This window comes from Perca fluviatilis, chromosome 9, assembly GCF_010015445.1.
Source record: "Perca fluviatilis chromosome 9, GENO_Pfluv_1.0, whole genome shotgun sequence".
In the NCBI taxonomy this organism is placed as follows: Eukaryota; Metazoa; Chordata; class Actinopteri; order Perciformes; family Percidae; genus Perca; species Perca fluviatilis.
Window position 1 is genome coordinate 25,419,495 of NC_053120.1, and position 57,114 is coordinate 25,476,608.

The 57,114-nt window shown below is 41.0% G+C and overlaps 3 protein-coding genes across 7 annotated transcripts; all 3 read left to right on the forward strand.

Annotated features, from left to right (window-relative positions):
* Positions 1-24,904: 24,904 nt before the first annotated feature.
* On the forward strand, positions 24,905-37,665 carry plin3 (perilipin 3). Of its 4 annotated transcripts, none has more exons than XM_039810770.1 (9): positions 24,905-25,042; positions 28,237-28,288; positions 29,511-29,600; positions 29,808-30,003; positions 31,953-32,035; positions 32,891-33,122; positions 35,040-35,380; positions 36,340-36,555; positions 36,902-37,665. In XM_039810770.1, exons 3-9 carry the CDS (start codon positions 29,532-29,534, stop codon positions 37,040-37,042), a joined length of 1,278 nt encoding a protein of 425 aa, XP_039666704.1. In that variant the 5' UTR covers positions 24,905-25,042; positions 28,237-28,288; positions 29,511-29,531; the 3' UTR covers positions 37,043-37,665. The 4 variants fall into 4 exon arrangements, with proteins under 4 accessions (XP_039666704.1, XP_039666701.1, XP_039666702.1 ...); XM_039810767.1 differs by having other exon boundaries at positions 24,906-25,042; positions 36,337-36,555; XM_039810768.1 differs by lacking the exon at positions 28,237-28,288 and having other exon boundaries at positions 24,909-25,042; positions 36,337-36,555.
* A 93-nt stretch (positions 37,666-37,758) lies between these two features.
* zgc:77486 (uncharacterized protein LOC405808 homolog) lies at positions 37,759-47,509 on the forward strand. 2 transcript variants are annotated; one of them, XM_039811666.1, is made up of 6 exons: positions 37,759-37,909; positions 39,047-39,247; positions 39,635-39,746; positions 42,385-42,512; positions 42,797-42,904; positions 43,801-43,949. In XM_039811666.1, the coding sequence occupies exons 2-6, from the start codon at positions 39,088-39,090 to the stop codon at positions 43,947-43,949; spliced, it is 657 nt and encodes a 218-aa protein (XP_039667600.1). In that variant the 5' UTR covers positions 37,759-37,909; positions 39,047-39,087. The 2 variants fall into 2 exon arrangements, with proteins under 2 accessions (XP_039667600.1, XP_039667601.1); XM_039811667.1 differs by lacking the exon at positions 37,759-37,909 and having other exon boundaries at positions 39,088-39,247; positions 43,801-47,509.
* A 1,395-nt stretch (positions 47,510-48,904) lies between these two features.
* abhd17ab (abhydrolase domain containing 17A, depalmitoylase b) lies at positions 48,905-56,741 on the forward strand. Its single transcript, XM_039811561.1, has 5 exons — positions 48,905-49,666; positions 50,293-50,663; positions 52,080-52,274; positions 53,045-53,224; positions 55,620-56,741. The coding sequence occupies exons 2-5, from the start codon at positions 50,299-50,301 to the stop codon at positions 55,843-55,845; spliced, it is 966 nt and encodes a 321-aa protein (XP_039667495.1). The 5' UTR covers positions 48,905-49,666; positions 50,293-50,298; the 3' UTR covers positions 55,846-56,741.
* The last annotated feature ends 373 nt before the right edge of the window (positions 56,742-57,114 follow it).

Genomic DNA, 57,114 nt, shown 5'->3' on the forward strand with positions numbered 1-57,114 from the left:
CATATCTTATAAAAGGGGACAGAAATCTGAACTAGAGAGCAAACAGTGGAGCGCCTGAGCTTTGAGCCCTCCATTATAGTGTGAGCCTGAAGCTGTCCTCCTATTATGGCCTAAGCCCTGCAGAGCTTCAAAGCTACTTTGTTGTGGCCGTTAATGGTGCCGGTGACAGCAGAGAGGATCTCTGTGCCAGGTGAAGCGGCCCGAGCCAAAAAAACTGAGAGAAAAAGGCTAAAATAAATAAATAAATAAAGACTTTCCACCAGAAAGGAGAGGCGCTGTCCAACAGGCAAGTGATAAAAACCAATACACCTCACTCAAGAATAACTGCCATCTTTAACATTTGGCAGGAGTAGTGCTCAACTGTGTTTCTTTAACTATGCACTCGGCTCGCCCCCTTAGGGTAGCATTAAAAACACAGGGAGTCATCAATAACGTAAAAATTGGGTAGAGAAAAAAAAAAAAAAAAAAAAGCTCCATTACGAGTTAGCAGAATGCTGGGAAGGCAGGAGGCCGATCTGAAAGCTTATTTATTGGCCGCATGTTCCTATGATGATTTGGGTTATTTTGGCCAGGGCCTCTGTTTACTTGCTATTACAGCAACGACATGGCTTTTATGGCTATTCGTCTCCAACATGCATGCAAGTGGAAAAAAACCCAGCCAAGGCTTTTCCCCTTGTGACAGCACCCTTAATGTTTCATGGTACATGACATATCTCAGGCCTGCAAGAGTTGGCTCTCAGGCATTTTCGGTCTTGTTTATTACTTCAGTTTTGACTGTGGGGTCGAGTTTCTCTGTAGTGCTGCTGCTGCTGCAGAGAGCCAGGAGAGAGAGAGAGCGTGGCTGGTTTTTGAAATGAAACAGACAAGAAACAAGCAAGGCTATTTATAAGGAGCAAGCGGATAATTGTTGAAAAGGTTAGAGCAGACACAGCAGGTAACAAGTTAGCCGCGTGTTGACGCACACAACAGGGTGTCGCGGCAGCCCGGTGATGATGTCGCCAGGTAAGGACAGGGGCGACAAGAGCAGTTGCCACAAGAGTAACAATGTCGAGAGATTCATGAGAAGTCAAAATCAGTACACCGCGAGCCCACATACAAGCAAACTAGAAAAAAAACACTTTGACATTTTTTGCATGATTAAAAGGCCAACACGCACGACATTTTAAGCCCATAAAATGCCACAGCTTCTATATTTACAAGAGCAGCCAATACACATCTACAGCAAAAACCACCTTATGACAGCAACAAACCAACGTTTCCGTTTAGCAGCAGACAAACCGTACAGTAACATCCTATAATTGGGATAAAACTGAGTTCTCAAATGTCAAGGAGGAGGATTAGAGAAATGTTTGAAGTGTTGTCACATCAAACACACGCCAGCATAAACTGGAAAAGGGAATTTTTTTTTTAAATAGCGTTTGTGTTTATTTAGACTGTATATGTACACACACAACCTACCACGTTGGCAGAGACATACTCGCATACTCAGACTAAGACGCACATCATCAGTGTTGGGAAGAATACACGCGAATGTGAGCACCAGAACTATCCGAAACAAACATGTTTAAAATAAAGTCAGTTAAATGGACATATTCGTGGCATAAACACACATTCCAAAAGTAATAGAAGTGAGTATTTTGATTATGTATGTCCTCATCCACCCACTCACTAATTTGTACATTTCCTTGCTGAACTTATTCACTCAAAACACTCAATCCCTTCTGAGTTTCCTAGTCCCTCGACATCCCCTCTACCCGCCTCGCTCAGTCAGCAAGCAGAGAAACCGAGCCAGTGACGCTCAGAGAGCTAAAGGACCAGGTTTCATTTGATGACAGAGGCTGATAAACGCCCGACAGACTGCCAGACCCTGGGATGTGCTACATGAGTCAAGCACAAACACTCCTCCGTTGTGCAGATATGCATTTGCACATGCATCCATCATCGCCATGTGGGAGGTGTGTGTGCCAGCGTCTGTGTGTCACGCTGGTCCGAACGAGAAAAAAAAAATAAAGCCTCGCAAGTGTCCATCTCGGTGGCGCCATGGGACGATGGAGGTGGCCAAGCTGAGGCTCAGGCCGGGGCCTGGATGATGAGGTAGGAGGACGTGGGATGACATGGTCCGATTCTCATGTTTAGAGCAAATCAAGCCGTTAAGAATGGGACCGTGAATACACGCTAAAGAAACTACTGACGAGACATCACATCAATGCACACACAAAAAAAAAAAAAAACACCCTTTCCTGTCTTTTGCCTTCCCCTTCCCACAGAAACGAACATGCGAGCGTACAAGCGAATGAAAGCAAAGGGTGAAGCCTGGCCTGAGCTCTGAATGTCACAGTCAGTCATTGCAGCCTCCCTCTTAGTGATGCAGACAGAGAGCCATTCTGATTGCCCCACCAGTCAAGCCAAGGGGTGAAAAACATTTACATGCAAATACGAATGACCCACTAGCTACTGTGAGCACGCTAGCTATGGTATTCTGAATGCACAGCAACCACAGAAAACCCCGGCACAGAAGACTTGCCAATCAACAGCTCTATTGTAACAGCACGCAGGCTTTAGAAGTAGCGGTTATGTGTGTAGGATATCAATTATTTTTGCTTTTGTGAGTTATTGGTTTGTGACTGCTATTGTTACCCCTGCTTGTGTGTCAATTGAAATTAATGTTAATGAATTCCGGCCGTGACATAATGTACTGCATTAACAGATTTGCTGCGAAGGAGCTTAAATCCTTTCTATCATTTCCACATAACTCCTCAGTATACAGACCGTCTACCAATCCTCACAGAATCCACTCATCTCTGACAGCAGTGCTAATATCAGCCATCCACTTTCAATTTGAACAATTATAAATCGACAACCCACCATTACAAACATGCCTGTCTTCAACATCTGTTATACTGAAGTGGTTAGTACCGGTTTACAGATTGCTGGTGGATTGGCTGGGTCTCCACGGGTCTTGGACAAGGGGAGACCCTGGCTGTCACCCACGGCTGGGATACTTGGATTGGGAACTCGCCTGCTGTCACCAGACCTGTTGCCTCCAGATGGGTCCTGGGTCTGATTCTGTGATTCCCGCCCTCGGAGAACACACGCTGTCCTCCTCGTCCTCCTCCACTCCCTGTTTCATCTTGTCATCTTTTCATTCCGTCATCAAACGTCACCTTCCCTTCATCCCTTCATCATTATATTAACAAAGCCCTAATCCCTATCCTTTTTGTTCTTTAACCTTGACATTCAGCTTTTAGCTCCATGCGATGCAACACTTTCATCTCATCTCTCACTCATTGGCTCCAGTGTCTTGGCTAAAATCCCCTCTGTGTGTGTGTATGTGTGTATGTGTGTGTGTGTGTGTGTGTGTGTGTGTGTGTGTGTGTGTGAGTGCATGCACACATGCTAAGGAGATGAGCAGACGCACTGCACAGCAAGACCTCTTTGATTCAGCACAGCAGAGACCCTCAGCAAGGCTGTACATTAATTGGTGCTTCTGAGCCGTTAATTTAGGCGAGTACGTTCGAGGGCCCACTTTCTTTCCACTTTCCGGCAACGGCAACAGAGGCTGAACAAGCATCCTCTCAAGACTCTTCCACTATGTTCCACCTCTCTTTCCTTCTCTCTGCTCAATGCCTCTCTACTTTTCCCCCATTACCTTACAGTTCAGCTTCACCCATCAACCGTCAACATGTCGCTGCCCCTTCTCGCCTCAGCCGCTCCCCGTTCTCTCTTCACTTCGCCATCGCAGAGTGAAGAGAGACAGCCGGTCACAGTCTCTGCTCCGTCCCTCCACTTCGCCAACTGCCCCACACCCAGTGCCAGCAAGCCAGAGTTTTCTTTTTGTTTTTTCAGCATGAATGACTCCCCCCAGGTCACTGAACGCATTAAGCTGTTAATTACCTCAAAGCACAAAACAAGTGGTTGCTTGGCAGCAAAATGAACAGACATTTACTTTATTGTTTTTAAGGAGTACAGTCAAAAACTTAAAACCCAAACACCAATGAGACAAGTAGAGACCGCAGCAACAATAAGTGGAGCTGGAGCTGCAGCTGCAGCCGTAAACAATTCTGTCAACAGCAGTGACAAAGCCAATGAGAACATTCTCATTTTATTTTCGCAGCTTCTCTGCGACCATAAAACTACAGGACAGAGCCATTTGGGCTGGAAGTTCCCCGAAGAAATGAATCAGCTATAAAACAGCAGCAGGATAATACCAGTCTGGCCCAGAGGGCATGGTTTCTCCAGATTCACGCTGCGCTGATGCGGGAAATGATTCAGGATGTGTGTGACCAGCATCCTCTACGCAATGTCTCCCACCACACAGCAGTTAAACTGAGTCTTATTAGTTATCTGCTTAGCTATCGTAGCAACCTGGCACGGGAAATAAAACTGAGGAGGTGTGCAAAATGTGTCTGTGCATGCTATAATAGAAATAAGTGTTGCTATTTTTATCATGTCAGAGGAGAAAAATAATATAATTGCAGTACAGCTACTGGATATGCTGCTTCAGGCTCTGGGGCGGCTTGTTTCTGTGTGTATGTGTGTGTTTGGGTATGTCTGGGAATATGCAAGTGTGAGCCTCAATGTGCCACTGTGTATTCATGTATTCCGGGTGGTATATGGGACCGGCCTGTTGACTCCCTTCCTGACCATGGCCCCTCATTAGTCTCTTCTCTTGTTAACAAACTGGGGCTCTGCTGACATGAGACTTCATAAGAGTGTGAGCGACAGAGGCACGATGGCGTGTGTGTGTGTGTGTGTGTGTGTGTGAGAACGCGGCTTAATAGCAAGCAAACTGGCCCTGAAAAAAACTCCGCTCACCCACACGGTTTATCCGTGTCCAGGAAGTAAAAGTGGATGTCTCCATCACGTCTGCCCGTCTTTTCATTCTGTCTCCCAGAGTATCACTCATGGTCGGCTGCCAGCAGGATGAAGTTTATACTCACGGAAATGTCTCTTTTTCACTGCTGCAGAGAATGGAAGGATCCCCAGTGTCTACCTTATTCAGATATAGAACACACTCCCCCCGTGGAGGTACAATAAGCCTACATGGAATGCCAGTTTTACCAACGGGAAGCATCTTTATTCAACAGCCACTTGGCCTTTGGTGATAGCAGCTGCATTCTTTGTTCCTGTCATACTGTGCATCCTCAGGCTTGCACAACATGATATCGCTCCAACTTCTCCAAGACATTCTGTCACAGTTAAAAGGGCATAGACAAAAAACACTGAAATCATAGACTTTACAAACTCTGAGGAGAGACTAGCCTGTGGCTGCCAATGAGAGACACCATAAGAGAGAGAGAATTTTTTTTTTTTAAGGAAAATGAAAGAGCTCTTATTATTGATTATATCAGGCTTCCTTCTTTGAACTTTCTCATCTATTCTGGCTGCATTGGCATTGCACTGGGTGTATAAAAGCCATGAAGCAGACAAAAAAACAAAGGAAGACAGGACTGAAAAACCAAGTGATTAAAAGATAAAAGGGAGAGAGGTGATGATGGGGGAGCAGCAGTGTGTGATTAAATGGCGGAGGTGGTCCCGTTGGGCTATAGCCCTGATTGCATTTTAATGGCGGGCGGGATGATCCTTGACCCTTAGTGAAGCAGCGGTAGCACCTTAGTGCAGATCAAACTGCCAGAGTTGACAAAGCCTCCTGGAAGGCATCTGGACCTTGAGAATGAGGTGTGTGTGTGTGTGTGTGTGTGTGTGTGTGTGTGTGTGTGTGTGTGTGTGTGTGTGTGTGTGTGTGTGGGTGTGTGTGTGTGTGTGTGTGTGTGTGTGTAAGGGCTCGCAGGGTCACGGGCAAACGTGTTTATCCTGCTGCCATGGCAACCCCAGCACTAGCCTTGGGCAAATAACAACAAGAAAAGCCAAGAGTGTGTGTGTGTGTGCAAGAGAGAGAGAATATGTGAAGGGAGGATTTGAAAAGATGAGCTGTGTAATTTAATGTAGGTCTTAAATTCATACATTTCTCTCCCTCTCTCCCCAGTGTGGCTAGCCTGATCAATCATCAGGCCCTCCTTTTCACCTTCTCTTTCTCCCAGCTCCACATGCTAAGTGGGAACATTGTTACGGTCAATTTGTCCCATTCAGGGTCCCAGTGGGCAGTGTCCCTGCCCTGACAGCCTGCAGACAGAGACCACACTGCTTGAGAGGCCTTGACATCAAGGTCCAGAGGAGACGGAGGGAGGAAGGGGGGGACAAAAGTAGAGGAGAGGAGAGTGAAGGACAGGAGGGTGGAGGGGTTAGAAACAGGAGAAGAGAGGTATGGAGGCAGAATGTGCGAAGGAAAACAAGCATGGGGAATGATGAAGAAAGAATGACAGAGAAGACAAAAAGGAGGCTGGGGTGCCAGGTTTAAACACAAGCCCCCCAATGGTATTTCCTACCAGTCTGTCAGTCTCAGGCTAGACTGATGTAGATAGCGACAGAGGACGCTTTTAATACATCTGTCTTAGTTTGGCCTAAACCCAGAGAAATACAACACAGGCTGGATAAGCTCAGGAGACACGAAAGGAAACACAGGTGTTCATGCACATACGTTTGGTGCAATATTGAAATGTAATTAGAATCAAACTTTTACCCTTATGACTAATTTTTGCCAAGGAGAAACTTCAGCCAAAGGGACACTGAAGGCAAATTGCAAAAACATTTTTACTTTATTGCTTACCTCTAAAGGTATGCACTGTTTTGATTGGAAATACTTTCTACCAACAAAATAGTCTTGATGAAACCTGTTGACAGGTTGTGCTGATTATTAAGAGTAATAGGCGCACTCTTCTCAAAAGTCATGCTATCATTTTTAAGTAATTCTTACTTCTATGAGTACCACGACTGGAATTCCATTCATCTCCATTGTATTGGTGTGGAGGCAGAAATCACAGAGAAAGACTTCTAAAACCAGAACTATCCCACATGGTTAGATATTGTACCACTTGATGCAGTAAATGACAAATTATGTTGGATTTTTTGGCAATATGTTTTAACGGAGCCTTAGGTTAAATGTAAAGCAGTGTATAAAAAACACTGATCTGATCTAACTGCTCTACTCCAGCAATTTAGTAACGCACTTGCATAAAGTTGGGGGCCGAGATATCCTGACTTTTATCCCCTAGTATGGGTCAATCCCCCAAAACACTGGATCCTACTTTTTCCCATAATGCAGCTCAACATCACCTAAATCCTCACTTTTTTCAAACTCCACACCTTCAGTTTGTAATGCAGGCTTTCTGTCAAATCAGAGATAACCCAAATGACATCATCAAGGTTGTTCTTTCAAACTTTAGATGTACATTATACGACGGAGTAGTATTCCTCACGACGGATAAAATTATGATGTGAAAAATCAGTGGCGGGCCACTTTAAGTGTAGGTACAGGATAGCAAAGAGGCCATTGATCATAAGAGTGGTTGAAGGATTTACTGATTAAAGAACCCCAGTGACATTCCCACTCTCACCCACTCCACCATGGCTTTAATGTTGAATCCAGGTTTCTACAAATGTTTTGCAATCAGGTTAAACAAAAGCACAATTTGAGAAGAGGCATATGTGGTCACAACTATTCTGGGAAAACAAGCTTTGTCTGACTAATCAACGATTTTTATTTCTACGTTGGAGTTGCCCCGTTCCCACAGATGTCACAACCCCCCGGCAGGGTGCAGCGGGGGAGGTGGGAAAGAGGGACTAAGTCATTGTGTAAAAGGCACCTGTTATTTTAGCACATAGGGTGCAACACTTGCTCCAAGGCAAGGGGTGCAGAGCGGCTGTTGGCGTCAGAAACGAGGCACAAACAGGGCACCCATTTAACCGAGGCTGGACAGTGCTGAATCACACTTGTATAGGACACAGACGGACTGACTCACACACATGCGCGCGCACACACACGCACACACACACACACACACACACACACACACACACACACACACACACACAAGTCCATCCAACACAGGAAGGCAAACAGACACAATGTGATGAACAATTGTGCCTTATGTTTCTCTCTGATGGTCACTCTGTCTTTCTCCCTTTTCTTAATGACCTACACACACACAAACAGTTCTGCAAACTAATTGGCCATTCAGACTCCGCAGTAAAGACAGCGGGGATCTGTCAAGGGCATGTGTGTACGGTGGGATGTTGCAGATCTCCACAAATTAACTAACTTTATAATAAATCACTGGGCACTGGTAGCCAAGGATTAGCCACGCTCCAGTGAGCAGTTTGTTAAGCTGCGAGAAGAAGCACTGGGGACGGAGAAAACATCGCCAAAAACTGACATCAGCACTGGGACCTTGGAACGCCACAAACCCCCCGCCTGGTTTCCTGGGCACACACTTAGCCTTGTTATCTGAGTTCTCCACTGACACAAAATCCTGCTCCTGTATTAGGCTTTAACTTGCAACTATTGCTTTCCCCCCCCCCCCTGTTGGGGTTTTAACCACTAATGACTTTTAGTGTTTAGGACATCAGCTCTAACACCAGGTACACTGTTCCTTTGATTGCTTTCCTTATGTTTCCCTTACATGTCGGAGCAATCCCGCCTCCTACTGAGTCATTTCTTTTGGCAAGAGCAGGGCTTCCTACAGTCTGGTTATTTATATAATGACTCAGAAAGCATGTATCTCTTCTCTCCTGCCTGCAGAAAGAAAGTCAACGCTTTTGAGCAAGCTTGTTATAAAAATCTTGTTATGAAATATCATCAAAACTAAAGCAACTTTAACAACACTGTTAGAGGCTTAAATCTTGACTAAGTGCTAATATTTCTGTAGTGGTTACAGTGCAGCAGCTCCAAAGTCTGCCTCTTGGTCATTTTGGTTCCCGAATCTTGTTCACAAGAGAGAAGTGTGCTGCACTAGGTGAGAGGAACATATACATGTTTTATTATTATTTCTGGGTAGATTTTCACTCAAACCATTCTAAAAATGACTCGAAGCACCTGCAAAATTATTCTATTCTCAACTCAAAGTGTTTTGTCCTTGTACAAACGAAAACTAGATCCGGTGCAACAAGAAGATCAGAGATCGTATCAAGACAGGTATTTCCTCTGTTGTCATTAAATTAATTCCCTCAGATATCTTGTAATTACTGGTGGCGGGATGTCAGCACATGAGAGAAGAGGGCACCACTCCTCCACTGTCGTGCCAAAGAAGCGGCAACACTCGTGATGATGAGACAATATCTACTTTATGATCATCTCTCTTTTCATGTTTCATCTTAACTTCTTCCCTTTCACCGCCTACTGTATCTCCCTTGTTTGCACTATTGTTTCTGTAAAAAAAAATTTAAAAAAAAGGTCTGAAAACAGATTCTGGTGCAGGACATAACCCCTGGGTGGAGCATCTGAGCAGAAAGGAGGAAGGATCTCTGTGTGTAACCTGTGACAGAGTGGGTGACAGCCCAGAGGACGGGGAATTAAAGAGCCTCTTGTCCTCCTAGGCTGATTGACACAGTCAGAGCGACAGAAAGGTTTGTGGAGGTGCTGGTATTCCCTTGGCTATTTCTACCTTTGCACTGGACAAGGGGCACGTCTCACTTTCGTTAGCTGTGTCTTTCTCCTCCTGTTCTCCTCTCTCTCTCTCACACACACACACACACACACACAAATACACAAACACACACACACAAACAACCACACACACTAGGGCTCATTATAGGAATGCTCTGACCCTTGGGGACTTCGCTTACTTCTCGGTCTCTCTTTCCAGTCCACAAAACCTGCTGTCGGACAAAAGGCATGCTGAAAGGAAATTTGAATTTGAAACAGGGGCCACAACAAAAACATACAGCTCCCAAATGGAAAAAAAAAACTTTAGAAGACTTGGAGCCAGCTATTGAGAGGTAGCGGTCCTCGCACAAAAAGCAAAAATGTGATTCAGACAAGATCCAGCCAACTAGCTAAATGTACTGTAAAGATAGCAGATACTGCAGAGGGAGAGGGAGGGATGGCAGAGATCGAAGGCAGGAGCATTGGACACCAGGGGCCCAGCGGGTAGGACGGTAGAACGTACACAACCGGGAGCAGATAACACACAATCACACAACACACAAACAACAGAGAGAAAGACACAAAGAGAGGGGCACATTTTGGCCAATCCCTTGGTCAGTCTCTGCTCCCACAGTTCTGCAACTCACTGGATTGGAAAATGAGGTTTTCTAGTTACCCTTTAAATCAATTGTAATGTAAAAAAAAAAAAAAAAAAAAAAAATGCAAAATCCATCCTGACACAATACAAGTCCCAGATTTCTCATATGAAACAGCTCCTTGTGGAAAGCCGGTTTGATTAAGGTGGGTATTTGACACTGAGGTATATTGGCAGTAGCTGTATAATGTCCAGTAACAAATGATCTTGGTCAATACAACTACATAACTGTCAGCCATTTTCAATCACAAGATCTGAATCGTGTCGATATCCAATCAATAGACGGATGGAGATGCGCTTCTTCAGGCTCCGGACAGCTCAGAGAGCTGCTTGTTTTGTGCGTGGCTGCAAGCTACGCAGTATGAAATTGAGAATTATACAATGAAACCTACTGTAAAGCCAAGATGCTCAGCATAAGGGATACACATCTGCTCAGCATTGTGTATTGTTCGCTTTAACCAATTCACACAATTCAATTCCTATTCCATTGCCAATACAATGTATCCAAAGCATCAGGACGCTGACAGAGCCTGTGCCCCCAGAGCGCACCGCCACCACCACCACTACCACCACCACCACAGACCTCCACACCGGACAGCTTGGGTCACTTACCTCTGGTTTTCGGGGGGGGGGAAGGTGCCGCCGAGCAACGGCAGTAAGAGTCGATTGTGAGTCCCGCTGGATACCCAAAAAAAGAATCCGAGAGTGATCAGAGGAGAGAGGAGGCTCGTTAGTGCGTTACCAGATCCTGTGTCGGGCTTTTGTAAACTACTCCTCCCTGTCGCACCTGTCTCTGGCAAAAACTGATCCCGTACGCCGGCCTGACATCCCTAAGACAACTGTCTCAGGGGTTGTGTGTCCGTGTGCCCCCCCCCTCCCTGCTTGTTTCAACACACACATACACGCACACACGGCACCACCTGTCCCCGGTGCAAAACAGCCCACAAAGAGCTTCTATGTCGCGCAACGACACATGGCATTCCCCCGTTAGTCTCTGCAGCAATACTCCCTCACAGACAGCCGTCCGAGATCCCCCCAAGTAATCTGGAAACGCTGGGAGCAGTGGATGATGAAAAGGAGAACGCAATAATAACCCATCCAGCACACCACTGGCACCGAACCAGCTGCAACGTTTGGAAATGTGGCTACATCTGCCGCTCTCGTTGCTCGCCCAGTTGTTTTTAATCAATCTTACCGTCCCCACAATAGTTGGTCTATTTCGCCGCTGCGCACCACCGCTGCTCTGTCATTGCTGCGTCTTTTTCCACCTCGGGTCTCACTGAAAGGAAATACTGTCCCTCTGTCCGCTTATGCTCCCCACTTGCACACAGAGCCAGGCTCGGGATCCAGCGCGGGGCAAAGTCCCATTCATCGGTTTATTCAAACAGTTCCTGTTCCTTGGGCTACAAACTCAGGAGCGTTGGGAGAAGGGAGGACCACGGCGTCTGTCTTCTAGCGGTTGTGTGAGCTACAGCATCTCCAGCGCTGCTCCCTGCTGTCATCCACAAGAGACTCCAAAAGCCCGTTAGTGCCAAAACCTGAAGCAGAATTATGCGGCGACTGGAATGGAATTGATTAATGGCTAATTGGGTTTCACTTTGCGCCGTCAAATAAAAAAAACCTCCATTGATGTCAAAGTCAAGCCACTCACTGCTTATTGTCTGTCGACTATATTTCATGGTGGAAGAATGAGAAGTGAAATTCGTCATCTTGTTAGACACGAGGTCAAACACAGACCGGAGGCGTGAACTTTATTCCAAGGAAGCTTTACCGAAAGGACAAACGGCAGATGGTTTAGAAAAGGTCTGAAATTGTGCTGAAGTTAAAGTAAGACCGCAAGGAAGCAGTTTCCTGATAAAAGTGACCTTTTTTTTTTGGCTTTCATTTCTGGATGATCAGGTGGCGTGATGCAGAAGCTCATGGTCTTATGTGAGATAGTAGTTTCAAAACTTACTTTAGGCCTACTTTTGTTTCTATGTTAAATGATATGAAAGTGCTCATATTATGCTTTTTCCCTTTCCTTTAGGGTGTTAAATATCTTTTTTGTGCATGTTATAGGTTTACAAAGTGAAAAAGCCATCTCCAACAGAAAACACTGTTCACAAACTGCTCCAAACAGCTCTATTGTAGTCCAGCCTTTACTTCCGTGACAAAAGTGCGTCACTTCGTAACACGTTATAATGCTCGCCACTCCCTCATACTCTGCTTCTGACTGGGTAGTTGTCCTTACCAAGCTAATGTGCAAGTGCGACTGTCAACAAAGATAGGAACAGAAGTGAGATGTCTCACTCTGTGCTAAAACAGAGAGCCCAACACACAGGGTGAAAAGAGGAGCTGCAGCAATGTGCAGTACAACAAAAATATGGTGTTTTTTGAAAATTAAACCACGTAAACCTATTCTGATATAACCTCTAAATACAATGATGGACTTGAAAATGAGCATAATATGAGCACTTTAAAGCTATAGTGCGTAGTTTCTGTCTCCCCAGTGAGGAATTTCTAAATAATGACAACAAAACGGTCGGAGCATCCACATGGCGCAAGCTTTTGGTGATCACGCACCCCCCTCCACACAGTTGCTAGTAGCCAAGAAGGATATGGAGGAATAAATAAAAACATGATGGACTCTTCAGAAGAGGTCATTATCTTTGCTAGATTTTCTGCGCGCGAAAGTCGCCGGACAACACCAATTTCTGAACATAGCCATACTGAGAAATACAGAGAAAGTTTTGTGGAGCTGATAGGCTTAATAAGCTTTGTAGCAACTCATTTGGCAATGGCTTGAATGTAACGGACGTTCATTCATATAAAAAAGTTACGCACTAAATCTTTAACTAATTTACAGTAGGCCTAGGCTATTTCTCAAATACTGTGAAGCAGCGTCAGAGTGGACGATACCAATAACATTGGGCCTCATTCACCAATATCTTCCTAAGTTTTCTCTTAAATATGTTCTTAAGAAAGTCCCCTTAAACAGCAGAATTGTTCGCGCCTGTGTTCTTAGGATTGATGAATCCCACGTCTTTGTAATTGAAAGCGTGTGCCAGTTGTTCCTAATTAGCATAAGAAAACGCCCATAAATGCCCCGCAAATCCCCATATAAGGACATGACACTTCCTGTGCACCTCCTGGAAAGCGCTGAGATGGTTGTCGGAGTCGCAGATGACTTGTACATTGCAGTGGTGTACTGAATCTCAGTACTTAAGTAAAAGTACAAATAACCAGAAAACATATTTACTTTAGTAAAAGTAGAAGTACCACAATGACAACCCTACTTAAGTAAAAGTAAAAAGTAGCCTACCTGATTTTAAATGTACTTTAGTATTTAGTATTAAAAGTAAAAGTACTTGCATAACAAGTTATTCTCTTAATCTTATTTGCATATTACCATTTTAAATGTGTCCACTACCACAAACAAGGCCTGGCTTTTAAAAAAAGTTCCTATCCTAATAAGCATAAAACGGAAATATGTTGTTAGAAGAGGAGATGTAAAGAGGTCGAGCCAAATAAATAAGATATGAACGCGTCTTACGCTGCCTGGCGGAGAAGTAAACGACGCTGTGGAGAGAAATAGATGGAAACTATGATTTAAAAACGGGAATAATAAAAAAGAAACATTTTCATTTTCACTTTTAACGGAGGCTGTATTATCGAGGGTCAGTGGGGCTGCACCCGGGCTCTGGAGCACCGGAGCCGGCTTGGAAGCCGATGAAGGATCGGCGGTGCCCCATATATATTTATGGCAACCAAACTTCACTGGTGAGACAAACGTGTGACGGTCAGGAAGATGTTTTGGCAGGGGGAAAAACTTATCAGAAAATGTAACAAAAATGTAACGGAACGTTGTAGAAATGTAGTGGAGTAGAAAGTATAGATAATTGCTGCAAAATGTAATGAAGGAAAAGTCAAAAGTATGCACTATTGATTCTACTTACAGTAAGTAAAGTACAGATACGTGAAAAATGTACTTAAGTAAAGTAACAAAGTATTTGTACTTCATTATATTCCACCACTGCATTTTGGCCCTATAAATAGCGTGATAAATCACCAAATAACCGTTTAATTGCTTATGTAAATTGCAGTGTTAGTGTTTCTTTGCATACTATGATTTCTTTTTTCAACAAATGATCAGGAATACATTACATTACAATACTATCATTGTAAACGACTGTAGAATTAAATAAAATGCAGCAACCAATCATTTGGAGCAAAGTGTCATCACTCAAATGTGTGTAAGAGTGCTCTTGAGTGTTCGTAGATTTTGTTCTTAGCTAAGAACAAATCCAAGATAAGAAAATATTAGTGAATGTCAGAATCTTTGTAAAAAGTGCGTAAGTGGGGTTGGTGAATGAGGCCCATTAATTGGAAAATGCAAGCATTACTGAGTTAGCAGAGTGAGAAATGTGTCCAGTTGCATCCAATTTCATTATTTGATGCCATGTGATTCAGCATCAATATTCCATGGGACACACAATTCCAAGTCCATTTTTACATAACTCAATGAACCCTAAAACAGTTTTCGGCAGCAATTTCCATCCTTGAGTTGAATGTCTTTTCTTCTCATTGAGCCTACATTAACACAGCATAGGGATAATTTGGTCCCATTGAAATTAAATCTCAATAAGCATCCACACAAACATAAGTGTTGCTTTATCACACTTTGGTGGTTTGTGAGAACACTACATCCTCATACTGACCCAGCGGTCTGTAGAGGACTTAATGACCACATTGAAAAGCATTTACAACACTGTCAATGGATAATGTCGGTGCTGTGTTAAAGGAGTTAAGACCTACTGGACCTTGCCATTAAATTGCTAGAAGCCAAAGCCACCTTTAAGCTTTGATTTATGAATAATTCATTTGCTGAAATAATGACTTCTATAGGCTTGAGGGCCCATGTGTGTGTGTGTAGCTCACTCTCTCTTTACCATCTTAATAAAGCTACTGGAAGCAATCTGCTTTTTTGATACAATCTGCTAATCAGCGGTGCCAAATCAGACGGCTCAAGGTCTGATTTGGGAGAAATATTCAGTCCCCAGCTAAAACTGAATACAATTTAGCCTAAGGTTATCTATTTCAAGATTAAATCCAAAAACATATTATTGAATACCATATTGTGTACATTATATAAGTTACGGTTTTAAAATAATCACCAATTTCTTTTTTAAATGCTAGAAGGCTCCTAAAGGCTTTCTCTTGACATATTCTTGCCTATTGTTTTATACAAGTTCCTTTGTGGCGCTTATAATATGGCCTACTGTTGTCTGACATTGATATTATTGTAGGACGTTGTTTTGGTTTGCTTGTTATTTGCTGTTTTGTTTTTCGTCTTATCATCATTTACACAGCCAAAAATGTGCCTGCACCAGCACTGTAATACTTATTAACATTAATCATCCTGCTTATGTTATCATCCCATGCTGCGTGTGACTTTTTAGCATCCGCAATTAAAACTTCAAAAAGAAAGACTTGCTGAAAGTCGTTGTACAGGCCGACTGATACAACAGAGGAAAGTGCCGTAGTGTCACTAACAGTGGAATAATGATGAGTTGTCCCCGCACACCTGATTTCTGTCCCTCCATCGCTCTCACATACAAACCAGCAGGGGTGTGTGTGTGTGTGTGTGTGTGTGTGTGTGTGTGTGTGTGTGTGTGTATATAAGAATCTAAACCAAGGTGTTCAGTCTTTTCACAACATGCAGCGACCAAGGACAAAAAAATGGCTAGGACAAGGGAGCAAATCAATACATACTGTGAGATGTGTCCATTCTTTTCAGAGGAATGCAGAGAAAAAGAGGAGTTACTCTGTGTAAACTTGTGTGCAGGGGTGTCGGACTGGGGGTGGAAATGGGACTGAGTACCCAGGGCGCTCATGTGAGGACGGTCCAAAAAGATGCTAGAATGAATAGCTGTGGATGCGGGGAAGGGCCCGATAGAGAATGCCTTTCTACAGGGCCCAGAATTTTTTGCTATGCCCCTGCTTGTGTGTGTGTGTGTGTTGCTGCACTGCACAGTTATGCTGCGTTCCAGTTGAAAAGGGGAAGTCGGAATTTCCGAGTTCCCAGTCGGAAAGTCGGGACCCCAACAACACAATCTAACATGGCTACTCCAAGCATTAACAGTAGTGAAAGCTGTATGAATATCTACTAGTATTATCTTTAATGTGACTATTATTTGCCACTGTTCATCACATCCCCAACCAGCCCCGTCAGACACCGCCTACCAAGAGTCTGGGTCTGCCGAGGTTTCTTCCTAAAAGGGAGTTTTTCCTCGCCACTGTCGCAATAGCCACTACTAATGCTTGCTCTTTAGGGAATTACTGTAATTGTTGGGGTTTTGGAATTTATAGAGTGTGGTCTAGACCTACTCTATCTGTAAAGTGTCTCGAGATAACTCTGTTATGATTTGATACTATAAATAAAATTGAATTGAATTGAATTAGTACTTGCGTACCGTGCTGCAAACGGTTCAGGCCCAGCTTACATTCATGACATGGTTAAACCTCAGCCAATCGGCTTGCTGCTTCCACTGCGAGGGACACCTAATCACTCAATGCTGCTGTCTTGGCTCCTAAATGGTGGTAGTATAGTTCCCCATAGAGAGCCGAAGTCACGCGAATGAGAGTCAATGGAGAGATAATAATATTTTTTTTTATCCTGTTTGAATTGAGCTATGAATTACAAATATGATGTTCGTCAATTTAGAAGATCATTTTTCAACCCAAGAAAGTCTCGGTTAGTTGTTAAACTGTTGAAGTATAAGTCTGTGAAAATACGTAATTACAAAGACTACACACTTAAATGTCACATGGATGACGTCTCGCTGAAGCTACGATGTCTCTGTGTATCGTACCCTGATCGTACCGGGGATGTAACGTTACTCAAATGAGCAGAGGATCTTGCTTGTTCTTTTGCTTATCTGCTGAAAACACTTCACTGGATAAAACACATCAGGTAAGTTACATGTGTTGTGGAACAGAGCTAAGCTAGCTAGCTAGCGAGCAAGTTGAGCATCAAGCTAGGTGATGTAAATTGTGTAAGACGAGAGATGTAGTTCACTGAGCGGTTTCACACAAAACTAAGTGGTCGTATGACAAACATACGGCCAACTGATACTTTTATCGGTTGAAAAATTATCTTTTAAATTGATGAACATCATATTTGTAATCCATGGCTCAATTCAAACGGGATCCAAAAAATAATGATTATCTCTCCATTGACTCTCGTTCATATTTTTTATTTTTTAAAGGTCTCATGAGGTCCACCAGAAGGGGCGTGACTTCGGCTCTCTATTGACATCAGGACAGCTGAAAGTCTACACATCTTCCGCCGCAGGCTATGAAACACATCTCTTCCGACTGACTAAAAAATAATGCACTCATTGGAAGTCGCTTTGGATAAAAGCATCAGCTAATTGACATGTAATGTAATGGGCACAGTTTAGGCCAAGTGTGAGTACGCCCTAAGTCCCTCATCAGGATCAGGAAATCAACTTCTCAGTCTCCTGCCGTCTCTGCTAACCTCCTGCCGATTACTAGCCCTAGGAGCCTAGTACAGACACATTCTTCTTTATGATGAATCATGCACAAATTGAAGGAGATTATGGGATTTCACTGGAATTGTACATTATATGATTTCATGTGACAAATAAAATTGAGTTGGAGGAGCCCAAAAACAGAGCTAAAAGGAGAGTGAATACTGGACTTATATTTGACAGCTGGCCAGAACCACGACTCCAAATGAATGACAACTTGCTCCTTTTCTTGCCTGAAGTGTACATTCTGACATGGTTGCATTGCTGCCTCTCCTGAATATAAGTCACAGGAAAGATCCAGGAAGGGAGGGAGGACTTCCACAACAACTCAGTGTTTCAGCCGCTGACAGCACTCTATTAAACAGCTCTCCAAAAAAAAAAAAAAAATGAATCCCCAGATTAGTTTTATTATTCTGTTTCCAGCTACTTTGCATAGAAATAATTTAGGACACAGAAACTTTGAGCCATGTTCAACAAAAGAACACCATGCCATCTCTTGTCAAAGTTTGTGTGCTGACAATAAATAAATATTTCTTTTGTTTGTCGGTTTCCTTTCATCCCACTCAGTGTGTCAGAGCAGGCAGGCAGTAGTAGTAGACCTGAGCCAGATGAAAAGAAGAAGAGCTGCCACGAGAAAGCTTTGCAAAAAAAAAAAAAACTACAACCTTTGATGGAGAATGCACTTTTTAATCTTTCAACAACAAGGAGAAAAGGGGCAGCACAGTCGTCAAATCCCCTGCGGCTGCAGCACAGTAAGAAAACAGGAGAGGAGAATGGCGTGTGTCTAGCATTAAGAGGGGATATACTGATGCCAAAGTTAGATGAACTCTTCACAGCAAGAACTTTTGTCTGCTAAATTACAATTCCGCAGAAATATGACTGCAAAATAAAGATGCCTCAGTCTCCAGTGTGACCATTTTCCACCCCACCAAAGTAATCACATGGTTCACCAAGCTGTGAACAAAGACACACAGACTGTGTGCAGAGTTCATGTGATCAGACGCAGTTACTTCACAGGCTCAGCAGTCACTCTGACTACTTAACTCAGCCAATGGAGCTCAGCCATTTAATAAGCGGTTTCACATCTCCAGCTTAAAGGCTATGACAAATGCATTAATATTAACAAAACCTATAAAATATTTGAAGCACTGAACAAATCAATTTGAAATGACTTGTAATACAAGTAAAAACATTATCATCCCGGTCTGCTACATCGGTCTCTATCAACCAGTGGTGGAAGAAGTACTCATATATATATATACTCATATATATATATATATATATATATATATATATATATAAAAAGTGATAATCCAGTAATATTTTATATATATATATATATAAAATATTACTGGATTATCACTTTAATGTTGCATTTGGTAAAGGTTGAGCTAATTTAATATAGCATCATTTATTAGTTGATTTTATATTTTGTATTAATAATTTAAATCTGCAAAGTAATTAGTAACTAAAGCTTTAAAATAAATGTAGTGGAATAAAAAGTACAATAATTGCCTCCAAAATGTAGTAGCAATTTGGGGGCTACCTCAATATTAAACTTAAGTACTTGAGAAAATGAACTAAGTTACATTCCACCATTGCCATCAATGCATAAAAAGCAAGTTTGATCTGACACAATACCGCAAAATTTAAACAAAATACAGAAAATACAAAAATCACACAAGGTACTGTTTTCTTCTGTCAATGTTATAGCTTTAACTTAAAATGTAGTTACGGTTGACGTGGCACACTAAGACTAAGAATAAGGTGCGTGTGATTAAGTTATCAAAAACTGACAGGAGTACCATCAACACTGATGATCATGCCTAGCGCAGCATTTACACTGTAATTCTGAATCAACTGAAAATAGAGAAAACTACCTTGATACTGACTGTTCCTGGTGTGGGACTCAGCTCTATTTTTCATACATAACATCACAGCAGCTAGCTCAATTTTGAATTGTTCCTCTTCTCAGTGTGAAGTAAAAAGGTTTAAATCACAAAGCTTTGTTTGGATTTGAATGCGAGTAACAATAAGTCTGTCTTCATACAGGATGGATGTTTATTCATCTCCTGTACAGTACGTGAAACAAGCAAACTCCATTTTATATTTACTCATGTTTATCCAAATTGTTCCATTTTTCACTGTTATCTGAGGTCCGTTATTTATTAGTCTGTGGTGCTGCACTCACTCAAAAGATGACACTGTAATTAATAGTCCAAAGTAAATTTAAGGTCTGATTACTTATTATATTTAAATAGTCTAAATATGAACTAATTTACAGCCAGTGTGTAAACTCGATCGGGTTGTTGTAAATTAGTTGGGACCAATCTAGGTGACTTTATTATTACTGAGCGCTACTGCAGAGGCAGCCATCAATCTGCCATTATGAATCTGGTGCAGAGATGACACGGTAGAGGAAATGAGATGGGAGATGAGGTGGGAAGAGAAGACAGAGAAAGGAGAGAGGGCAAGCACAATTTGAAGAGATTTAAAGATAATAATATTGGAGAAAATAGTGGAAAAGGATAAAAGAAGCAACAACACAAAAAGATTGAGGAGGAGGAGAAGAATGAGGATGAATACTAAAACATTTCGAAATATCTTTTACACACAGAGAGAGGAAAAAGGAAAATTAGCAAAGCTTGGAGACTCAATGTATGGTGAAAAGGCATGCCCTTTGCCTCACCCCTCCAAGTCCCAACAGATAGCAACACATCAGGCCTTTTGTTTGGGGAAGGGTCACCATCACTGTCTAAACTCATAGAATTACAACACTAAAGAACCATAAATATTTCAGGGCCAGTCGGCTTTTTCCATGTTTCCTCTCCACCTCCGCTGTGGCAGCAGCTGACCCGTTGTCAGGGCTCTGCGCTGAAATAAGCTCTCTAAAATAAACAGGGGAGAGGCAGCCGTCTGCTGGTATTCAAAAAGCAATGGAAAGTCATAAAACAGAGAGTGAGGAAATTGTGCATTCTCAGTGGAAGCAAAGTTGGGGCTACCTGTTGGCCATGGCAAAACACTCAGCTCTGTTATTTGTTGCTTTTCATTTTGTATGTTGCATGCAGTGACCCGGCATATCCCATGTTCTCTGACTGTGGCTACAAATCTTTTATATTATGTGTTTTTAAGGTCTGCTGGAGGTCCCCCACAAATCACTTTTCCAATATCCTTTAAGCCGAAAGGCACAACAGTCATAAAAAGTCTGTAGCCAGTTAAGTTTTCCTCGCGGGGCAATTTTACTCGAAAGATTAAAGACCGTTACTCTCGCAAAACGTCTAATGCATAAAGTTAATTACTTTTATGAGCTTTCATTTTAGGATTCCACTTTGAAAACTAACTTTCTTGCAATGTTCAATTCTCATACACTCTGACCATGCACATAATTAGTGAAGTTTGTGTATTTTGCTATTGAGGATGGACAAGCTAAGACCTATAATTCAAGGTTGTGTCCAATTGTATTGGACTCAATGAAATCAATAGATATTTTAGGGGGAAACTGTACAGTATGTAGGCTTCTTGCCTAGGGTTAGATGATAAGATTGATACCACTCTACACTCTTATTTAGCTGGAGCCAACAGTCGGTTAGCTTAGCATAGCATAAAGACTTTAAACTGTGGGAAACAGCCAGCATGGCTCCATCTTAAGGTAAAGAAATCCACCTACCAGCACCTCTAAAGCTCACTAATTAACACTTTTTTACAGGACAAAAAGTGTAAAAAAACAAATTTTCCAGTTTTCCAGGGGGTTATGTGCCAGACTATGTCTTGGCCAGGACCAGTAACTTCTTGGAGTCTCTGCTGGTTGGCTTGCAACTGCTTAACGCCAACCAATAGTCTGGCACATAACCCCTTATAAAACAGTAAACAACATATAACGTGTTATTTAATGAGCTTTAGAGGCACTGATAGGTGGATATTGTTACTGTTTGACAGAGAGCCAGAACTCTTTCCCCGTGTTTCAAGTCTTTATGCTAAGCTAGCCGTGATTAGCCCCAGCTACATATTTACCATACATAGGTGAGTGTGCTATCGATGTTCTCATCTAACTCTAAGCAAGAAAGCAAAAAAATAATTTCCAAGATGTCGAACTATTGCTTTCAACTAGTCCCAATGCAGCTTCAGATCATGATATTCTCAGAACATACGGAAAGAATGTTAATAATGAACATCGTGCTTTCCAGCATGTGACTCAAGGTCAACCTCCTGTCTCTTTATTATTTCAACATGATGGAGAAGTTCTCTCCCACAGCCAGTGCATTACACTAGCCTTGGTTATGCCTTATTAATATGTTATTGGGCAGAATATAGTTAGGGCAAAGGTCCATATCAAGTTTCAACCTGCAGATGATTTGTAGCTGTGTTGTATGTTACTGATACCTCGTGTTGCAAGCGTCCGGAAATTTGTTGCAGGATGTTGGAAATAAGATTCCCATCAATGGTGTGGTGCGGATGAAACCAAGCAGATCTGGTCAGCTATTAATGGAAGGAAGCTAATTCCTACAGTTTTGAGGCCGCTGATAATGAAGAGCAGAAGGTGAAACAGGAGGGAAATCGAATGCTGAGGCAAAGAAATGTTTGTGATGTGATCACAGTACACCTGAGACTTGCGGTTTGATTGTTAACATGAAACAGAGCAAATGGATTTCATTAGAGCCTAATTGTACTGCTCCTTTCATTGCTTAGCAAAGACCACGTCCTTTCTAAAGTGCGCTTTGATGATGATGGATATCTTATTGAAACAATTAATCTTTCACACATTACGAGACTCAAAGTGCTCCTGGGATTTAAACAGCTTAAAGTTTTTATGGTTATCCCTTTATTTGTTTTGCGGTTTTTGATTATTATTTTGTTTGGGGGGGAGGGGGGGATTTTAACTGTATTAATGGCTACTGTATTGAAAGTATGCAAATCTGTGTTTTGCTATACTGCTTTGCATATTTTGTCAAATCTAGGCTACACCATTTGCTCATTCGGCATTATGTATTGGTGCTTTTTGTTGCTATGTATACAGCAGTTTGTGTCCTTCTTTTCTATTATGACCAAATGATTTGAAAGTAGGCACTTCTATTTACCGTGGAAAAGGCACAACATATCTTAAAATAAATAAATATAAATAAGATTGGTGGGTTCTGCTCTCACATCCAGGGAAATCTGGTCAAATTGTCAATTAATTGCTGTTATCATGAAAGGTATGTCTTCAGGCAGGAAAAAGAAAGACAGAGAGGGGGAGAGTGGAGTGATCGTTTTACTCTAAGGGATGAGGGATTTTCCTGTTATCTACTAATCTTCAATTACTCAATATCCAGAACAATTTTGGCCTCAATCAACTGATCCAGTGAAGCAGAGTTGTAAGTTAAGCGGGAACAGATGACAGCCTTCGGGGCACATGTTGCCAACTCCTTTGCATGAGAGCGTGGTGGCACTGGTATGCATGGATTTGTGTGTGTTTGTTCGTTTTAGGCACATCATGGAGAGGTTAAAACTGCTTGGTCATTCATAAACATATTAAACAATATGAGGGAAAGGAATCACACAGCTGTGGTCAAGACAACACACCCATTCCCACATCATGCTATTTTCTCTCACACTGACCCGTTTAATCTCACGGCCTCAGTCTGGCGTTACAACATAAACTGTTCCTAGTGCAGCCTGGATTTAAAACAACAGGTCCTATTCAATGCATTTCTGATAGCAACATTTAAAGTAATCGTTTTCCTTTCTCTGGAGCCTGGTGTAGGCGTTTGGGAAAATACAAAGGGACACATAATGAAAACTGTAATGGCTTAAATAATGAAAATCCTTTCTAAATGAAAAGGGAGAGTTAATAGAGTTCTAGTTGTGATGATACACAGCATCCAGCAGTGGAAATATCTGTCCGAGTTTTACAATGATACACAGTATTTTATGTGAGTGCCACACAAAGAAGAAAGGTTATATGGAAATCACATCCCAGACTGTGTAATTAGTACATTAATGAATGCAGCAGCTATTGTTTCAGTCTGTCCTCCTTTACCATCCTTGCCTCATTTTTCCTTTTACATATTTAATTCTTATTCTTATATCTCTAATATTTAAAACAAAAAAGACTCTCTGCCCTAAAGTAGTAGAGCATCTGCAGTAAAAAAAAAAAAGAAGAAAATCGTAGGGATGTAAATGTGTCGTCTAGCTCAGTGTGGGTGAGGCTACAGAAAAAAGTCTAAGTTGACTCAATGAGTAAAGACTGCCCTCTCAGGGTTTACTATGTCAATTGCAGTTAATATGGTTACCTGACTCTCAGCCATCCGGCTTTATATCTATACACAGTATAAGACAGGGGAGGGAAAGGCCTACATTGGCATTTCAGTATCAGATTCACCAGTTATACGTATTTAATTGTTGTTTACTATGATGCACACTTAATAAATGGTTTATAGTACACTGTAATGCAGTTGTAAGCAAATATAAGGACATTTCAAGTGTTTTTTTATGTTTTTGTCAACAACTTCTTATATGAAGCATCACATCATCACATAACTGGTGTAGAAACAGTAACCCAATGACTAATAACACAATTTATAAATGAGTAAGAGTTTCATAAAAGATTGTTAAGTCAAGGTCCACTTACTAGATTTCTTCTGGATCTTTCTTGTAGCATCTCGTTGCATCTTATGGCCTTCATGAGAGGATGGGGTCAGCACATTAACCTGGAGAGTGAAGAGAAAGAATTCATTAATACTTCATTAATAAATGTATGTGCAAGTGCTTAGTACCGGTATATGTGCAATTCAAGTATTCAATTTAGCTTCCCATAAGAAACTTGCACTTCCATAATGTGTTTTTTTGTTTATTTTACTTTGCATCGTTTCTGTATTTGCAGCGTTTTTCTGTTACATGTGTTGTTGGGGTTTCTGTATTTTCAGCACGTTTCTCCTGTTAGTGTAGCGCGTTTGCACTTGTCGGCCACCGTACCAATCAGCAAAGCAAGTTCCTACAATCTCCAGCTGAGCGAGTAACGTTACAGCAATAAAAACATGAAATGAAAATGCCAGGTGTGTTAATTGTGTATGAATTTAGATTTTTATGTGAATGTATTTACATGTGTTTTCACCAGATGTGACCTGTTAATAATACATCCATGGATGTGACAGCTGTGGGCTGTTCTCTTAATACATCCATGGTGGCCACTGAGCCACTGACTTTCACTTCCGTGCTTTGATTTAATTGGTTAAAAGTTTATAAGACAATCCCTCACTCCGCCTTTCTGTCCATTCTGTGGTTTAGCTCAACAGTCGAGAGAAAAAGGCCTTTGTTGTTGTGGGCTGGACCGGGTTCGTTGACCAACATTATACTGCAGGTCACGGCAGGACAGAGGAGCAACAGGCTGCCAGTGAGGTCAGTGGCTGCTTTGACAGCTGTTTTGTTTTTAAACCAATCCTTAACTTCTCAAAGAGCTAAGCTAACTGGTACGTTAATTAGCTAACTTATTTAACCTAACGTTTCCTTGGATGATATACTAACTCTAACTTAGCTACTTACTTTGCTCGTTAACGTCGAGGAATGCTTATGCCCAAAAGTCATGATAAACAAGGAGGATCCGATTAAAAGAGGGTTGTTGTTGTTGTTGTTGTTGTTGTTTGCTGAAGTAACGTTTACAACAAGTCATAGTTTAACATCGGGGGTAAAGTTCATCAACCATTAGCTAGCTAACTAGAAGAAATGACAGCTGCTGCCTAGCAAACAGCGCGCCTTTTGACAAGACACCGTGTTGTGTTCAAAAGCAGCTAAAAGGGGTTGGAAATCATCCACTCAGCAGAATTGACCATTGATCGTGTAAGAAGACTGCTGCGGTTAAATCAAATTTTTTTTTGCTCCATTCTTTAGAAGCTGGACATTATACCAATGAATGCCAACACAGAGCATTTTGTATAAGGTGTCTGTGCTTCTCATAATATTGTGCTAAGACAGTGACCACTTATAATGAAGCAATATCAGCACGTAGTTGTTTGTTTCCCCTATCAAATAGTTTCATTCTAGGGATTTTTAAAAGCCTGAAGAAAATTAATCGTGCAATTTTTCACAAGAACACTGTAATAAACGTAAGTTTATTTGTATCGTATGTCATCATCTTGTGACCCCTAACCTCCTGGTTGGGCTCTGACTAAATGCTTTTCCGCCCATTCAAACTGATCTGGGATCTGATCTTACTGATCTGGGTCTACAATGTTTTACATAATGCTGAAATATATATTCCACCTTTAAGAACCTAGCTCTTCCCTTCTTTGATTAATTTACTCTTTACTGTTTTTGTTAAGCATGATGACACATTAGCATGTATTTCTTTCTTATCTCAATCAGGGTATATATATATATATATATATATATATATATATACACACACACACACACACAGTCTCCTGGATCGAGGATAGCTGTAGGCCTCTTTAACCCACTGACTAGTAGTGATCTCTCTTTTGAGTCAGCTCCAACACTGTCCCCTATGGCATGTGTCTCAATAGTTTCCTGGAGATGTACCAGCTTGTCCATTAATATCAAAGGTCACATTATGTTTCAGCTCCAAAGGGAGCGTTGCAGCTTTCTCTTCTCTGAAAGGGGATGGTGTGGCTCAACATTGTGAGGATGTGACAAACAGTCTTATAACGCAATAGAAGGCCAGATGGCCTTTTTATAAGTGCTTTGCTGGAACCAGTCGTTAGTGAGATGATTATTTCCGAAAGTCTCAAAAACAGCTTAGTTTGTGTTGCATAATAGCCTTCCTCATATAAATATGTACTGTGTCTCTAAGAATTATCTCGGGTTCATCTCACACTTGATAGCAGGGAGCAATGTGTCAGACTTTGCTTTGTAATAAAGCCAGTGAAGATGCCATCAACTGCCTCTTTAAGAAAAAAAACATGTTGCTTAACCAAGCTGTTGCAATAAATTGCAATTTGCAATCACACAGAGTGTGGAACACCACAGGTCATGAACACACCAGAGAGCATTTTATTCACCCTGACATCTAAAAAGAATCTGTGAAATGAATAGAGTAGTTCTATGTAAAGCTCATCCATGGATGGAGCTGCATGTCTTCAGTGTAGTTTTCTGGATAGTTTCTTCTGTCAGGTGGATGTGTAGCATAATCTACCTGAGCATTTACTGCATGTTGGCAACAGGTTACAGCTGGTCAGCTGCACTCCTCACGCTTCTGCGGCATGTTTCCCCCAGCAGTATGATCACATAGACCATGTCCTCCTTTGATTCATCTGCCCTATACGTCAGATCAATCATGGTTAACAACCAGTCTTCCAATAAATACAGGTGGAGTCCACTTATGTCTCCCTGCGCCATCTGGTAGAACACACAAACAGATGCCGTCCCACATGTTGGGAGCGCCGCAGCCATTATCCCTCGTTGCTCTCCTCACTTGCATCTCTTCGTCATGTTTTTTGTTTTTATTGATTTATCTGCCAATCATTTTTGTAATTAATGGTTTGGTCTATAACATGTCAGAAAATAATGAAAAATCACATGATAACGTCTTCGTTTTTTTTTTTTTTTCTGGCCAACAATCCAAATACCTAAAGATATTCTGTTTGCTATCACATAAGACAAAGAAAAGCAGCAAATCCTCACGATTGAGAAGCTGGAACCATAACTGTCTTTTTTTTTTTTTTTTTCTTGACAAATGTTTTAAACAACTAATTGATTAGTTGCAAATAAAAGATTCAATTGACTAATCACTTACTTGACATATCGTTTTAGCTGTACGTGAGATATATAAATGTGTTTGTGTTTTGGACTGTTGACTGACCTAACAATTTGACGGGTCCGCGTGAGAAACAGGGATGGCAATTTTTCACTATTTTCTGACATTTTATAGTTTAGCTGATTAATCAAGAAAATTATCAGCAGATTAATTAAAAAATAAAAATGATTGTCAGTTGCAGTCTTACATTAGGCTACATACAGTACAGTATACCATGATAGAGGATTGTATCCATATCACCCACTCCTAGAAGAGACATTCACCCATGTCCTCATCCTGGGAGAAGTTGAGCATAATGCTAATTTGAAAAATGACATACAATTGCTCCTCCTTACTTCAGGAAGAATAGAAACTGAATATATAATGGGACAAATGATTGAATTAATTATGGATTTGTTTGACCCTTTTCTGTCACCCAATTAAGTATTAGATTTACCGTAGTTTGTATTTAAGGCAATTACTATTCAAGGCTTTTAATTTATGGAATAGGGTAGTTTTCACTTAAAGCAATATTTCACTTGAGTAATTCATTTGGCCTAGTTTTTATTTAAAGCATTATTTTTACAATAGTTAATGCTTACTTACAGTATTGCTCAATATTTCACTTGATATGAATTCTATCTGTGCCCATTTTGCCTGCATGCCTTCATGTGATCTTGTGAATAAATCAATCCCCAGCATAGTTAGTAGTCCATAGTTCTTACTCACTTATTCATGGCTTTTTCTTGAGTCTAATCCATAATTTCAAATTAGACCAATTTCTGGATCTCCTGAATTCGTTCTGATAATTTGTTATTTCTATTCTCCTTTTATGTCGTAGCAATAATCACCTTGAAGCAAGCATCGCCTTTAGGATCACGGATTGTTTCAGGGTACTGTACTGTACACACATACTAAGAAGTTGAAGTACTGTATGACGCCTAATCGAAGGAAGAAATAAGTCTTGTTTCTTCCTGTGATGCTGCCATCAAGACTTCTAATATATGATTTCAACTTGAAATTCCCCTTGACATAGAGATTATCATGAAACTGTAGAGTCATGTTTTACTCCTCAGTGGATATACAGTAGATATAGTAGATATAGAAGTCAAAATTATAATGTTTAAATGTACAGTACAGGCCAAAAGTTTGGACACACCTTCTCATTCAATGTGTTTCTTTATTTTCATGACTATTTACATTGTAGATTCTCACTGAAGGCATCAAAACTATGAATGAACACATATTGAATTATGTGCTTAACAAAAAAGTGTGAAATAACTGAAAACATGTCTTATATTTTAGATTCTTCAAAGTAGCCACCCTTTGCTTTTTTTGATAACTCTGCAAACCCTTGGTGTTCTCTCAATGAGCTTCATGAGGTAGTCACCTGAAATGGTTTTCACTTCACAGGTGTGCTTTGTCAGGGTTAATTAGTGGAATTTTTTCCCTTTATTAATAAAAAAGCAAAGAAAATAATTCCATATGTGTTCATTCATAGTTTTGATGCCTTCAGTGAGAATCTACAATGTAAATAGTCATGAAAATAAAAAGGAAACGCATTGAATGAGAAGGTGTGTCCAAACTTTTGGCCTGTACTGTATAACTCACACATGCGTATAGACTTTGCCTTGCTCTACCAAACATTGGCCTCATTAATTACTCTTTCTATAAGCAAATTCTAAATTTTACCGACCCTCTGATGTTAGGACGTCATTATTTCAAGATGCTATATGGTTTTTTTAAATGCAAAATAATATAGCTGTGGGAAGCAAACAAGAAACAACTAAACTCCAAATGTATCATAACTTTCAACTCTGACATAGTGTGGTGATTTTAAAGTGTTTGCTTGGCTGCGCCATTTTATTTTTTTAAATGCAGTTTCATCCTCATTGCATCATACTGTAGTGTTGACAAATGAATTTAACATTCTGCCCATATTCTTAAACTGTCTGGCGGGACGGCGATTCCATTTCCACATTCACAAGACATTTCTTCTCTGCAAGATAAAGTATATCAGCCACTTAAACAAAGAATATCAGAGATGTATTTCATCATGCATACCAAGCAATGTGAGGTGAATCTCTGTGTCTGACACTCTATATTCCATGTCAGAGATTGAATCCAGCAGTCAGAATGGCAGACAGCGGGAAGACTAATGAGACTGGAGCTGCAGCAGCACAACCTGCTAATGGAGACCAGCAGGTGAGGAGCACTGTGAACCAAAATGACGCATATTACCAAACCGAGGCATATTATGAACTCATTTGACGCTTGATAAGCCACTGTGGGGAATCAATAATTATCCCTTAAACTCTGTGCTGAAAAGCGTTTAACTTTACTCAGGCAGTATTGTATTTCACAATTTCTTGTCAATGTAACTGTTTTTTTTATTTATTTTTTATATCCTAGAATGTTGTTTCCCGATTGAGCAATTTGCCTCTGGTCAGTTCAGCTTGCGAGGTGGTTTCCAGCGCCTACAGTAGCACCAAAGACAGTGTGCCCTTGCTGAAGGGAGTGATGGATGCAGCAGAGAGTGGGGTCCGAACCCTGGGAGCAGCTGCCACCACGGGGTCCAAGCCTCTTTTGGACATTATAGAACCACAGCGTGAGTTCTTCTCTCTGTGCAGAATATGATGTAATATATTTGCAATGGTAGGGGTACTAGAAAATAATATTGCACATTGCAGGTGTGAAACTGATGTCCACTTGTTACCTCTGGGCTAGAATAAAACAAGAATTAAAATAGGTTTCTTCTTCTAACTACCGAATTTCCAAATCTTTTACTGGAGGTGTCCTTTTACAGTTTTTTTTTTTTTCGATTGCTTAAGCACTATTTGAAAACGGGGACCGTTTTTTTTTTTTTAAAGACTACACACAATAAGCACAACCACACACCCTATTTGCAGAACACCTCAGACCCCATGCAAAACTATACTATATAAAACTATATAAAAAAACTAGACCCTAATTTATAAAAAACCTATTTTGTTACTATATGAAACACGCACGTTTCATATGACTTAATTCAGTTTGAACCAGTTACACACTGCTGTTGCTAACCTAAAACACTTTTAGCAATTCTACTTCTTAGTGATTGGAGTACTGTAAATTAAGTACACAGAGAAAGTGCAAATATACCAAACTCTACACAAGACCAATGCTGCAGACTGAGGAAAATATAATATACATATACCCAAATCAGTCAACATGGAGATTCCCAACAAAACACGTCCCTGTTTTCATGCTACTACAGTAGCGTGCATAACACTGTTAGCTCAGCAAACAACAGACAAACATAAAATACTGTATTCAATTCAATTGTATTTATAGTATCAAATCATAACAAGAGTTCTCTCAAGACACTGATAGGGTAGGTCTAGACCACACTATAATTTACAAAGACCCAACAATTCCAGGAATTCCCCCAAGAGCAAGCATTCAGTGCGACAGTGGCGAGGAAAAACTCCCTCTCAGGAAGAAACCTCAGACAGACCCAGGCTCTTGGTGGGCGGTGTCTGACGGTGCCGGTTGGGGGTGTGATGAACAGCGGCAATAACGGCCACAATAAAGATAATGGAACAGTGACTAGAAATAGTAGTCGTAGTAGTTCATGGCATAGCAGGGCACCGCAGGGCGTTACAGGATGTAGCGTGGCACAGCAGAGCATAGCGGGACGTAGCAGGACGTATCCAGTACAGGTTCCAATTACAGTAAAAAAAACCAACAACAATAACAACAACAAACGAAACAAAAAAGATCTAAAAACTGAAAATGCAGTACAGAAAATACTAGACTTACCTGCTGCATTTTTTATAGTGCCTAAACCTGATTGGTGTGTCTACAATTAAGCAATCACATGTTTACGCACCCGATGGCTGTGTTTCACAGGTTGGCTCATAGGTGTGGTAATATGACAGTCAGTGCTTTAGAATTGCAAGGAAGTGACATCATGATATACTTCTGTGTCTAATGTATACAAGTGTGTTTAGTGTTTTGCAAATCACAGTGTGTACTTACTTACTTACTTACTTACTTATTGCCCATTTTGCCTGTTGGCATGTAAGGCAGCAACAAAGGATTTCCACTCTTGTCTGTTTTGGGCCAGTGTCTTTCTAGAGCCCCAGGTGTGATGTAGGGTCTTCAGCTCTCCCTCCACCATCCTGCGCCACGTATTCTTGGGTCGGCCTCTTTTACGTTTGCCATCTGGTGTCCAGTGAAGGGCAGTTCGCGTGATGTTTTCTTCTACTCTGTGTATTGTTTTGCAAAAAGTGTGAGGCTGGCATTGTGCTTACTGTATAGTGGTGCACATCTGGGCCAATGTTTTGCTCCTTGAGTGTAAGGTGTTGATAATTGTGTAATACTTTTGATTTCAGTGTGTAAGCAATCGGCAAAAACTGTAAACCCTTTCAGTTCTTGTAAAGCTGAAACAACCCTTTTTGCCCCTTGGTATTACTTCCCACTGATTGAGTTAGCAGAGGATTCTTTTGATTTTAAGAACATGTAATCTTATTCCTCTTAAATTATTTGTGAATTTCTGTTATGTACTTGTTTCAGTTGCTACAGTAAATGAGTACGCCTTGAAAGGACTGGGTAAGATGGAAGAGAAGCTGCCGATTCTTCACCAACCAGCGGACGAGGTCTGACAGAAATAATGCAGTCAAGAAATACCTGTCTACTGTGCATTTGCATTTATTAATTATCTCCTTATCACACTAGGTTGTTTTACAGCACACATGTCAAACTCAAGGCCCGCGGGCTAAACCCGGCCCCTTGCAAATTTTTTTGCGGCCCCCATATCAATTTAGATTCACAATACGTTTCGGCCCGTCTAGTTTTTGTCACTTTTTATAAAGTTTTTGGGCCTTTTTTCAGCATTTTTCCTGACGTTTTTGGCATTTTCTTCAACATTTTTGTCAACTATATGAGACCTGCAATAATACGGTCAAAGATATTTGACTTTTTCGATGAAATAAAAGCAATTAACTCGAGGTGTCTGGCCCTGGATGTGATCCTCGTTTTCCACGGTGACTCTTAGGGAAGCGGAGTTTGACACCCCTGTTTTACAGAGTAACAGCCCATATTATAACACGTGTAATAACTTACACATTCATGTTTCAAGACACTTCAAACATCACTCAGTTATTAACTAGCCTTCTAAATAAGTCCACAAGGTGAATTACACTCCAGATAACCATAGCAACAGCGCTTACACTTAGACTATATGTGAATTGTTGCTGTTACCCTTTGGTAAAAAATAAATAATAAATAACACACACTGAAAAAAAAGATAATTTGACCACGGTCTCATTTTTCCTTTTATATGGCCATGGTATAAGTGGGATAAAGCACTCAGGATGTCCTCACTATACTCTGTTAACTGCTCCTTGTAGGTTAAATTGTCTCAAATGTCATATAAGCGCTGCGTAGAAATTGCATAATAGCACCACCATTTCTCTCCAAGCATGACTCATAATCTGCTCGTTCTTCCTCAGGTGGTGTCGGACACAGTAGGTATGGTGTACCAGTCGGTGGCAGGGGCCAAAGATGCTGTGGTGGGGGCTGTGATGGGCGGTGTCGGGCTGACCTGGGCAGCGGTCAGCGGAGGTATCTTCACCGCCATGGGCACCAGGGTGGGCCAGATGGTCAGCAGTGGGATGGGCCTGGCCCTGAGCCAGTCCGAGGACTGGGTTGACCAGAACCTACCACTCACTGAGAGGGAGCTGGGTCAGTAGCTATCCTCCTCGATGTGTAAAGCATAATCAGTCCATAAAAACCAGGGGAGGTGATAAACCCATATGGCTACTGCTGAGGTATAGACAGGTGTGTTTTGACAGTTGGATCAAATGAAGCTGAAACAAGGCTGCAGTTGGAGTTAATTAATTATGGACGAGTGGCCAGGTTATCAAGTTGTTGTTGTTTTTATCACAGATGATCGTAAATAAACAAAACAAATACATTTTTTTTCATAGAGCTGTTTCACCCCAATGCTTCATAAATAATGCTGATGGAAACAAAACTTTAATAGTAACAAAGCACTTTTAAATTTGATTTAGTTGTTTTTTCTGTAAATCAGTGGGAATTATTCCAACTCTACATTTTGAATTTTGGAGGTGGGGCTGTTTACATTCGGATCACAGAATGTATCTTTTTAATATATTTCATAAAAACAAAAACGATTACTTTCATTCCTTAATTTGCCATTCGAGATGTGCTATACCACCTTAATCAGATTGTTGGCCCCTTTTTTTTGTACTTTTTACATTTGTACTTGCAATCAAAATATAAATAGGAAAGAATAGTATTTAGTTCTACACTGGCATATGAAAAGTACATGGCAGTGGTATTACATCTACTTTCAGTTCATCATTAATAATGCTACAGTTTTGCTTTAAAGAGGAACATTTTAAAGTTTAAGCACAATGATTAGCCTAACATTACTGCCATTTACTGAAAATTAATTTATTCAATAATTAATATGTGTGAATAATGGCATTTGCTCTATTTGCCATTTACTATGAGAATCCGTAGCCGACACTGTGTCCTTGCTTCACTGATCTACGTATGTATCAGACAGAAAATTTGATGAGACTGTCCAAATGAATTATTATTATAAATTCAACACAAGGTAATGTGGCGAGATAGGGGTGGTCGTGATAAAACTGTTAAATTCTACCACAGTGAATGGATCTGAACACCTGAATGGTCAATGCTATTCATAGAGAGGGAGGCATTCCAGTGAACTTCCCCTCTGTTAACTTGGCCCATAAAGCACCTACACTTTCCAACACTCACAGCTTTGACACCTGCTACTGTGATGTCATGTTATCATGACAACCTGCCTTACTCCAATATAGCAGTGGCCATCCTCTTCATGGATATGAAAAAGATGCAATTGCAACTGTTATCAGCAGCAAAGTGCCCATAATATCAGTACTCGGGGGATTTTGGATTTGTTCAGTGATTACTGTGGCTTTTAACAGAGGCACAGGGAGGAGACGGTGTTACTGTGCATATCGCTTAGCTTCCACAGACAGGTGACCGTTGGGAGTGAGGTGCCTCTCAAGTCTTTTTGTCTCTCTTGAGCAGATGTGCTTTAACCCTGTCAGAGTCAAGTAGTCCAACATGGAATAGATGCACCAGTTAGCACAGTAGGAGGGAGCCAGTCACTAAAAACAACCACCAGCCTATGCCATTAAGACATATAACATATACTGAGTTCCTCCAGTGTGTGTCTTGACAAAGCAGTTAAAACTAAAAGACATAAGGAGAGATTAATAATGGCTGGTGTATTGTTTTTTTGGATTATCCTTTTTCTTTTTTTAAAGATTATTAATTGGGCATTTTAGGCCTTTTATTGACAGGACAGATGAAGACATGAAAGGGGAGAGAAAGGGGGAGGTCAGAGTTGAACCCGGGCCCGCTGCGTCGAGGAGTAAACCTCTATATATGGGCGCCCGCTCTACCAACTGAGCTATCAGGGCGTCCCGGATCATCCTATTTCAAGAGTTGGCAAAATTGTATATTTATAACATACAGTATTATCTTTGTGCTCGTACCTAAATATTTAATGCCATATTTAAATTTCTACAACATAAAACATCTCGTTTGAATATATATGAGATTAATAATATTCTCTCTCAGCTGCTGTGGCTGAACCTGTCACCAGTGAGGTGACTACCCCGTCGGCAAGCCCCAGCTACTTTGTCCGCTTGGGGAAACTCTCTGCAAAAATACAGGAGCGAGCCCTGCAGCAGTCCCTGGTCCGTGCACGGCATGCCAGGGATGCCACCTATACTACAGTGGCTCAGATTACCAGTACTCTGGACCTGCTGGAGAGCGCCCGTACCAGTATGGGTACCGCCAGTAACCAGATAGGAGGAGCCTCTGAGCAGCTGCTGCAGCGCTGGACAGAGTGGAAGCAGAAGCAGGCTGGAGCTGGACAGACTGAGTCAGAGCCAGATGGGACCAGAGATGAGGCTGAGGTCAGGGCTGAAGCATTTGGGAATTGACTTAATGGGTTCTAACCAGATTATGTTTGCATTTGACAGCATTTACAATGTATATGTACTGCACATACAGTACAGGCCAAAAGTTTGGACACACCTTCTCATTCAATGCGTTTCCTTTTTATTTTCATGACTATTTACATTGTAGATTCTCACTGAAGGCAACAAAACTATGAATGAACACATATGGAATTGTGTACTTAACAAAAAAGTGTGAAATAACTGAAAACATGTCTTATATTTTAGATTCTTCCAAGTAGCCACCCTTTGCTTTTTTATTAATAAGGGAAAAAATTCCACTAATTAACCCTGACAAAGCACACCTGTGAAGTGAAAACCATTTCAGGTGACTACCTCATGAAGCTCATTGAGAGAACACCAAGGGTTTGCAGAGTTATCAAAAAAAGCAAAGGGTGGCTACTTTGAAGAATCTAAAATATAAGACATGTTTTCAGTTATTTCACACTTTTTTGGTAAGCACATAATTCCATATGTGTTCATAATAGTTTTGATGCCTTCAGTGAGAATCTACAATGTAAATAGTCATGAAAATAAAGAAACGCATTGAATGAGAAGGTGTGTCCAAACTTTTGGCCTGTACTGTATGCAGCATGTATACTCCAAAGTGACTTGGAATACCACTTAAACAAATGCAAGAAATCTTAGAGCATGACAGGGATAACAACAAAACAAGAGTCCTGAAATTAGCAATAAAGCTGAGTTGTATTTTAGAAGCTGACATTTTATTGTAATGCTCCCACAAAATGTGGAATAGGAGGGATACACTGTGTCCTCAGGATTGGGATGGGGAAACTACCTTGGCCAATGGAAAGGAAGGCAATTGGGAGGAATTGATATGTTACAGCTGTATTTTTTTAATATGCTAATGTTTATCATTTGTCTCTATTTTCATTTCCACATTCTGTTCACAGCAGCTGGAATGGCGAGTCCTCTCCATGGTGCATGGTCTGAGTGATCAGCTGAGGGCAGCATGCTCCAATGTGGTGTCAAGCGCTCAGGGTCTGCCAAGTGCAGTCCAGGACCAGCTTACCAGCGCAAGGCGATCAGCTGAAGAACTGCACTCCTCTCTGGGGAACACCAGCACTATCACACCCCTCCTTCTGGAGCGCAGCCGTCACCACCTGATCCAAGTACTAATTGCACCACTTTGTCTTTGTTTCGCTGCATCAGCGTAGCTAAATTACATATTTTTATTTCAATGCCATCACTTACCACATGTAGTCCTTCCATTACCTTTATATTGGTGCTTGAAATTCCTGCATACGTTTCATAAACAAACATCCATTCTCAGGGGTGTCTGCTCATTCAGATGCATTTATGAAACTAGGTCAAGCTAATGTTGTATTTAGTAATGTACTACACATATAAAACCTCAGCATTTCCTCCCAACAATAAGCTTAGCATATTTTTAAGTATTTGTTTTGATTATGTTAAGTAATCTTGTTGATAGTGATACTAGTTTGTTATTGTTCCCAGGTTCAACAGTCTCTGGATGGTGTAATGGAATATCTTCTACACAACACACCACTCAACTGGCTGGTGGGACCTTTTGCTCCTCAGGTCACTGAGAAGGTAGAGGGAGATGTGGCGATGAAGCAGAGCGGACCGCCCAACTAGAGAAGACTGTTGTGTTTCTCCATGAGTTAATCAATGTGGTGACAGAAGACCGGTGTTTACTGTAGATGGACAATTTAAAAAAATAACATATCTATCTGCTTGCTTTAATGACGGAGGCCTTAAATTCATGTAGTCATGTTTTTTTCATGTTAATGCACTACATTTTTATTAGTTAATGACACTACATTTGTGATGTAGAAGTTAATGGAATTTAATCATGTCTGAAAGCTCTGACCTGTTGCCTTAGAGAATTTAGATACTTGTGCACTTTTTTTTTTTTTTTTTTTTTCCAAAAAGATATAAGCATTTTTACATTTGTTGAAAATTAATCTATGCATGTGCCCATACTGATGTTCCCAAGACTTTTGATAATGCCTAACAATAATTCAAAGCATTCCTATCAACACCAAGATCATTTCAAGGCCCTAAATTCCCTTTATGACAATAAAACCGATATGCAAATTGAATGATATGTTGAGTTCATAGCGTGTTCATAGTGTATTCATTTGTTTTTTTAGATTTGCAGTATTAATTTCAGTGTTTTGTGTCTGAACCTTGATGGGTTTATGGAAGCAGCTAATAAACTGTCAATAAAAATAAAAAATATGACACAGCACAGTGAATACATTTCTAAAAGTGTGATTTCTGAGTGTTTCTGTTGTCATGGTGTTTTTGGTGGGCTGCTGGACTTTGCTGTGTTGGTCTGACTGACTGAAGGCTGAATCGATGCTGAGGATGACGTCATGGTCGTTGTTTCGAATGTCGGGAGGTAGCGCTGGGTAGGAGGCCGCGAGCTCTGCTGGGGACACAACTTATACAAATCTGAAGCCCAAGGTCGTCGACATCCCCCGGTACCTTGTATTTCAGGTACTTTCTTCATCCTACACCGCTACGAGTGGCTCTCGCTGTGCGGAACCGATTTAAAACCAGCTAGGACACTGTCGGCAAGCGCACTGTTTTTGGGCTGGCTGATTATGCTAGCAGGTCAGCTAACGCTAGCCTGCTAACACTTGCGTTTATTCGATTTAAAACACACTATTTGTTTACGGTCTGTCGCTAAGGACGCTGTACTTTTTATTTTTTATTTGAGTTTCATCGTGATGGTAAGGCTACCAAGCGAGTTTTATCCTTCTCTTTGTATTGGTATTCACGTCCAGCGAGGCTGTTTGCTAATGTTACAGTGTTTTCTTTGAGCTATGCAAGCATAGATAGGACGCCAATTGTTTTCTGCTGCGGACAAACTCAAACTGGGGGTCAGCTGTAAGTTGTTTAGCTTGACTAAGCAACGTAGCGTTAACGTTTGGCCAGTCAACGCTTGATTTTTAGGGTTTCGTTAAAGTTTTCGGGGTGGTTTTGTGTAGACATGTCTTCAGCTTTTGTTTCTTTTTTTTTGTTAACTTTGTCCTGACAAAACACATCTTGCGGTGCGGCGGAAGAAAGCATAAACTAACGTTAGCGGAGCTAGCTTGTGTTTTCGCAGACTGTAGCTACCTTGCCTTTTTCAGTGGAACTGAGCACGTCTCTTTGTACCTTTTGTTTTCATTGATGTGCACAATGCCATAGCGTGCTACTTTCAGAACTCCTGGCGCATTGCCCAATAATGTTGCAGGAGGAGCATTACATTATTAAGTGATCATTTTTATTTTGTGTTTATTTGCTATAGTGTTTTGCCATTAATGTCTGAGATTATGATTTTTTTTCATATTAATTTAGAAACTGACAAAATTCTCAGTTAAGTGTGATAAGTCTTCTAATACTTTTTGGTGTTGGTGTTGGTGTAATTTTGGTTTGAAGGGATGAACCTGTTTGACAAACCATAATTACAGCGGTAATGAATAGGTCATAACCCCTCAGCTCCCAAAGTTACTCACATTTTCTTCAACTCCACTCTCGTGCTCCAATGCCAGTCTCCAAACTCTTTTAGCTACAAAAAACTATGAATAACCATGTAATCAAATAGGGACTGCTAATCATTTTGACTAACTTCTGCAACCCCATTTTCAGGAATATCCTCCCCCATCCCCCCTTGCCCCCTCTGTCAGAGCATGGCTCAGGAGACCAATCAGACGCAGGTGCCAATGCTTTGCACTATGGGATGCGGTTTCTATGGTAACCCCCGCACCAACGGCATGTGCTCGGTCTGCTACAAGGAACACCTGCAGAGACAACAGGGAGGGGGGCGATCCAGCCCGCCAGGAGAGAAAGGTAGGAAGATGGGAGAGACATGACCTATAAAAATCAGAGGGGGGCAAGATCTGGGTCTGCTAGGTGGGAAAGACAGGAACTTGGAACACGGGGTCAGTCAAAAAAACTGGACAGTCATTAGAGGCACTTGAATTTGCTAAAAGGGGTTGGAGAACAGAGGTAGCAGTAGCTGCCTACACTGTGGCATCAGCAAAGCAAGAGAGTGACATCTCCCATCTGTTGTTTCACATTAACTCAAAACACATCTGATCGTGTTAGACAAACACGGGCAATGAGTGGCTTTTTACTAAGATACTTGGAAACAAATGGAAAGTCATCCATGTTCAGGGCCAAAAAAACAGGGTTCTGTGTTGTTGGGGCCATCACACTGTTCTGTCCCCCACCCAGCTGCTACATCACCGGCAGGATCGGCGGGCTCAGCTGGTGTGACTGTGGAGAGTACAACCTCAGAGCCCAGTACAGAGGTGGCAGGAACCCCACCTGAGGAACAAACGAGCAGGTATGTTGACTGACAGATGGGAAGGAGTCCTCTAACTATAAATAACAGTAAATCGGGGTGGTAATTTTGATCTCGTACATCAAGTAAAATTATAGACACAATATCCTGTGTTCACTGTTATGTATATGAAAATGATTGGAAAACGTTGCCCTCTTAACATGGTGTTTGTCATTCTGCTGGACATGTGGTTATATTTGTTAAAATGCTTGTTTAATTTGCTAAATAATGAGTAGATCAGTTCCTCACAAGCTCCAGCACATTGTGTGATGTGTGGTCATCCCTTCAGTTGATACAAGTACAACAGCTTGCCTCTGCAGAAATCGGAAGCGCCGTTTACACAAAGGGAAGAAGCCGATATTTTCCTGCAGCCTCTCATTTACACGAAAACCCAGTTTTTATCAAAGAAAACGATTATTTCTAAAAACTCCGGCCAAAGTGGAGATTTTGGAAAACTGCGTATGCACGTTTGCATGTAAACTGAGACAAACGGAGGTTTAGGCAGCCGAGAGAGAGAAAGAGGACGTGATTGGTTGCTGTTGTTGCTGTTGTCGGGATTCTGATTGGCTAACGTGGGCTTGAGCTTCTCGTTACACTGCCACCTACAGGTCTGGCATGCTCTTGACTGCATTGACGGCATATATACACGCGTACATATAAACGAACACTTTTCTGAAAACGGAGAGGTTGAAATGTCCAATTATGAAAATAGCCGACCACGTGTAAACGTAACAAGAGATGGTAAGCTACTAGTCATTTATGTATGTTCACATTTTACTGTTGAATATACAATCTTTTGGGATTATGTTACAATGCTCTGGCCGCTGAAAACATTTTAACTTCACCTGAAGACTGTTGAGCTTTCTGGAAAGAGTTCTTGGCCAGTCAATATAGAACGTTCAGTCCGTTTTTAAGAAGTAATAAACAACAACGTGCCATACGCATCTCCAGACATGTGGAGAAGCAGTAGGAGTGCTATAATCTGACATATTTGCACGCATTAGAATACCTGTCAGCCAAGCACAATGCGAGGTCAGAACTGACTGTGGTACTGTATGTTTTATAGCAGTTAGTAGGTGGCATTATGTCACTTATATTTAAATTGTATGTAATGTCTTTGTCACTTAGAGGCTTCGCTGGACTCATTTGTCTACATTTCTTGGTCACTGTGTATCTCTGCTTTGCATTTTCTTTTAGTCCTCACACATTAACATAAAACCAAAAAGATTATGTGAAGTAGACACAGTGTTTTTTGCAAACAAAACTACATGTTATTTATTTTTGAAATTACACACATAAACCATGTCTGAAAGCAGGTCTTGCTGCACCTTCCCTACGTTAAGTGGCTTTTAGTTTTTATTTATGTATTTCGTCTGGATGGCTAGTCATTGGGTAGTACTAACCATTGCTTGCTTTGTGTTGTCTCGTGATATTTTTGGAGGGTTTTAAGTATTAGCACTTTTTTTCTAACTGTTAACAAAGGCAGTTAGGCAGAATTAAGTGAACCATATCATAGAGGTCTGTTGTTGAAAGTTGACACTAAAAGAGCTGAAAACTAATGTTCTGTGTTTTAAAGACTTGCTTGAGGGCCTGTTCTTCAAACTGCTACATAATGTTGAATATTTGTTGCAGGACTAGTTTATTTTCTGTAATAAATCCTTTTGTAAGGGCTCTTGTATGATTTGCTTTAGGTATTCGGTAATACAGTATAGGTATTTAGGCATTTGAAGGAGATGATGATGATGTCTTGGAGTTCTATAAGGCTTTTATATATCGTTAAAAAATACTTTTCTGTTGCTGTTTTGTTATAGATGTAACTGTCATTCGCTGGAAAGAAACCAAACAAATGAGGACATATAGACCAGGGTAGATATAAGCAAAAGAAAATCAGATAGACGACTGTTGACTTTAAGATTTGTGCAGTAACTGTATTGTATTATCGTAAGACCAATGCCTACATTACGGAGTGTCCTGGAAAATACAGATTACCAACATTCTAACGAACCAGTTATCAGAGAAGTTTTTCCTGTAATGGGTTTATTTATCTAACACTGTCTACAGAGAAATCCACACAATTCTTTCCAGGGTGATGAAATTTAGGAGTTATCAGGAGGGTTTTGCGTGTGATCTGTCTGCGTAATGTAATCATGGACAATTGTGCTGTGTCCTGTATGGTATGTATGTGCTGTCCTGCTTCCTGCGTGCCCTGCCTGTTTGTAGCTGCTTGTGTCTTGTCAAGTTGACAGCGATAGCTCTTCAAAGGCATTTCCCAAAGTAGTTTACAGGGAGCGTGCTGAAACGGATCCAAGAAAGTTGTAGTCAGTCACCACACAAAATGAATGCAGCCGAATAAAACAAGAAAAAAACATTCAAAATGGCAACAATGCGGTTGGAAAACCCTTTTAAACTTTGTTGTTTGTTTTGTGTTCACTCCATTTTTCACATAAATGCCTTTTTTATAAGTCATCCTGGGCGGCAACAGGAGCCTCTGGGTGTACATCTTCTGGGAAGTTGAGAAATGTATTCCCAAATCTTTTAGCCATTCATTTAGTACGTTAGTTGTCTGAATTCAGTTTTTGAATTAGAATGTAACGAATCTGTTGTCTGAAATCTTTTTATGCGTTTGTTGTTGCGATGTCAGTCCCAGCTCTCCCAGCCCAGTAACTCAACAGATGACAGCTATGAGCATCTCCCAGGATTCGGGAGCTGTGGACTCTGATCGAGCGGAGGCTGAGGAGGGAGAAGAGGAGGGTACTAGCAGCAGCTCAGGTGAACATCACAGAAATCGGGGGCACCTGTGGCGGCATCTCTCAGCACCTGTGTGGAGGGTTTTAGGGTGCTGGTTTAGTGGCCTGAATTTGCTTCCAAACGAGAAATGAATAAACAACTCAATTGCTAAAATTTTGACTGATTCGTAGCGGTAAACCTTTTTTGTAGTTTAACTTAGTGTTCTGTAGAATAGAAGCATATATTTGAATAAGTAATGGACTGATTGTTTTGTGACCATTGTGCTTTTTGGTGCGTTTTATTTTATTGTTTTTCTCCCTCACCAGAGCCAGTAGGGGAAGCAGCACAAGCTTTGTCTGATAATGACCAAACTCCAGATAAAAACAAGAAAAAGAACCGCTGCTTTTCTTGCCGGAAGAAAGTAGGCCTCACTGGTAAGGAAGAGAAGAATTTTGCACACATTCATACTGAGTAGAGATGGTTTAAATGTTCACGAGTCATGAATCTTGTCAATAAGCAGTCAAGGAGATTACACCGTTTGTGAACTCCCTTGAACTTTTACAAGACAATGCTTTTTTTAGGGGGGGGGGGGGTTTATCAAGAATCTGGCTACTGAGAAAGGAGAGTCATCTTACTTCTGATTTGATGCTGCTGATCAAAAGCTTCCTGCCTTTCAGTGTCTGACAAACACAATAGCTGAGTTTTGTTTTTGTTTTTTAAATATGTGCCACGTCATATCCGACCTTTGACTCCAGCATGGTAATTTAGTTCATGTAGCTTCTACCTGAAAAGCATCTCTAAAATTGACTAAAAAGCCTGTAATTCCCCCAACAAGAGCCATCTCCCAGTCAATGTTAGTGTAATGTTTTTTTTTCTCCACAACCCAACACTTGGTACAGAGAGCAACATACTGCAGGTTAGTGGTGCATTTCACAGTCCAAGGCATTTCACAGCGTACTGCTGGCCTCCACCTTTTTGTCAAAAATATATTCCCTCAAAGGAGGCTTCAGTCGCCATTTCGCTGTTGAATAGTGGATTTGTATTTTATGCATGATCCCTGAACAAAAACTATTTGAGAATGTGCCTGATAAAAGTAGTACCCTCAGGGTAGAGTCAAATTCTGAGCTGAGTTGCCGACCTTTTAATGATGTCCTGTTTTACTCTGTTTAAGGGGCATTTTGTACAATATTTTAAATATTAGTCAGTGCAGCAATACTTCCTATTCCTTATCTTCCATACAATAATTTGTTTGCAAACTCTTTAGATGTGCACTGATGTCTGTAATCAAGCTTTTCTGTTGACTGACCATGTTTGCTTCTCTTTGCTGAAGGTTTTGACTGTCGCTGCGGGAACCTCTTCTGTGCCATTCACCGTTACTCTGACAAACACGACTGTCCCTATGATTACCGGAGTGCAGCTGCTGCCCGCATACGCAAGGAGAACCCCATCGTGGTGGCTGAGAAAATTCAGAAGTTATGAGGACTGAGTGCAAAAACAAAAACAAGTCTCTGACTTTGTGAATTTGAACAATGGCAACTTGGATGAAAACACCTGATATCATGGCTTCATTTGTTCATGGTAGACTAAGACGGGCGGGGTGGGGTGGTGAGGTTGCAGCCACTGTCCAGACGCTTCCCTTACTAGCATCTCCCTCTCTCTCCGTGTGTGTGTGTGTGTGTGTGTGTGTGCGCACGCGCGCCTGTGTGCGTTTGTGTGTGTCTGTCTGTCTGTCTGTCTTTCTCTTGCTTGAGGGTCAGGGAGAGAGCCATAGGGGCCTGGTTGACATTAGTGTGGCTGTGGGAAGGGAAGACATTTTATTTTACCCCTTTTTGTTTGGGGGAGCGTGTTTTTTTTTTTTTTTTTTTTTTAATACAATCCCTGTAAGGCCGTTTGAAATGAGACAGGTAAGCTGTTGAGGAATGTGTCGCAGCCTGGTTAATGACACAGAGGTCAATTAAGAAGGTCTAACAAGTTTAAAAAAAAAAAAAAAAAGAAAAAAAACCTAACTGGGAGATTTCATGTATCAGCAAGACCTTTTTAAGGGCTTTTGGAATATAATTTTTTTTTTTTTTTTTTCCCCGACTGAAAATGATGTCAACTTCTTGTCAAATTGGCAGATTTTTTATTTTTTTCCCCCTTCCCACCTCCTCTTACCTTTTCTCTATTGGTCACCATATGTTGAACTCCCAAGTCTCAGCATTTTCCAGAAATGTTTCTCTTTGATATATTGACTTATCATACTGATATTGGGTGCATGAACAGTTATTGGACGGGAAAGGTAGGGGAGGGCAAGGGTAGGGGAAACTGAGAACCTTGACTTAACCGAGTGATTGAATTGTTTTTTTCTTTTTATTTTCTTTTTTTTTCTGTTTTAATGAGCGTATGACATCAGAAGATCTATATTAATATATTGTAGTTAGCTTGAATTGTGTGATTGCATTCTATTTATTTTTTATCGTTTGGTTGGTCTGTGCTGGAGGATTGGCAGCATGTGTCAGCAAATCATTAAGGTTTGCACTTAACCTTTTCAATTATATTTAGGTAATTCCATCTTGATTATATAACCATTGAATAAAAGATACACAAGCTCTGACATGATAGAGTAGGGTCCAGTTAAGCCGCAGTTACAGTTAAAATCGTGCAGCGAAATGTCCATAGTTTTGGATTTTGGAAACAAAGCACAACAAAGTGTGTCAACTGCAGAGCACAAAAATAATGTGCCACACCTACTCCGTTTTGTTCAGCATCTGGGTCATTTGCAGTTTATATTTGATCTGTATAGCAGGCTCGCTGAACAAATTGCCTGATTGATGAGACGTTCTGTGTTAGTAAGGCGCTGTGTTCTCCTTTTAATGCCCTTTTCTGTTCTATGGAGTCAGAGTGAAGCTCCCTGTTTCTCTAACCACCAGCAGACCACTGACACATGCTGAATGAAAACTGACCTGGGTCGCAGTGACACCTTCTGCTCTGCTAAAGTAAGGGTTGGCGCAATGCTACGGAGTTGCGTGCTGTGCTTTTTACAATGTGGTCAGATTCAGACGAGTCCTTGCTACGAAGATCGCCTCTAGCTAGCTTCTTCTAGGAAGATCAAGCTTACCTGCATGTGTGCAGTCAAACAAATGAGTTACTGTTTGGTAACCGACTGCATAGTTTGAAATGAAGCTGGAATGTTCCAAAAAAGCCACACAGCAGTAGCACAATGCATGGCTAGAACCCTAAGGTTCAAGTTAACAGGACTCTACTTTTTTTTTTTCTTCTTCTTCCAAATGTAAATACCATATGGCTCCTATTCATATAGTATAATCTTAATGTAGATTTTTGCCAAGTAATAAAGGTGGGGGACTAAGGCGAAGAATAGTACTATGTGTATAAAAGTGCTTTTCATAATTATCCCAAAAAATTACTGTGCCACAAATGGCACTATTTTTTCCCCCCCATCTTTTTATTTACAGGTTATTAACCACATCATCTGCCCACATAATGTCCAAAGTATGTTTAGTAGTTTGCTGTACCATGAGTATCTAAAGGCCATGTGGCTTCTATTCTACCATACTAGTCAGATTGTTAACAAGGCCCTTAAGCTTTACTTACATTGCGGAGTTACACAGTATCCTAGTCCATGTTTATATCCCGTTACTGAAGCCTTTTCATAGCTTAGCGAAAGTTAAAAAGGCCTCTTGTGAGGAGCAGGGGGGCATTTGAGGTTTCATCTTTTGATTATCAAAAGCTTTCCTTGTAAATGTTGCTTGATCTTGATCATATAATATTTATGAAAGAGCTGTAGAAAAGTTGCAAGGAATTTGTGGGGTGTGTGTTTTTAAAATAAGCCAATGCAGAATGTATTGGACATGAATGACTTTTTCCTTGCATACGCAGAATATCACGTTGGACCTGGTTGTGTTTAGTTCTGGCTCCTTTTATTGGAAAATTGGCCTTCATCGTAATTCCTGTTAAACTCCTAGTGTGGGTGATGGACGTGTAAATAGCTTTGTGACCAGGCGTGCCAACACCGAGAGTATTTACCCAGGATAAGTTGGGCATCTCAAGCCCCTGACTGTGATTTTAATTACCACTGGTGGAAACTTGAAATTCAGAAGGAGTTTAAATATTGTTGTATTCAGGTGGTTGGAGCAGCTCTGCAAGTTCGATGTTCCCTAAGGTGTATCTTATATATTCAGAGTATTCAAGCTTGCCTGCTGGGTTGACCGTTAACAAAATATTGTCACCTACAAAATGCTTTGTTTTTCCTTTACAGATTGAAAGTCCTTTCAGAGTAAAAGTCCTTAACTGGGGATGATTGTTCAGGTGTGTAAACCGTGAGGATTTAACGGTCTACACACATTTGTTTTCTATTGACTGCTCATATCAAACCCCCAACCCCCTATTTTCATAATAAACATGGGCAGTTTGAATGTAAACCACCATAATTCACATAATCAGCTGCAATGTCATTTATCAAACTACATGGCCCTGATATTGACTTTGTTTTTGGGCGAAAGCCCAATTTCCTTCCATGTGGTTTGGGACATTTGGATCACTTATTGTTTTGACTGTTTGTGATGAAGAACTTGGCACCAGCAATTAGGGCAACCAAACCGAAATAATCTAGATATTATCAGTACATATACTTTATTTTTTTTCTTCCTTCTGTTGTGTTGCTTCTGTAGAGTTTTGATGTCTTCAATCCCATATTCAGCACAACCTTTCATAATCAATGTCTTCATCATGCGAGGGTTTTGATTGATAATGATGAACCTGTCAGTTGTGATGAGTCTGGTTTGAAATTCAGTTTTACTGCAGAAGTACAGACAAATGACGATGACTTGATTCATTCTGTCTTTTCGAGATGAGCTTGAGGGACAGCAAATGAAATCTACAATGTTGACAGAGCTGTTAGTTCTTGTTCCTTGGCACTCCAGTCCCCCAGAAACACCACCAGATATCTTTTTTTTTATTTTGTTTTTCGTTAAAGATTTAGGATTGTATGATGTGTAAGAGTAAGTATAAAACAATAAATTCACAAAGTTTATTTTAAATTATACTTGTCTTTTGTATTTATTTATTTGAATGTTAAAGTGTTCTAGAAAAAAGATTTATTCTCTTAAATGTTTTCTAAAAACAATTTATATAGTTACAAGCATTCATGACTTCTTTGCTGCCCCAGTCATGCTGTGGCCCCACAGCTTTGTCCTTATATAATATATATTGTTTTCAAATACAAAGCAAAACACTTTAGGCATAAATGGTACCGCACAATGCATGATGTAAGAGGAATTGCCACAGAGCCATTTAACTGTACTGAATAAAACACTATGTCACAAGATCAGGAATACATAATAGAATAATTTGACCAGTTGCATATCTTTTACACCAAAACATGGCAATAACTTGTCTTCACGTCACCATACAAGATCTGAAAAGTGATTGAGCGTTGTGTGCAAGTGTGGGGGAAATAAAAACAATATATCCAGTGATGATGGCCTTTGGAAACTCACCAACCAAGATTCATTGTAAGAGACAAAGGTGTTTTTTTCACCTTAGCATATCCCTTTATGTCAGTTTCCTCTCATATCGTTGGCTGCAATAGTGTGATTCATTAATTCGTAGTACAATGATTAAAGCCCATGGTCCACCCACTGTCCAGAGACTTGTCTTTCTAGAAATACACATTGCTGTTACATTTTTTTTTTTTAATTATGTAAGCACCACAACTTAAACTTGACAGATATCTCAGAACCTGGGCAAATAAAAACCAGAGCTATGGCAGTATCTGGAAATATGAGATGTGGAGCACACAATTATAGTAAGTGCTTTTGATAATGTGCAGCAACTAACAATTTGACAAAGTATGTCTTTGTCTTATCATCAGAGTAAGTTAACGTAAGGTGAGTGTGCAGGGCCTGTAACAAAGTGGCCTATTTCTTGTGACCATAAGTGGGCTTCATAATAAACAAGGTGGAAGGCTGAAATTGGCAGTTCTCTATAGTAAAGGTGATTCTTGTCCCAGCAGAGCTTCCTCCTCAAAAACTCGCGCTGTGTGTGTGTGTGTCATGTATTCCCGTCATGTATCATTGTATTATTTATTGCTAAAAACAAATATATTAATTAATTACAATAAGCTCCCACCAACTTTAATGAATCATTCGTCTAGTCACCAGTCATAAGCTGTTTCTCAATGTCAAGGAAGGATCCTTGACATTGAGAAACAGCTATAGACTGCATATAAAGAGTCAACAATACAAAGTAAATGATGATTCATAAGCACTTCGGTGATAATGGATACTGCGCTATTTACCCCTTTTTCCAAAAGTGCAAATGAACAATTAAGTTCAAGTATGTCATCTTTTACAACTTTTTTCACAGACACTGATAACAAGTTTCCCATAATTGTCCAATGGAAACTCCTTACGTCACGTCCTGTCAGCTATCGCTTCCGGACGCGGCAGCGAAGAAGGAAAACACCGCACGTAGCTACTACATGGATTCATTGGAATGACAAGACGCCATCCATAAATTCCGAGGAGACGGCAGCACCTTCCAGAGTGGATTCATGAAGACGAATACACCCGTCGGAAACGATGTGTTAACGGTGTTTTACGTCGGGTGTCCGCGAATAAGCGTTGTTATTATTTTTTTTACTGAGTAGCCGTGTTTTTGTTTTCTTGCTAGCTTAAGCCAGCGTAGCGTTAGCTGCTACGCTTGTCCTTATTCTTGATATATCACTCAATTAGTACAGGAGGAGACGGTGCTGTGCGTGTTTGATTGCGATTGACAAGCGTTCAGGATTTGCTTTTTTTGGTCACTTTGCAAGGTAGACCGCTTTGGAAACGCTCGTTCCTCACTGTCAAAGACAAGTAAGTTACAAAAGTGATAGTTTACCTAAAAATATCCAGGGCACGTTTGGGGAAACAAACATTGTGTCTGAAGTGACTCGTCAACGTCTCAACAAATGGACAAAATGGATGTGATCTGGACTTCAGTCCCCACACAGGCAACACAGCAGATACTTTGTAAATAACACTTCCTTGTCAGTCTACTACTTTCTCCTCCTCCTCCTCCTGCTGACAGGGCAACTTTACAAACAGTATCCTGTTTTGGAATTTGACTGAAGTGGAGGAAGTCTTCCTTGTTTTATTTTTGTTTTGGGCGCAACTTCTTTTTGACTTTAACTTAGGCTAGGCTCTTCAGCTCAACAGGTAGGTCTACTGTTGTCATATAAATCTATTAGATATTTGGGGTAATGTCATGTGGGGCTCTATCCATTAATTACTTTAATATTTGGCTTTTTTTTTCATTATTAGCTCAAAAATATGTTGAAGTGATGATGTCATAAATCATTATGGTTTACCAGAGCCCTAAAACTGGCTTATTTAGTTTACCCAACATTCCAAAAGGATGCAGTATTAGAGCTGCAGCAATTAATCGATTAGCTGATCGACAAAAAAAAAAAGCAGCAACTATTTGGATAAGTCCTTACTTTTAAATATCATTTTTGATCTGATTCGTTTCAGCCTCTCGATTATGAGGCTCTGCTGCTTTTCTTTGTATGATGTGACCGTGAACAGAATGTTTTTAGACTGTTTTATCAAACAAAGAAGCCACTTTGAGCTTTAGGAAATTTTGTGTATTTATCTATAAACAAATGATGTGTCAATCTTTACATGTTACAAACTAGCTGTTGTAGAAACATTGTCCTCCTCATTGCAGCCACACTTTGACTGAAGGCCTTATATATTACATTGTAATACGTATCTCATTGTGTAAACACTGGGATGATGTGGATTCATTAGCACAGTGATCCTCTTGTCTTCCTCCTGCACAGTGAAGGATGAATGGTCTCTCTTTCGGCGAGCTCTGCTGCCTGTTCTGCTGCCCGCCCTGCCCCGGCCGCATCGCAGCCAAGCTCGCCTTCCTGCCCCCTGAGCCCACGTACGCCTTTCTTCCAGACCCAGAGGCAGTCCCTGCTGCACCTGGGGCAACGGGGACATCCAGCCTGCGGGCGCGGAGCATTGCATCAGTTGCTGGAAGCGGAGGGGCCGTGCCCTTGGATGGGAGGTGGAAGCTCCACCTGACAGAGCGAGCAGAGTTCCAGTACTCGCAGAGAGAGCTGGACACGACAGAGGTGTTCCTCACACGGTCCAGCCGAGGAAACCGAATCGGCTGCATGTACATTCGCTGTGTCCCTAATGCCAGGTAGGTAGTTTGAAAGGTTTCGTTTTATAGACCACAACTTGAGTGACCTTTCGTATTCATGTTTTGACAGTGTGCCACATTTCCTCAGAAGTGTTTCCACCCCCTTCTTCCTTGTCAGTCTTCTTTCACTCACATGCAGGTCTACTTCCTTTACTTGTCTCCCTGTTGACTAAGCTGACTCAAAACATTGTCTCTTCCTGCTTTTCCATGGATCACTGCTATTTATAATAACAGTTTCTTTAATTCTTATAAAAACAATCATTCTATTCTTCATTCTTGTTTGTCCTGTAGGTTTGTAGGAACTCAAATGTTGAGTTTCACCCGCACTTGTAATTCTGCCTCATTTAATGATCATAATAAAGAAGTGTCACGCTCCGTAACAAGATATCAGTTTTCAGAGACTTATCATTTCCAGCCATCTGGCTGTCTCTCTTGTAGGTTTGTGTCACTGTATTTATTGGCAGCGATTGGCAGATAGATTTGAGAAGTGATCTTATCATTTAGCAGCAGAAGTTTTATTATATGTGCCCTGAGATGTACTGTAAAAGTACCCAACTTCAGTTTTACGCCCATCCTGCTGCAGTGTGCTGCTGCTGATTAATTTACTAAATCAATTAAAAAGACATGGACAGGCTTATGTTACAGTCTGTGTGTCTTGTATTAATGTCTAGCTAGTATTACATACGAATGAATCCAAACTAGACCTGATATGAAAGAGTCATTGTTGTGATCACATTCTGAGTGAAAAGGCCACGAGCAAAGCCACGGGCTACATGAGTTCATAAACAAAACCACTGAGGGAGGATTTCAAAACAAGTCAGTGTGTAGAAAAAGTATCTGATTTCTTAAGAGAGCACAACAAGCATTCATGAATAAAAGGCAAGGGCTAGAATACCCAGCTTTTATAGTGGATACTCTGCTTCTCAGGTTGTGCAAAATGTCTGGAAGTAAGAGTCATTTGACAAGAGTGGTAAACCAATAGTCCAACATGCAGCACTTTTAGACAAAGACATATTGGCCCGGAGTCCAGCGGTAACCTCGCTATGTTTATCCTAACAACAGGTTGCTTATGGTTTGATTCAGTGTAGAGTCACCATGTTGGACTTGTGGATGGAGATATAGAAACTGGATTGTTTGTTAGTCAATTTGATTGTGTCCGTTTTTAATTTTTTTGTTAATCATTTATGTGACTTCTTCTGCGTCAAATGAACTCCAGTACAATTCCCCATGTCTATACATGTGATGTGGCATTTGTTTCATTTTCTAGTCCTCCTAGATCCTGTCAAAAGGACCACTATTTAAAATTATATATTTCTCTTGTAACAATATCATTGATACTTGTCTATAGACTGCTATACTACTGCTCAGAGATGGGTGGCCCATCTACTAACCCGTCTTTTGTACGTGTCCTTTCAGATTCACAGTGCTCTTCTCCCACGGCAACGCCGTCGACCTGGGCCAGATGAGCAGTTTCTACATCGGCCTCGGCACCCGCATCAACTGCAACATCTTCTCCTACGACTACTCAGGCTACGGTGTCAGCACTGGCAAGCCCTCTGAGAAGAACCTCTATGCAGACATAGATGCTGCCTGGCACGCCCTGCGCACACGGTATGTTACGATACTGTATAGGCATACCGGTAATTGGCCCATATACGTCCTTCAGGGGATGATTTATTATCCGCCGTATGTTCTGCTGAGACAGGGCACATAGTTTAGTGTAAACCATGTTACTTATGTCGATGGATTCAAATATTGCATTTTCTTAGGGATCCCACTGTCGTATGTCCGGAGAAAAAGCAAGAAGTGGTGAAAAATTAAAGAGGGTCGAAAGAGAAAGATGTGACGAAGGGGTGAATCACGGTGGCAGACGTTGTGATCAGGACAGAGCTGAGATGAAGAGAGCAGAGCAGAGGGTGGACAGATGCCTTGGGAATAAAAAAAAAGAGTGAAATGGATGGATGGATGAAGGAAGGAAGGAAGGCCTACCGGATTGGGGGACATGTCTCTCTCAAGGACGCTGTGATGTGATAAAGTGTCTCATTAGTGAAAGCGGAGCTGCCTAAATGCGGCTGTAGCCCTAGAAAGACATGACACCACGGAGCATTGACTAAGGGTTGGTTGAGGTGAATTTACATTTGGGTGTAGCTGTCACTCTTCACTACGTGATTTCAGCATACTGTATTTATTAAAATGTTTTGTTTTCATTGGATGTTCTCAATACTAGTAGCTACCCCAGACTAAAATCAGTGAAAAAATGAAACCTATTTCTATATTGTGCCACTGTATATATCTGTTACTGCTTTACATGGTATGTTACAAGGTACAACTTCCATTAGCCTGCATTATAATGGTTTCTCTGCATCTTTGGTCTTAACCAGGTATGGCATCAGCCCAGAGAATATTATCCTGTATGGACAGAGCATTGGTACAGTACCCACTGTAGACCTGGCGTCACGGTACGAGTGTGCCGCCGTGGTTCTTCACTCACCTCTAACATCTGGCATGAGAGTGGCCTTTCCTGACACAAAGAAAACGTATTGCTTCGACGCGTTCCCCAAGTAAGTCTCTGCTGAGTGTCGCTATCTTTTCTCTGTCTCTTTGTACTCTTTTCAGCCGGTCTCTCTTTATCAGCCTCAAATGTCAAATGTTTGACACTCACATTAAAATTATATTAATCACAGTTGGGTTTTTTTAGTGCATTGTATGGTTAAGTTGACCCATTTGATATATGACATTAAATAATGTAAAGAATTAAGTCTTTATACTCGCTTCTGTCTCATAAAATCCTTAAATAAGGTGTTCATGGATACACACAGACACACATAGATTACGCAGACTATTTTGCCGCCAGTTGGCATTTCTACATAATTACAGGTCAGCCAACAGAAAAGCCTAAATTCTACTTGCACTTGTGACAATGTTTCTTATCCAAGACAAACACCTGCGCTGGAAGAACAGCTCTGTGCTTTCGGATAGCATTTTGGTGCCATAGTTTCAGTTGCAGCCTCTTTTCTTTGTTAGTGTGTGGACATCATTTTTCAATTTAATTTTCATAGCTGAGTAGACCGTCCGATTTCTGTCATATTTCAGAGAAGAACTGCGCTATCTTGCAGGAGGGATCTCACCGTCCCACTGAAATCTTTTTCACTTCGGTCTAAAAGTGATCTTGCATGAGTGCAATCTTAGTCTATCATTAACTTTTAAGAACAGTGTAGGACTTGCAGCCTATAACTTTAAAGTAATGAAGTCTTGTCCCACATATTTTAAACATGAATGGCAGTGATCTGCAACATACACTGAGTGCTTATTCAAGCAATGTTTTTTTTTTTGATTTTCTTTTTTTTGTAAACTGTAAAAAAAATTTTTAAACAGTAACATTTTGGTATTAATAAGCCTGTCCTTCAACGCTAAGTAGCCGGTTGTGAAATGCAGTACTTTTCAGTGCTGTACTTTTATCGCTTCATATTTTGTTATAACCTCCTTTGAGATTTGGTGGCCCACATTTGTGCGCGACTATAATGTGGGTGTTCACTGCAAATGTGTTGTAACTGCGTTTTTATTTTTAAATCTTGCCCACTGAACGGATTCCCTTGGCGGGACAGTAACTACGTCGAGTAATGCTGTCATTAGTGAGGCTCTATCCCTTCTCTTCTTGTTGTCAGTTTAGTTTTAGTGGCTGAGTCTGACTAGGGTCAAAAGCAGTCAAAGCCAGCCTTAACGCCGAGTCTAGTCCCAGATGGTACAAGTGGGTAAGGGAGCAGAGGTGGTAGGAAACCAGGGGAAGCCTTGCTGCGTGTGTAGCGAGCTGAGAAAGCCTCCAGTGTTTGCCTGTTGTTCAAATTCAGAGTGGGCAGCTGGCATCCCTCCTCTATGTGTGTGTGTGTGTGTCTGTCTGTAGCTTTTTCTACTGTTTTCTATGTAAAATGTATGTAAATGTAAGGTTTGGCCATTGTAATCTCATTATTTTTGCAGAAGTAGTTCTATAATCTATTTTATATATCTCATTTGGCAATAAACATGTTCATTTCTGTCTATTAAAATCAAAATCTCAAGACTCAACGGTCAAAGCTGTACTAAAGAGACGGGCGGGTCAGAACTGATGTAACCTTAAATGATAATATGTGCACATTATCTGCACCCAGGCAATAAGACGATTATTTTACAGTCGGTAGACTTCTACAGAGAAGAAATAATAACCTTTAAAATATCAAGTTTGTTATAAAGCAAAACATGTTTTACAGCCTCTAACAATTTACTTTAGCATTCCAGACAAAAATGAAGCTTTGCCAATCCATTAAGATATTCATGTTTAATCTATAACAACATATTTGACTGACTTTTCTTCAGAGTAGCAAACTGACCCACCCCAATTTCACTTTAATATGACCTGATCCACAGAGCCAGCTGTTTATGAGTTCAACAGCACGTCACCATTAACCTAGTCTCTCATTGCCAGACCTTCCTCCACAGCGCTGTGGAGGAGGGTCCACACAGCATTCCAGGATGGGAGAAAAACGTGCTCTGGTTTATTTCAAACCAATCACAGTTATCTTGGGTGGCGCTAAGCACCGGACACAATGGCGGTGCAAAAAAAAGAAAAATAGCCTCGGGAAGGAACTTGTTTTGGTGGAACATTTGTACGTTTAAAAAAAAAAAAAAAAAAAAAAAGGTTTAGTCACAACAGAAAACTCAAATTGGACGGACAGTCTAGCTAGCTGTCTGGATTTACCCTGCAGAGATCTGAGGAGCACTTAACCATAGTCCTCAGAAATCAAGCAGAGTTTAGAATGCTAAATCAAAGAAAGCGGAAGGTTGAGGAACATCCGGCAGAATTTCCGGTGCACCTGAACAATCCCGAAGTGGAACGTCGTCGATGTAGACCTGACCTGTGCAATCTGCTTTCAGAGCTCTGTAATAATTTTCCCATTCCCCCCCCCCTTTTTCATCTTTTAGCATTGAGAAAGTGTCCAAAATCACATCCCCGGTGCTCATCATCCACGGGACAGAGGACGAGGTCATTGACTTCTCCCATGGCCTGGCTCTGTTCGAGCGCTGCCCCAAGGCTGTGGAGCCTCTCTGGGTGGAGGGAGCGGGACACAACGACATTGAATTGTACAGCCAGTATCTGGAGCGCCTGCGCCACTTCATAGGACAGGAGTTGGCGGTACAGCACGCCTGACCGTCGCCACCAGGATCATCATCAACGTCATCATTACCATTTTTCCGTGTCCAAGATGGAGACGTGTCCAAGAGTCATCTCCCTCCGCTTACCACTGCTCCCGGGGCTTTAACGCTTCGCATACTGCAGTGCTTTATTCCCGGGGCACAGTACGCCTTTAATGGACCATGGTATGATGCGACATGGAGACAACAAGTGTGTTCATAAACTCCCGGAAGTGCGTGAGTGTGAAAATCTTCACAACTGCATTTTTAGACTGTTTTGTTTTTCTTTCTTCTTTTTCTTTTTTTAGCAGTTACTTTAACAGTACAGCTGCCATGTGTTACGTGGCAGCAAATATATTCCGATGCTGTGCAATAATACGGACAGTGTCCACAGGAAAAAATACTTCAAATGATTAAAAGGAGATTTAACACAACAACAAACTCATAAGTAATCATGTAGATCAATTACATTGTGGTCCGCATGAACATTTTCCATCAATTTTCCAGCCTACTCATAGTTTGTGTGTAACTTTTAATTGGATGGTTAAATGGTAATGGTGGAGAATGGGGAAACACTAAAGAAGACTCTCAAAAGTGCTTGTGACACCTGTTGGGGAATTTTTAAGTTTTCTCATGATCAGAATAGCAGGTTTGTAACTAAGTTCTCTGCGGTTTCTGTTAGTATGCCCTGTCCAATTTTTAATGCAATCCAAATTCAAAGCACTACAGCCGTGTTTCCATTCACACTTTTTTTTGCGTATTTCAAAGTTTTGGGATTCTTTTTTCAATAGGCCCAACCTAGAATAACAGAATCCTTAAAGGAACACGCCGACTTATTGGGACTTTAGCTTATTCACCGTAACCCCCAGAGTTAGATAAGTCCATACATACCCTTCATATCTCTGTGTTGTAACTCTGACGCCCCCAGCGCTAGCTAAGCCTAGCACAGATCCTGGAGGTAACCGGTTCCAACTAGCCTACTGCTCCCAATAAGTGACAAAATAACGCCAACGTGTTCCTATTTACATGCTGTGATTTGTATAGTCACACGGTGCACAAATAACAAGGTCACTAGGAGACACAGCCGTCCTCTAACCATATACAAACTGGGAACTATATTCTCAGCCCTGTGGTGAGGAGCAGAGCGTTCGCCTGGATTTCGCGAGTTGGAGTAATAGAGTCAACAATTACTAGATAGTAAAAGCATAGTGACCTTGTTATTTGTGCACCGTGTGACTATACAAATCACAACATGTAAACGGGAACATGTTGGCGTTATTTTGTC

Bases quoted from the DNA above. Each gene is read 5' to 3' on its own strand.
- plin3 (XM_039810767.1), top strand. From the start codon at position 29,532: ATGGCAGACAGCGGGAAGACTAATGAGACTGGAGCTGCAGCAGCACAA. The intron at 30,004-31,952 runs GTGAGTTCTTCT...TACTTGTTTCAG, and splicing joins GGACATTATAGAACCACAGC to TTGCTACAGTAAATGAGTAC. The intron at 33,123-35,039 runs GTCAGTAGCTAT...ATTCTCTCTCAG, and splicing joins ACTCACTGAGAGGGAGCTGG to CTGCTGTGGCTGAACCTGTC.
- zgc:77486 (XM_039811666.1), top strand. From the start codon at position 39,088: ATGGCTCAGGAGACCAATCAGACGCAGGTGCCAATGCTTTGCACTATG. The intron at 39,747-42,384 runs GTATGTTGACTG...TTGCGATGTCAG, and splicing joins CCTGAGGAACAAACGAGCAG to TCCCAGCTCTCCCAGCCCAG. The intron at 42,905-43,800 runs GTAAGGAAGAGA...TCTTTGCTGAAG, and splicing joins GAAGAAAGTAGGCCTCACTG to GTTTTGACTGTCGCTGCGGG.
- abhd17ab (XM_039811561.1), top strand. From the start codon at position 50,299: ATGAATGGTCTCTCTTTCGGCGAGCTCTGCTGCCTGTTCTGCTGCCCG. The intron at 50,664-52,079 runs GTAGGTAGTTTG...GTGTCCTTTCAG, and splicing joins CGCTGTGTCCCTAATGCCAG to ATTCACAGTGCTCTTCTCCC. The intron at 52,275-53,044 runs GTATGTTACGAT...GGTCTTAACCAG, and splicing joins TGGCACGCCCTGCGCACACG to GTATGGCATCAGCCCAGAGA.